A 72089-nucleotide genomic window follows, 5' to 3' on the forward strand; every position below is an offset into this window, starting at 1 on the left:
TGAGGTTACTCAAAAATGAATTTTTTTTCTTTTTTTCCCCTAAATTGAGCTTCTCATTACACTGTCAGCACATTACTTAAATGCACACACTTACTATACATACATGCTTACATATATACATATTCCTAGGAAATGAATACATATAATATTTAAACATTTCCTCTTTTTATTTTTTAATATTTTCCACGTTTCCATACTTCATTTTCTTTCCCTCCCCTCTTCACTCCCTCCTCTCAGAGCTGACAAGCAATTCCACTGGATTGTACAACTATTATCACTTGATACCCATTTCCATATTATTCATTTTTGCTATAGAATGATCTTTTAAAGCCTAAATCCCAAATCACATACTCTTATCTTTCATTTCTTTCTCTCTCAATGTGGTTAGCATTCTTTTCCATAAGTCCTTCAGGAGTGTCCTGGCTTGTTGCATTGCTACCAGTAGCAAAGTCCATTACATTGAATCATTCCACAATATTTAACTTTCTATGTACAATGTAATTCTGGTTCTGCTCATTTCACTCTTCATCAGTTCATGGAGGTTCTCCCAGTTCATATAGAAATCCTCCAGATTATTATTCCTTACAAAACAATAGTATTCCATCACCAACAGATGCCACAATTTGTTCAGCCATTCCCCAATCTATGGACATCCCCTCATTTTCCAATTTTTTTCCACCACAAAGAGCACAACTATGAATATTTTTGTAAAAGTATTTTTTCTTTTTATCTCTTTGGGGTACAAACTCAGCAAGTTGTATTGCTGGATCAAAGGGCAGGCAGTCTTTTAAAGCCCTTTGTGCATAGTTCCAAATTGCCCTCCAGAAAGGTTGGATTAATTCACAACTCTAACAGCAATGCATTAGTGTCCCTATTTTGCCACAATCCCTCCAATATTCATTATTTTCCTTTACTGTCATATTGGCCAATCTGCCAGGTGTGAAGTGATACCTCAACATTGTTTCATTTTCATTTCTCTAATATTTCATTTTTGATATAGCATTTGTTAAAATGACCATCACCATTATCTTGACCATGTGAGCCAATCGGATTTGTTTCACCTAGGTTGTAGTTTTCCTTTTCTACCAGTGTTACTAGTAAGCTATTCACTCAATCCAGATTTGTAAGGTGATTCTTCTTTGTGCTGAATGATATTACTCAAGCCAGTAAATGCAATCTCAAAGTTTAAAACAAATCTATGGTGCCACTCCAGTGTTTGCAAACCCTCTTGGTATGTAATTTCAGATTGTTCTTCTCTTGGAGACCTCAGAAATTCAAAAGATGATGCCCTAATATTTCCTAACAAATTACACATTTTATAAATTTAGATTCCTATTATACTTTTACTAAGCCCATAGCATTGCTAGTCCAAATCACTATTGTTTACTTCATAGCAATACTAGGAAACTACAATGAGAACATTCCTGACATAAGCCTATATTTTTGTGGAGTATGTGATCTATACTCAGTACTATCTAGATTTAAAACATCTTTCTTGGATTTAAGTATATTTTTTAGTTTCTATACCAGTGATTCCCAAAGTGGGTACCACTGCCCCTGGTGGGTGCTACAGTGATACAGTAAGGCGGTGATGGCCACAGGTGCATTTGGGGGCAGTGAATAACTGTAAGAGGGCTGTGATAGTAAGTAAATTTTTTTTTTCTGGAAAGGGGGTGGTAGGCCAAAAAAGTTTGGGAACGACTGTTCTATACTAACAAACTTTTTTTCTACAGATAGATGAAACAGGCAGAAAGAGAGAATATTATTAACTTACTATTCTAAACACTAATACTAAGTAAGTATATGTACAAATAAAAGATAATCCATTTTGAAAAATATTTTAAGTTATTATAAGGAAGACAAAATAAAGGGGAGCTGGTGGAATGTAGGATTGAAGGGAAAGATTAATTTGAGAGTAAATTAAAGAGTATGGCTGGATCCCCTTCAAGAAATCATAGTCCAGACCACTAACTTAACAATCTATAATTCAAACCTCAGGAAATCTTTAGGTTTTTAAAATTACCTCCTGTTCTTCAGAAGGTGGCTTTGTGATCATTATACAGATATATTCTGTTGTCACTGCATCATAAAATTTTCAGTGATATATTAGTAGATCTGAAAATTCACTGAATATTGATTGAGAGGTTTCTCTCAGGCTTACCTGTTAAATTATCACTTTATCTCTAAATCTTGTTCAGCATTTTATGATAACCTTTTAATATCCTTGTTCTTACGCAGGATTTATTTTTTTCTGTCTAAAGATCCCTTTATCTATGTCAATACCTGTCAAATGGAAGTCAATATTAAAAATATTGACTTCCATTTTTTTATTAAACATTATATCTAGTAAGCCATTAATGATTAAATAAGTATAAAATGCAGCAATACCAAACGAAAATTTTGATATGTAACTAATTTGAAGGGAAAAAATCCAACTATCCATTCACAGTATCTCAAGAATTCTCTTCAGGATGTCTTCTCCATAGTTCAAGCATTAAATAATTCTTTTCAGAAATGTCTCTTCATTTTGTCTCAAATATGACTTTAAACTCCCTCGGTCTTTCAGGAAATATGTGCTTTTTGTCCATTCCCTTTATACTTTACATAATCTCCTTCTGGTCATGGCAGGCAGCACTCTGTAGATGGCAGATAAACTATAACTAGATTCTATTCTAAACATTCTAAGATGTAAGAAAATTCTATTCCTTCCAAAAGTTATAATAAAGAGTAATCTCTGTGATAAGGGCTTTTAAAGTAGGTACTTTACAGATATATTTTTAAAAGGAAATAAATATGGTCAACTGATATAGGCTACTCCTATTTTTGTCAGTGGGATTACAGGATTAAGATTCTGCTGAATTCAGATTTCTCAGATTTTTGCTTTTTTGTCTTAATGACCAAATGTCAAATTTTTGGTTTAACTTTTTCAGATACAGCTTTATGGTGAGCGTTAATGTATTAAAGTTTTTTTTTTTAGAATTTAAGTAGAAGTGTAATCTTTCAATCCTATTTAGCTCTTCCACTCTTGATTTATTTTCCATGTCTTTTTCATTAGCTGCTTCCCTTCCTTTGGATGCACTTCCTTTTCACTTTTGTCTCTAAATTTCCAATTTTCTTTAATACTCAGCTCAAGCTCTGACTTCATTAAAAAGCCCAAATGTCAATACATCTCTTACATGAATGATCTTGCATATGGAATACCCCCTTATAATAATTAACTAATTTTCAGTTTGGAACAAAGCCCTTCTGTTCTACCTGGTTCTTTCCTCTGCTACTGTAGGGAATTTAAATTAAATAATGTTAGGAGTATTACCAAAATCGCATTGACCCTCAAGTTAGGAACACATCTAGTTTTGGGCAGAAGTTTGTCTCTCTGCCTTTATTTACATTTTTATTTATTTCTAGCTAACTTATGGCTTTTTTGTGGTTAAAGCAAAATTCAGGTTACAGGAAATGTTTGGGTAAAGAAGCTAAAGAATATATTACAATGACTGTTCATATGCAGGCCGTAGGAGGGGAAATAGAGGAAACAGTATATCTTTTCTTGGAACTTCTGTAAGTTCATGAGGAAGTGGGTACAACTGATGGCATCAATCTTCTACTTTAAGAAGCTTTTTACATTTATAACCCTCCTCAATTTCTCTCTCCTCTGACACAGTTCAGTAATAGTTTCTTTTTACTTTGATTGCTCCTGTGTTTTTAAAGTTTCCCCACTCCTTCTTCTAGGCTTCTATTTTATAAATATCTCCTCTTTTCTCAACTTCTGATTAATTCAAGCTCCTCAGGGTGTGATCAAATCTCCCATTCATAGAAACAGACTTCCTGTGGCATTTAAATGAAATGTTTCAGATTCAAAGTGTCCAAGCTTCCTTCACAGCTTTCTGTTCTTTCAAGATGTATTCTTACCTTACAACAGTAAATTCTTTTAAATTGGATTGGGTAATCAACTGACCCTCATTCTTATATCTCTCTCATATATTCTTATGTATGTACTTACTGTTTCTTGGGAAACAAAAGCTCCTTGAGGGAAGTTAATTTTACTTTTTTTTTTTGTAACCCCATTTGCACAATGCCTACCAGATTCTAGGTATTTTTGAAATTTATTCTGATTAATTGATGGAAAGACTTAATGTCAAAGCAGTCAATATACTCAACTTGGCTGTACAAAGCAAAATCAATCTATTCCTGGAATTATACCCATATCTTTTCCAGCATGGCAGAACATGCAAAGCCCCAGATTTTGTTGTTACAATGGAATGCACTGGGTAGACAGTGATTTTTCTCTCTGCCAGGCTCTTTGAAGCATTTAGGCTTTCATGAACTTTGGTCTTTATATACCCAAGCCCTTGTATAGAGCCTGATATACAGTAATCTTGTAATAAATTTGTTGAGATAAGATAAAATGAAGACTTATGAGGGATGTTGGCATTAACAAAAGAAAGTATGGTTCTTGTTACCTGACTCCATTTAGCATATAGTCTACATCTCAAGTAACAAAGGAAATTTTCCAGTTAGAGAAATTAAAATAGAGTTAGGAGTTTGAATTATAAAAGGGTTCCTTCAAGGTATCCATCAAAGTATTCAGAAAGAATTAAAAATGAAGCAGATTTCTTTTTGGAATCCATCTCCTTCAGTATCAGGTTTTTGGGTCACATTTAAAAGAGTCCAACTCTAGTCCAGATAAAAAATTTTCTATGACAGAGTAAAATCAGTCAAAGAACGAATTACTAAAGAACTATTTTTAATGGTAAATTGTGTGAGTTCAGAATGTTACCTTCCCTTGGAGTTCTATGTAAATGATAGAGGGCAGGAATCAAGGACAGAAGGACTTTTACTTCATCTCTTGCCTTTGGTACACAAAATGGTTGTTCGTGAGTTTTAGCAACTCACTAGGACAACATCCTTCCTAGAAAATTCTTTTCTATATTATGATTTTCCTCACTCAGGCATTCCCTGTAGCAATTAAATAAGAAGAGTAGTCCTCTTTTATTCTTTTTTCTAAACTCTTGTGTGTGTTTGTGATCTCAACCTGCTATGTTGCTATGGGCATAACTTGGCTAAATAGATGGAGCAAATATTCAAGAAGAATTTCCCTGCAGGAAGTAGAGTTAATTATTGGAAGCTCCAGGAAACAATAAAGAGATAGATATATCCTTGTGTTTCCCTCAGCCCACAAAACATTACCATGTGCATAGTGGGCAGTTGATAAATTTTTGGTGAATCAATGAACAAATTAAACCTTTCCACTAATGGACCTGAGATCACCTACAAGCATAATATGCAATTTTAAAGCTTGAGTAGATCAAGAGCAAGTTCGGATGACCATATTGGCAATGTTGGGATTTCGGACCCCTAGAAAGATATCAAATGGGGAGGGCAGGAAGATAATGAAAGCCTGGATGACTCAAAGAGACTGGCAGGAAATCAGAACCATTGTCTGCACAGTGCCTTCCACTGTCAAGCTGAGCTTCCACATGCTGAGGGCTGGAATGCCCCTGCAGTGTGTTAAATGTCTGTTGAATTTGAAGCTTCAATTTACCTACCACTGACAAATAAATATAATTGAAAGTCAGGGGTCATCAGTCACATTTCCTACTTCCCGAAAATAATAGCAAATGATTAATAAAACCTAGTCTGGGGATGTTATTATGGAAACATGGTTATAATGTTTTACAAATTGGAGGATTTTTATTTATTTTTTTTTTGCTTTTTCTTTGTCATAGAAAGAAGATTGCCTTGTTCTGTAATGCTTTTTCCATGGGGAGCCATCCATGAAATGATATCCAGTGAATGCATATACGTAAGTACAATAAATCACTGAAAGTCGCCTTACTTTGACTTGACAATCCATGTTTGGTATTCTCTTGCCTTTATGTGAGTGCTGTTTGAATAATAGAAAGTCTTGGCCTCTCTGATGCCTTTTCTAAAGGAGTTTCACTTATTTTGCAGGTGTGGGCAGGCTAGGGAATGAAATGCCTCTCCTAAGATGACCACTCTGTTGTAAAGTCTCTTTGCTCTCCCTCCTGAAGCCAGCAGTAACAGAGTTTGCGGAAAACCCTAAGATTTCAATATGTTGGCCATTCCTCATCCCGAAACTTAGTCCACCCTTGCTTTCATGCCTTGCTGCAAATGGGCTGGTCAACATGGACAACAATTCCTTTCAATGACCTCATTGGGAACTGGGAATTGTGTTTTACTTTCCTGTCTGTTTTTGTTTAAGTGTTCGGATGGCCCTTGAAAATTGTTCAATAAAAATGATAATGAAGATAATAGTATCCTTACGAAGACATTGTGAGAACTCATAAACAATGGATTCATCCCCAGAGTAATAACTCTTTAATTATGTAGTAAATTTGGTTCTCCCAGAAGGCCAGCAGAGGCAGACTTAGCTACCAAGTATAAGAGAAGTAAAAATATACTAGATAACTGGTGTATCATAAATAAATAAATTTCAGTAATCAGGCACAGCTTGATCCTCATGGATTTGTGTGTAAATTCCCAATGTAAATATATTAGCTCCACTCTAAGTAGCTTTTCACTGTTAGGAGGCTGCAAGCTCAATAATGCCAACAGGAAATGCAGTGAAGCAGTCTCTTAGGCCTGCCAAAATCCTTTCATTTAATATTAAAAAAGCAGCCATAAGAAGTTTTAGGATAAAATTCAGTAACCGGATAGGGAGATTTTCCTTCAAATATAAGAATTTCGGCACTGAAATGCAATGGCCATCCCAGGTAGTCTCAACTAGAAGTATATGACAGAGTGTTTATGTGCCTATAAATTAGGGTGGAGAAACAGCACATTAATTCCCTGGGTTTCACTTTCTTCATCAGAAAAATTAGGGAGCTGAGCTAAATTATCTCTAAGGTCTTGTCTAATTCTAATTCTGCTTCTTTATGTGATATTCTATACATCTTTACTTACACTCTTCCTTTCCAAAGTTTCCCCAAATACAGACTTGGGCAGACATTCTGAGCACTGAATGACCCTTTAACATTTCCCCCCAGAAATATCACTTTGCCATAGGTCTCTCATCACTTCTAGAATGTTCCTCAACAAGTCTGACTCAATAGCATTCGAAGCTGGCAGCTAGGTAACACAAAAGGCAGAGGACTGGACTTGAAGTCAAGAAGACCTGAGTAAAAATGCATACTAGCTGTGCAAGTCTAGGCAAGTCACTTACCCTCTGTTAACCTCAGTTTTCTTAGTTATAAAATGAGGGTGATATATAGCAGCACCTGCCCTAATTCTGTACATAAAAGTGAGATAGTTGTGTAAATTACACAAATAATTGTGTAAATTTAAAAAAGTTAGATCATTGTATAAATTAAAATAATTGTGTAAATAAAAAAGATAATTGTGTAAATAAAAGTGAGATAATATTTGTAAAGTGTGTTATAAAATTTAAAGTGACATAGAAATGCTAAATTAATAATAATACACATTCTCTCCCTCCTTCCTTTCCCTAAATGCATAATACAATATGCACTGGGGGAAAAAAAAGAAAAAATGAAGTGGAAGAGAGGGGAAAAAAAGGAGTTGGGAGGAAGATAATGAGTAAAGGAAGAAAAGAAATGAGATGATAACAGTCAAAAGAGAGCAACTGAGAAGAATATGCCTCCCTATTTTTAGTTGCCTAAAAGAAAATGAATTCTCCTGGTGACTAAAGGAGTTGGAAGTGAATTCCCCAGAGACTTTCTAATTCTTCTTCTTCTAGTAAGGGTCTTTAACATAGACATGATTTAAGGTGTTACCAAGGCAAGTGAAATGTGTTGGAATAAAGTAAGAAGTTTTTCAAATTCTTGACAAGTGATTCCTTGTTAGCCCATTTTTCAACACAATTACTCCTTCATTTAATCCACAAAAATGGTGACAGGAAATCAATATTAAGCTTCATAACTGATGTTAGGGTGGATGAAAAGGAAGAATGTTTTAGCCATGGCCTATTTCTCAGGAGGGTCTATACTGACTGGAGACAAATGGAAACATTCCTAGAATATGGCACTAAAAATACTTCCTGGTCCTAATGTTCTCATCCAACATAAGACATGGCATGCGATTCAAATGAAGAAGCAGATTGCTTGCATTCAAATAGTATTAGAAACACATGGACAGAAATTAATTGCTTAATAGATGAAATATATCCTGATTTTTTCTGATAATATCCTCTGAGGGTATAGGCAATGTTTCAATTTGTGATTTTAAAAAAATACAGCAAACTCATATTTTACCTCATATGGAAGCTTTCTACTTTCACTCCCTTCTGTTCAGAGCCCATCTAATATTAGGAGACCTGGTGGAATAAATGCTAAGGGGTGTCCCTCTCCGGAACCATTCCTCATAGTCTCCTTTTCCTTTCCCTCATTCCAGCTGATCACTAACTCCTCCCCACACCCATTTCTGTAGAAGGCAACTTGAATGGTACTTCTGATGGAATGGAGAACTTCCAGTTCTTCTGGTTCTTCTGGCAACTGGTTCTTCTGGTGTATCCTAAGGTTTTGAGAATTGTATAATGTGCTGCCTTTATTTTTCTGCCCTCTATCCTTGTAGGAACTGCTATCTGACCAGTTATTACAATCTTAAGACCCTTCAATATTGCCATTTACTACCACCGAAGAACCTTACGGATTTTCCAGTCTGCATTTGCCCTGAACTCTCATAGATATATTTTCTCTCCTCAGTTAGAGTTTGAATACCTGAAGAACAAGGAATGCCTTGATTTCTTGTTGGTATCCCTAACATCAACCATAGTTCTTACCACATAGCAAATAACTAGCAGTTTTTTATTCATGCATTAACACATGTATTTATTTTTTGATGTATGGGTCCATTCAGTTGAGATTCATTTTTTGCTAATACAAAGAATTTTACAATCTGCATGCTTAACATAATTTCAATTCCATAAATGAGTTTAGATCTCATTCAATTTCCAGGCCTTTATGTAAAAGATCACTTTGTAATCAGAAAAGACTTCTAAGAACTCAAAAATGGTAATTTTATAGCAAATAAATTCTTGGTAATTTCTATTATATCAAACAAGATGGTAGGAAAGAACATTGAGATAATATTTATTCTTTTCTTCTTATTCTATCCTTGAGATAAGATTTAAGTTGAAAATTCTAATTTTGAAGTTTATAGAGATTATATTTGCCCTCAATAACACACCATACTACTTGTAAGCTTTTTTATTAGCCAATTTTCTCTTAAAATAAAAAATTATTTCTTAATGCTAACTCAAATCCTGTCTGTTTCAGTCAAACCTTTTTATAGAACTGACCTCTGAACCAAAAAGCATATATTGAACTTATGTTATTCCTATAAATAACTTGAAACTTTTGTAGTCTTGGCTTTAAAATATTATCTGAGAGATGACCTACTGAGAACTTACTGGTTTGGTTTTGGCTTGGGAAAATGAATTTCTCGCCTAGTCCTCAGCCTATAGGTAAACCTAATGATTTCTATCAGGTTCAGAAGAATATTTATTCTCAATAAAATATTTAGTTCTCAAAAAAAATCTTCAAAAAGGCTTTGAAAATAAAGCTGGGAATATTATCCTCCAAATGCATATATTCTTAATGGTAATGAGACTTTGTGAGCACTGAAGAATATGGTGCCAAACAAGTTGCAAGCTAAGTTCTACATTATATCCTTCTCTTTCTAGTTGACTGTGGTCATAACAGGCACATAAACTTAAATTTATACACTTTCTAATCTGTAAATGCTCTGTGTCTTGATCAGTTGGAGCTATTGTAACACTCTAGTATTTGTCTCTTTTTTGATCCTGCCTCTCCTCATCTTTTAATGAAACTTTAATTAGCATGGCATTACAAATTGTCCCTGTCACTTCTGTAATTGGTGTCTTAGAATAACTTCAAACCAGAATAAATAGCTATATTTGTGAGATGAAAACATATCACATCCATTTCATCAGCTTAGTTTACAAAATTCTTCCAATGCCTCATCTCTGGTATATAAATCTAAAAATCATTTTAAAATGCATTATCTCAGTGAACTTTTTAAAAAGTACTTTCAAATAAGTGTGTCCTAGACCTTAATTTAGCAGAGAGATGGCATTCCCTGAAGCATTTTTGAATGAAATGAGTAAGATAAAGTGCAAGGTTTTTTTAAGTTGACTCAAATTTATAACTTACACTTTCCTTCTTGCATTTCAGTCGACTTTCAATCATTCATAATGATAGGGAAAACGATAACATGAATAATTGAAATTCACTGATCATCCAAAGGCTCATTGGAGCCATTGGTTTAGTTGTCTTTTCTCCTATAAACACTCTCTAACTCAAAAAGACCTTGACAAGGACCTCAAATAAGTAAGATTATTTGAATTGTTGAACATTGCAACTTGTCCGTTACTTTGCTTACCCCCAAATAGAAGGATTCTACTGACTGAGCACGAAGTGAAAAAATAAGGGGGAGGGGGAAGAAGGTGGTCGAGAAAATAATCAAAGGAATTGAATAATTTGCAAAGGAAATATAGTCCTTGTGAGTAACAGAGACCTGGCTTTATAGGTAGCTTTGGAATAAAAACAAGAGAGTGAAGGCCATAAAATAAAAGTACTCATTCTTTTTTTATTCACCTGCAAGCCCTTTGGATGATGCCCACATATCCTGAAGCTTTTCAAGAATAAAAGACAGTAAAACATAAGCACCTGGTTGCAAGTTAAAGAATCCTTATAAAATAACATTATAATGACATTAAATTTAATGCAAGTTGACTTACTAAAGGTACAAATATTGTCTTAAATGGCGGAATAAAAAGTGAGTCTCATTCAAATAAAAGTTTCTTTTTTTTTAAGTCAGAAATTAATTTTGAGGGGCTGTGAGTTAAAGTTTGCAGCAATATTATGGGTCATACTTCATTAAAATAGATGAAAATGAAAATTAACAATCTGCATTTATTTGTTATGTGTCATATAAAATTTTCATGCTAAATATAAAACAGAAAATGGAATCTATATCAGCATTTCTCTGTGAGACCTTTCAACTCATGAACAAAGTGTTTTGTTAGAACCCTCCTAGCTCTAATTTTAACTTTGGGTCAAAGAAAAAAGGAACATATCTTCCAGAATTTTTTAATAAATCACTGTGAAACGAATTTCTTTCAAATCCAACTCTGAAATAAGATGTAATGTGAATATGTAAAGTCAAATCAAGTCAACGAGTATTTTTAAATGCTTACTATATGCCATGTACTATACTAAGTGATGGGAATATTAATATGAACAAAAATAAAAATGAATACCCTCAAGATGTTTACAGAAAGAAATCCAAAAGGAGTGAGAGTGAAAGATAAGGAGAAAATACAATTAAGAATTTCTGGAGAAAGATATGGCAAAGAAAATTAGGAGAGTTAGGAGTACAGCCTGGAGTGTAATGAAGATATGATGTCCTCTTTATAGTGGAGCTTCTGAGAGAAAGTAACTAACCAGAGGAAATACTTTGTACTGATTGTTCTTTCTATAGTACCTTAGAAAATTGTTGTTGTTCAATCCTTCTGAAGTTGTGTCCAACTCTTTGTTACTTAATTTGGGGTTTTCCTGGCAGAGATATTAAAGTGGGTTTGACATTTCCTTCTCTAGCTCATTTTATAAGTGAGGAAACTGAGGCAAATGGAATTAAATTACTTACTCTGGGAAAGAAAGCTAAAAAGTGTCTGAAATCAGATTTGAACCACAGGAAGTCTTACTGACTCTAGATCTGGCACTGTTTCCACTGTGCCACTTAGCTATCATACCTTAGTAAATATACCTTTCTAAAACATACTTAGGCATGTTTTAACTGAATTTATAAACAAAAAAAGCTTTGGGGATCATACTCGTCAATGAGGTGACAGTATAAACAGCACAGAGTATATATGTGAGCCATACTATGTACTATGAATTAAGAAAGAGATGGAAAAAATTAAATGCTCAATAAAAAGATAGTCTATCCTCAAAGAGCTAACTTTCTAAAAGAAGGAGACCATATACATAATGGACCAGTGGCATGGGAAGAATTTATTTTTTTGGTCAAGAACATCACAGGAGTGTTGAGTGAAGTAAAAGTGCTGCCAATTAACTATTATCTTTCCAGAAGTAGAAATAGTATTGATTTGACTGAAGTTCCAAAAGCAAGAGCTAGAAAAGATAGTGGTGACAAGTCTGAAAATGGCTTGGATAAATAATCATGATTGGAATTAGATCAGGTAAGATATAATGAACTTTTACTAAACTGGACAACCTAAAGTCAAGATGGGAGTTCTGCAGGTAATTCAGTCCATAAGCATTTCAAATTTTGTAGCACAAGATTAGTAGGTAGGAAAATGGCAGGATATAAAAAGCATCCAGATTCATTTTCATGATTAGAGACTTTTCTGTGTGTTCCAAATAACAGTATAAACAAGGCAGAGAACTGCTACCTTAATGTTCTTTTCCAACAGCTTTGTGAGGAAAAAAGCATCAAGGAAATATTCAAATAGGTGAAACTCTGAAACAGATTTTTCTAGTTCAGGATTAGAGTATGAATGGTGAGTAGTAACATTGTGAAAAAAAATGGTGGGGTTTTCAAAATCTGTGAATTTTTTTAAAAATAATAATGAACCAAAGAGAGTAAGTATAGCTGAGTATGGTGCTTTGAATCTAGATAAAATAAAAATGATCCAAGGGGGAAAAAACTTTGAAAGAGAAACATAAAGACCAATGCAAGGTAGATCCAGATATCCTGTTTTGTTCTGAAAAATTCAGGGGTATCATATGCCAAGGGGTAGAAATAAGAATCAAGAATAAGGGAATGTAAATACAAGAAGATACACTTTTTAGATACCTCCTGGATTGCTCTTTTTTCACAGTGGACAAGCTTGTGTAGCTCAATAAAATTATGAGATGTCCCCAGTAGGGTTGTCCAAGGCAGACAGGTCATAGTGGAGAGTTCTAAGAAAAAGTGATCCTCTGGAGATGTAAATGTCAAACCAATTCAGTACTTTTGTCAAGAAAACCTCAAGGAAATATTAAAAAGACAAAGGATCTGAAACCAGGAGATGAATCCTTCAGGTTTTAAGGTGTCAAACGCATTATTGGGAAAGGGTACAGAACAATTACAACTAGCTCCATTAGTAATGAAGCAAGTGGACCAAAGTTGAACAGGAAGATCAGCTGTGGATGTACCTGGTGTTCAGTATGACATAGGAACCAGAATGTTAGATCTATAAATCAAGGTATGCTGGTTGTGATCAAACAGAAGAAAGAAAGACTAAATATTGACATCTTGAGTATCACTGCACTTAAATGGATGTGAATAGGTGAATTCTACTCATTATATATACTACAGAAGGAAAGAAATCCTTGGAAGAAATAGAGTCGCCTTCATGTTGGGGTATAATTTCAAAAATGACAGAATGGTGTCAGAGCAAATGCAAAGTAAATTTTTCAATATCACAGCAATACTCCAACTGCTGATGTCAAAAATGTCAATACTGATTATTTCTTTGAAGACCTAACCGATCTTTTAGAAGAAACACCCCCAAATTATATTTATCATTGGGGATTAAGATGCTAAAGTAGGAAATAAATAGATAACTAGAATAGCAGTCAATTGTGTCCTTAGAGTATGAAATGAAATAGGATAGAGCCAGAGGTGTTTTGTCAAGATAACTAACTAGTCATAGCAAATACTCATTTCCAGTTATCTAAAATGTGACTCTACACATGGACATCACCAAATGCTCAATATTAAAATCAGAGTGGTTATATATTTTGTAGTCAAAAGTGAGAAAGCTCTCTAAAGTCAGTTAAAACAAGACCTGGAGCTGATTGTGTATCAGATCATAATCTTAATGAAAATTTCTGATTTAAAACAAAGAAAGTAGGGGAAAAATCAGATCATACAGGTATGATCTAAATATCATACTTTATAAATATGAAGTGGAAACGAATAGATTTACAGGATTAGATGTAGTAGATAGAGTGCCTGAAGAATTATAAACAAATGTTGTCAATATTGTATAGGATGCAGAAACAAAAAAATTTCAACAAAAAATGAGCAAGAAAACCAAAAACTATCTAATGAAGTTTTTACAAATAGCTAATGAAAGAAGGAAAGAGAAAGGTAAAGGAGGAAAAAGTATACACAACTGATTACAGAATTCCAGAAAATTGCAAAGAGAGATAAAAAAGATTTTCTTAAATGAGCAAAGCAAAATAATAGAAGAAAATAATAGAATCAGAATCTTTCAAGAAAATTAAAAACATCAAAGGGACATTTCATGTAAAAATAGGCATGATAAAAGACAGAAATGGTAGGGAATTAATAAAAGTAGAAGAGATTAAGAGGTGGCAAGAAAATCCTGAAGAAATATGTAAGAAAGATATTGAAAGTCACTGATAACTGTAATGGTGTAGTTACTGATCTAGACCCTTACATACTGGAGAATGAAATCAAGTCCTAGGAAGTATTCCTAACAATAAGGCTAGTGGAAGTGATGGAATTGAAGCTGAACTACTTAAAATCCTCAAAGATGATGCTGTTAGTATGCTGCAATCAATATTCCAGCAAACTTGGAAAATTCAACATTGACCACTGAATTGGGAAAGACCAGTTTATGCCCCAATCTTAATCAGTGTCAAATTAATAATCAAACAATTGTGTTCATTTCCCATTCCAGTAGGGTTATATTTAAGTCTGCAAGCTAAGCTTCAGCAATATGTGAACCAAGAATTACCAGAAGAGCTGGATGGTTTTCAAAGAGGCAGAGGGACTAGAAAATAAATTGCTAACATTTCTTGATATGGAGAAAGCAAGGGAGTTCCAGAAAATAGCATCTATTTTTGCTTAATTGGCTACATTGTAGCTTTTGACTATGTGGATCAGAACAAAATATGCCAAGTCCTCAAAAGAGAAGGAAGTACCGTATCATCTTAACTGTTTACTGAAGAATCTAGATGAGGATCAAGAAGCAAAATTGAGAACCATAACAAGGAAAAATTGATTGGTTAAAATTGGGAAATGATTACAAGGCTATAAAGTGTCATCTTATTAATTAAACTTATATGCAGAGTATATGATATGAAATGCCAGGTTGGATGAATCAAAAGCTAGAAGTAAGGTTGCTGGAGAAATACCAATAATCACAGGTATGCAGAAGATAACACTTTGGGAGCAGAAAATGAAAGTTATGGCAAATGTGGCAGCATCCTAAAAAGCAAAGACATCACCTTGCCAACACAGATTCATATAATCAAATATACATTTGTGTATGTGTGTGTGTGTGTGTGTGTGTGTGTGTGTGTGTGTGTGTGTGTGTAGTAATAATGTATGGATGTGAGAATTGTGGCTCAGTGGAAAATTTTTGAGAGTTCCTTGGATATCAAAGAGATAAAATCAGTCGATGCTTGAAGATACTTGAAGAAATTAATTAATTAAGACTATTCAATGAAAAGACAAACATTGAACCTAAAACAAACATTTTGACCACATAATGAGAAGATTGTACTTGTTGGAAATTATGTTGATGTTGGAAAAGATTGAAGTCAAAAGAAGGGACAATAGATGTGATACATAAATAGCATCACAGAATCAGCAAACCTGAGCTTGGACAGACTTCAGGAGATAGTAGAAGATATTGTCCACAGAATCAGGAAAAGTCAGCCATAACAACAACAATAACACTACTTTTTAGAATAGGGAAAAACAGAAAATCTGATTCAAATTGTGACCCTTTTCCTCCAACCATGATTTTTTTTTACATTTTTAAACCCTTAACTTCTGTGTATTGGCTTATAGGTGGAAGAGTGGTAAGGGTGGGCAGTGGGGGTCAAGGGACTTGCCCAGGGTCACACAGCTGGGAACTGTCTGAGGCAGGATTTGAACCTAGGACCTCCCGTCTCTAGACCTGACTCTCAATCCACTGAGCTACCCAGCTGCCCTCCTCCAACTATGATTTTTAAACTTCAGTAGATTTCAGTACTGGTGCTAAAAAAAGCAGTATAATCACACAGTAGAAATGAGTGGATCAGGAAGAAGAATAGGACCAATGACTGGTATAAAGAAAGGCAATTTCCTTGTATGTAAATCCTAGTAAAAAAATGTTAAAAAATACTGATTGCTTTAAGTCCATACAAGGAAATTGATTCAATAAGATTATAATACTTGAATATTCTTAATTAGTCTTAATTGCACATTATTTTGGCTCCCAGATTATTTCAAAGAGTAATAAAAGTTTCTATATAGTTTATAAGCAGCTGACTCTATGTGCTGTATTAAAGTTGACAATGCGAGAAAAGTGATTTAAAAGCATAAAAATGAAACCTGTTTAAGGAATCCCAAGTGATTAGTTTTTGAAGGAGACACTATCCATCACCCCGGCCCCATTAGGTGTGTGTAGCAGAAATCAGTTGACACAGTGTAGAAATCAGCTTCGGAATCTTTTTTGGAGAGTAATAAGGCAACATTGCCCATATCTCATCATATATGTAAGACCTAGGTCATATTAATAGAGATATTCAATTTGCACTAGTATCTTTAATTCAATTTCATAATTTCCTCTCAAATAGTCCTTTTAGATTAGTATTTACACTTATTGAAAAAGAATGTCTAAGCAAATAAATGTGTAGTTAGCCTAATTTTTCTAAAAAGAAGGTCATGTGACATCTTTTATCTATTTTAAACATCTCAATGAACATACCGTTCATTCAAATAAAACATTTCCTGCTAGACTTACCAATATATCTACACTAATCAAATAAGTAAAGTATTTTACTAATTTTCCTGGTTACTTTCATACTATATAACTTGATATTTCAGTCACAGATACATTTTTCATCTGAAAAGATGGGATTTAGAACCTTGGAGAGTTTGAATAGAAAAGCAACCAATGTTTGCTGATAATCATAACTAGCATTTGCTGAATTGAATTGAAAATGGAAAAATTTGAACTGTTTCAGATTTGAAATGTTCTTTTTTTGAAAGTTAGCTGTCTTCTAGTGAAAATGTTTAGAATTACTTATTTCTGCTCTTACTACCATAAAAGGTCCAGGCATTCCCATGGTCCAGAAACTATTATAAATTTATTTCATTCACAAAATATCAATTTAGTAAATCCTATATATCATCTTTTATAAATTATAAATCTGAAAAAATAAAATGAAATTAAAAAATAAATAAATTATGAATCTAAGGAGAATGAAAGAGATGTTATGGAATAGATAGTCTATTTTTGTGTATCTTTTTACACTTTATGTTACAACCAGCTTCTAAGAAGTCACCTAGATGGTTTGTTTAGCTCATGAACTCAGTGATCCAGAGTCATTGACCATAATAAGTGATTAGTAAGTTCAATAAAACTGACTCATCCTGTTTGACTATATTAACATAATCAACCTTAAGAATTTTTTGTTGTCCTTGCCAAAGTTCCTGTGTACACATATAAAATATTTGTACCACTTCCAAAAGGAATCTTGGCAACAATATCCTAAAGCAGAAAAAAGGTGTTAATTGATTTATTAGCTGTTAAAGTGCCTTAAAAATTTAAAATGACCCTTACTGAAACTTTTTCACAAGTAATGACCTCTCTAATAATTCTGTGTTTTTTCCAAAGAATTTAAATATCTTGAGTATAGAATGTCTGTCCAACACTTAATTTCTATGTTAGGAAAAGGCCAAAGAACATGAAAATTAATTAACTTCATTTATAAAGATATAAATGGTAAAAGGTGTATGCTTAAAATTCATATTGTAATACAATTAACAATTATGTAGCACTAAAATCACACAATTTCAAAGTCCAAAGGCATTTCGGGGTAACATCTAGTCTAACCAAAAACCAAAAATGTTTCTCACTATAACACAGTGAAGAAGTGGTTATACAGCTTTGACTTGAAGAAGGCAAATGAAAAAAATCTTGTGAAACAAGATATATATTGCTTATACTACAGAAAAACTCATGGAGGAAATAAAATGAAAAGTGGCATGTTTTAATCTGCATTTGGAATTATTATGTTTGAAAATTATTATCCATTTTTGGACAGCTATAATTATTTTTTTCATATAATATTTTATTCTTCCCCAACCACATGTAAAAACAATGTTTAACTTTTTTTTGTTTTGAGTTTCAAATTCTCTCCTTGCTATCCATCTCCTTCCTCCTTTCCATCTTTCCTTCTACACTGAGATGGTAAACCATATAAATTTTACAAGTGCAATTATGTAAAAATTTTTACATATCAATAATTTTATGGAAGAGAACTCAAATTTAAAAAGTAGAGAGTAAAACAAAGTGTGTTTGAATCTGCATTTATACTCAATCAGTTCTTTCTTGGAGGGTTGATGACATCAAGTCTCTAGGAAAGTCTTTCAACACTATGTTGCTTAGAATAACCATTATTGTCTATCAAAAAATGTCATGATACAAAGTGAAGTGAGCAGAACCAGAAGACCTTTGTACACAGTAACAACAATAATGTATTATGATTGAGTATGAATAACAACTATTATCAATGAGGTAAAGATATAGGATAACTACAAGGGCTTCATGACAAAAAAGGATATCCCTGTGCCATAGAATGAACAGATGATTCCAAATGCAGATTAAAACATGCCACTTTTCATTTTATTTCCTCCATGAGTTTTTCTGTAGTGTAAGCAATATATATCTTGTTTCACAATATAACAAACAGAGGATATATATTATGTTATATTACTTGGCCTTTTGGGGGAGAGGGAAAAAGAAAAAAAAGTAGGACTAAGGTTTTTGGACAAAACTAATATGAGAATTTTTTCTCTTGTGTAAACACATTTATGTCAAATATATTATTTTATCATTATGGTACCTATTATATTGCTATATAATAAAAATACATGATAACTCAAAAAATATTGCTGTCATTCTGTACAATGTTTTACAGTCCTGCTCACTTCACTTTGCATCAGTTCATGTAAGTCTTCCCAGATTTTCCTAAATTCATCTTGCCTGTCATTTCTTATTTAAAAATAGCATTGCTTCACATTCATCTGTGACAGCTTATTCAGCTGTTCCCCAACTGATGGCCAACTACTCAATTTCAAATCCTTTGCTATGACAAAAAGAGTTGCAATAAATATTTTTGTACAAATAGATCCTTTTTTACCTCTTTGGGATACTGACCTAGTAATGATATTGATGGATTAAATGGTATGCATAGCTTTGAAGTTCTATATTGAACAGACAGGTGTAATTAAGAATTTTTTCCTGAAACCAAACCTAAATGTTTCTCTTTTCCAACTTAAATTCATTTTTCCTGATTTTCCTTCTGTAGCTAAGTAAGCAAACCAACGCTCTATAGGAAATATTTCTGCCTCACTTCTCTCATCCACTTCCTCATCTCTAAAATAAGGATAATTAACTCCCACCCAGGATTGTGAGGATCCAGTGAGATAGTATATGTAAAGCACTTTGCAAGCCTTAAACTACTATAAAATTCTAGTTCTTGTTATTATTGGCATTCTACTTATACTAGTCATATCTTATTAAAAATCTCACTAAAAAGTGAATGAAAAATGAGTTTACTTTAGAGTGCAGAAATTAAATGAAGACAAGTGCTTTGAAAGTGTATAAATTATTTAATGCCTATGGTGGAGGGTCATTTGAAATACCATGAAGTAATTTATCATATGTCAAAATCAGAAAATGAATAACTACATGGTAACACAGCCTATCTGCACTATGCTATTAACTTTACCATGTTTACTCATGCTGGTAATATCTGAAGTCCCCATCATTAAACTGTAACCTAATGGAACCAGCTTAACAAAATCATTTAGAAGTTCAAGTAAGTGGGACTTAGGCTTACTGCCTCAGCTGAGAGATAAGCATTACCTATGAACACATCACATATTGGCACAAAAAATAGATTATCTGTCTACTCATTTCTGGGTGCTTGTTTTAATCTAAGCTACACAAATTGAAGTTCTAATTGTCCTAGGGAACAATACTTCATTTAATTTTCAGACTACTTCTTAAATTCAACATACTTTTATTTTTGGTCTGGACCTATGATTTGTGGTGAAAGAAATCCTCAGTAGAAACATTCACATTTCCATTATAAATGATAGATTCCTTAACTACAACTTATAAACTTAAAAAGTCACCTGTGTCAACTGAATGATTAAATGATTTGCCTATGATCACAAAGTCAGTATTTTTCAGAAGTGGGAGTTGAATTCAAATTTTCCTGAGAAAAAAACAGGTTTTGAACCATGCCAGGATTCCTCTTGTCAACATACAATAGAATTCCAAATATGGTCTGATAGAAACTTGCCTCATGCCCTGAAGCTCCCCTCTCCACTTCTATATTTACTATTTCTAGTCAAATTTAGCTTGTATAAAATGAGTGTTTTATAATTCCCGTCTCATTATCATAAAGGGAAGACTTATGATTTATGAATAAGTCATGGAGTTCGTACGGAATTTACTAGTTCTCTTTGGAGATGTGTGTGTGTGTGTGTGTGTGTGTGTGTGTGTGTGTATGATGGATCTCTTCTCAGAGTAAGGTTTTTAAATGCATAAAATAAAAATCAAAGGAAACCAATTATATTGAAATAAATATGTCATTTTTCTCATGTAATTTCCCCTCAGAAATCTGACCATCAATCCCAAAAAGATCATCTGGACTGCTGAGGAAAGGTGATATAGATGACCTGGTGACTTTATTCATTGTGATAAAGTGTAGATGTTGCCCACATTTTTAGATTGTGAAAATATGAGTACCTGAAAAAAATGAGTTGTTGTGAGACAAAATGTGTTGGAGGATTAAGGTATAAAGAAATCAGGCAATCAGAAAAGCATAATCCTTGACACAATGATGTAGAAATAGAAAAGAAATGCAGAGTTGGTGTATACTTAGTAGCAATTAGCAATAAATAAGAATTAATTAAGCTCTCTCTATGTGACAAGCAGCCTGGTGGCTCAGTGGAGAAAGCATTAGGTTTAGAGTCAGAAAGATATGAGTTCAATTTTGGCCTTAAACATTTACTAGCTGTGTGACCCCATGCAAATCACTTAATCTCTGTTTGCCTTAACCCACTGGAAAAGGAAATGGAAAAACAACTGAGGTGTCTTTGACCAGAAAATTCCATGGTCAAGATGGCTGGAGGGGTTATGAAGAGTCAGAAATGTTGAGTGACTCAACAACAACAACAAATGTTCCAAAGATTATGTTATATGCTGGAGATATAAAGACAAAAACTGAAACCATCTGTGCTCTCAAAGAGCTTATATGACACATTTCCATATTTTCAAAAATTACCCATATTACTAGCATACTTTAAGGTTCAAACACCACTTTGTTTTGGTATGACATTAAAAAAAGCTTCATTTAAAGGATAAAGGCTCCACTGGGGAAAAAATTAAAAGAAAAAAGAATATTAAACAAAATTGTGGAAATTATCAATTTTTGGAATAAAGAGATTATATATAAACATATATAACAGTGGAAAAAAACTTGTTCCTTTTAAAATTAGTTCTCTTAGATAAAATTCTATGATCTCATAATTTAATAGATACTAAAGGTAAGCACTACATGTATGTGCCACTAGTAAAATTTATACAATCACTTAAATAGTTATTTTCCTTAATACTGAATGTTAAAAGGAAAATTACCATGCATGCACATGTACAAAACACACTCATCACGCAAATATAAACTCAAGACAATGATAATGACCTTCTGAACATTGTAATTTTAATCTACAAATTTTATTCTTACTCAATTGTCCATGTAATTACTAGTATCTTAAATTCAATAGAAATTCTGTACTGTACTGTGTATATCAGATATGATAACAATTGTTATCCTAAATTATTGTTTTCTTCAATTTAGTAAGAATAGATGATTTAGGACTTAGGTTCCAATCCTGATTTTCTTACTTAATATATGAGCTTGCCTCAGTTTCCAAATGCATAAAATGAGGGAGTTAAACTAGATAACTACTAATGTACCTTTCAAGTCTAAATAGATTCTATAAAAAACATGTATTTATAAACTGGAACAGTAAATTATGTTTCCAGATGCTAAGGTGGATATTCCCCAGAGTAGCAAGTAGCTTTAGAAGAAAGTTTAGAAAAAACAAAATAATAGTATATGGTGGGATAAATGGAAGAGTTTTGGTTTAGGAATCCTGGGTATAGTTTTACCTCTGAATACCTTGTTACCTCTTTTTATCTTTGGGTTACAGTTTTTTGATCTACAGTTAATAAACTGAAGGAATTAGAAAAGATGATTTCTAAAGGGTCCTTGTCAACTCCTTTTATTATTTGTAATATTAATAAGTTAATATTAATACTATTAATAAAATATACGTAAGATAAAATTATACTCTAAAGCAAGCTTAGCATTTTAGAAAGGAAATGCATTTTTTTATTTAGACCAAGAACAGGAAATGAATATTTTGATGAGTTCTCATACCTCATAGGGTTTTGTTTTACCATGAGATAGCTGACATAAAACATCCTCAACTTTCAGTTAACATTGCATAGCTAATAAATATATTTTGGTAGCTTCAAAAGAAATTTGTTACTCAAATATAACTTATCCCTTAAAAGGGAGCAGTATTGTCAAATGACCCTCAGGTCTCATCATTACTGAAATTTTTAAAAAATATGTAATTTTATACCCCAACGTACATTAAAAGGGTTGGAGTAAAATAGAAACTTTAGAAAGAATGATGTTTGCCCTGACTAAACAACAACAAAATCCTGGGAGGCAAACAGGGAAGACTTTGTTCTAAATTCCTCTCTTTGATCGGTAGTTTTTGCTGATTCTGGTGCACCTTTTTTTCTTATGCTCTTGTCAAAGGCTACAAAAGTCATTTGTTTCTGGCTTCCGGACAGAGACCACATCAATGCCTGATTCTGGCCCTCTTTTTCAATTGGCGGAGAAATAATAATTCTTCACCATGTACCATATTCTCTCTTATCTACATGATCTGGATAGGGTAGCCCATAAGACTTCATGCAAAATAAAAAGTCCCTTCATGCTCCAAGAAATGTATAGATTTGTAATCTCCTTTCATTTTATAGACATGAAAAATTATGTTTTTATTTTTAGTTATTACTAATTTTAATATATAGAAATCATTTTTATTGATATCCATCAAACTGATATGAACTAGGAAATTTCATGAAGGTTCACATGCTTCCAAGTCTTCCAGGGCAGCTAGGTGGCTCAGTGGATTGAGAGCCAGGCCCAAAGACAAGAGGTCCTGGATTCAAATCCAACCTCAGACACTTCCTTTCTAAGTGATCCTGGGCAAGTCAAAGAAGCCCCATTGCCTAATCTTTATCCCTCTTCTGTCTTTGAATCAATATATGGTACTGATTTTAAGATGGAAAATAGGGATTTAAAAAATAAATACCTAAATATATAATCTTCCCATAGAAATTCGTAATATGTCATCTTTCTTTTATTGTATAAGATTTTCAACTGGACACTAGTCTTTTGCTAAAAGATCTTCAGAGTTGCTGCCTGAGAAGAGGGGACCCAATTGAGCCCCAAACCTCAAATCCATTTTAGAGTGTCAAGTTTTGGTTCTATCATGATTAGTAATGAGAACTATGACCTGGGTCATCACTTTCCCTGCCAGGATCTCTGTAGAACAGGAGTTGGACAAGATATTATCTAAGGCTCTTTGTAGTAATAGCCTATCATTTATGTTTACCACTTTTAAATTTTTTATCTTCTTTTTTTTTGCATGCAATATAAGCTATTTCATTATCCTAAAACTCAACTTTGGCATTATGTAAAAGAAATATATGTATGTCAACAGGGGACAAAAAAAGTATTAACAATCCAAAATATATCTTTTTTCCAACTAACTCAGGATTCTGCAATAAATTCCTATTTGAAAAAGCTTACATTATTTTTTTTTCTAAAAAAAGTTCCTGTCGGAAATGACTATCAGTTTGGGCTGAAAGGCTCATTTCGATTGTGAAAACAGTAAGGAGAAGTTGCACTGTGGTAATTGCACTCTTTATCTTAGTGGCTAACAATCATTTTGTAAATGCATAGTATCATTTCCTTAAATGACTCAGAACAGAGTTAGATTTCAAAGTGCTACATGTTCACAGAGGTGCTGGGCACAGCTTCTTACTTTTGCCTCATTTTGGAACCTTTGGGAGATAAACAGATTTGGGATCTTCATGTGTGACAATGATGGATTCAGATTCTGCAAACAAATTATTTCAGGGTCCAACTGAAAAACCTCTTAACTTTGGAGAAGGAAGATGGAGAAGCCACTGGTTTTCTTTTCTCATCTAAATATGTCAGACCAAAAGGAAAAAACTTTCTACAAGGTGATTCACGCAATAGGGAAAGAAGCATCAAACAAAAACATAAAAAACAGGTGAAGTATTTTTTAGGTAACTGGTGAATAGGAATTTAATATATAATTATATTGAAATATTACTATTTGAAATGTGCTGCTATATATATATTAATTGGGGTGTTCAGGTAGAAAAATAATTTTCTTTCCAAAGGTAATACTAAAATTTTAAACCCAAAACATGAGAAAAAATGGAAAAAGTTAAGTGGTTCATGAAGGACTCCAAAAGAAAAGTTGTTTTAATGATACATCATCCTGTGAAATTTAAAATAAGAACACTAAAGGAAATAGGACCATATTCTTCAACCTTGTGTTTATCAAGTGAAAAAGTTATATCCTCTTGGATAAACTAGATTTTACTACTGTTTCATTTTATCGTTGTCGTCTATGTTTGTTTTCTCCTCTTAATCTTGTCAAGAATGAAAAAGAGCAGGGTTGAAAAACTTTAAATATTGTTTCAATATGTAGATACTTATCTCTGTGTGAGAGACAAAAATGAATAATAACATCATAAATGGAGGAAGAAATTATCCCTAAGAGCATTATTGAATAGAGAGTGAGATTTCGCAATTGTTGCTCTTTTTAAAATGCAGCTTATATTCTATTACAGAGATAAGGAAAAGAGAAATAGACTGAGCCTTCTCGTGCAGAAACCTGAATTCCATGATGATGTCAACATTGGGAGATCTGGGAACTTGACCAAAAGCATAAGGTGAATATTTTGGATTTCAAATCCACCCCAAGATCTGTCTGTTTTTGGACTTACTTTGGCATTAGATTTATTACATATTTAAATTTAAAATTAAGAATCTCTTATTGTTTTTAGCAATTGTATTATTCTTTAGGGGCTGGGAGTTATTTATTTCAAAAAGATATAAACATTTCAAAAACACGATAAAAAACTGAAATGTCAGAACAAAAAGGTTTTTTGGGAGTAAGTTAAATATCACTCCATGTCTTATTAACATTTAAAATGTGTGTAGCTTTCTATATTTTAACTTTTGCCTTTTGATTTTTTATCTATAAAAAGGAATAAAGGTCTAATGATTCTGTCTAATAACTAAAATGTAAGTCATTTATCTTTAAAGGCTTGAAAATTTTGCTTGTTTTTGTAAGAGGTAGTTAATAACATGTATACTTTGCTAACTTTAAGGTTTACTAAAATCTTTTATTAAAAATACAAGAACTTTCAAAATGGGACTTAATATTCTTTAGTTTTTTTAAATATTGGCAAAAAAGAGCAAACTATCTCGTGAAATTAAATCTATTATCAAATCATCAAATATTGTTTACATAAAAGAACAATGTTTCTAACTTATTATGTCATAAGCTATTAAAATATTTGTAATAATAAACTTAAAATATTCAAATTAAAATAAATAAAAAATAAATAAGTAATAATTTGTCATTCTCCTGAAATTCTGGTAGGCAAACCTCCTGTCCCCTTAACAAGCCAATAAATCAAATTCACCAAATGAAGGTAAATTGGGATAACTACTTGAAAGAAAATTCAACTCAACTTGCCACTGAAAAAATGTTGTCTATGTAGTATTTAGCATTTCAAAAGTTGGATGACCCAGTTTATTTGCTTTTCAACACAGCTTTTGATTAATTGCTCCATAAAGACTCAAACAATGCAAACAACTTGTGAAAAAATTGGAAATAATATTTTTTAATTTAAAAGACTGCATTATTTGAAAGGCAAAATGTCAGAAGAAATTAGACCAAATATTTCTGAAGACTCCAGTGGAAAGAAAGCTTCCATTATAAAGTAATCTAATCAGACACCTTCTGAAACAAGACAAAGAGAGCTCTCTGGCAGCTAGCATATGTTAAGTGAATCTCCATAAGGCTACTAAATATGCACTTCATCAAAGAGTATTTCATTTCTTGAACAGTGTCTCCCCTGAAGAAGCAGTGAAATGGGGTGAATCCTTTGATAAACTGCTATCCCATAAAGGTTAGTAGTATTTTTTTCTAACTAAAGACTATCATTCCATAATGAAAAATAATGCAAAATATGTTTGTAATTAAAAAGAAATGGCAGTTATCAAATTTAACTTTGATGGGTTATTTAGAGCACTACAAGTTTTTGATCTACTAAAGAGTCTAAGAATACTGTGGACTATTGACTAGTAAAATGAAGTATTGATTTGTTACTTTTTAGTGTTTCCTTCCATTTGAAGTGTATCATGATGGTAGCAATATTGACATCACCTTTTCCTCCCCTAAATATGAAAAAGGATAACAAGAAATAATTAAAAACTATTCTGCCCTAGGGGAAGCTGGGTAGCTCAGTGGATTGAGAACCAGGCCTAGAGACAGGAGGTCCTAAGTTTAAATCTGGCCTCAGACTCTTCCCAGCTGTGTGATCCTGGGCAAGTCACTTGACCCCCATTGCTTAGCCCTTACCACTCTTCTGCCTTGGACCCAATACACAGTATTGACTCCAAGATGGAAGAGAAGGGATTAAAAAAACAAACTATTCTGCCTTGAATAATGAGACAATTCCTTTTGTAAAGTAGGTTTCTCAAAGTGTTAATGAGAGAAATGTCGCAAACTACATCAGGATTTTTGTGAGTGTTCTTAATCATGTAAGAGTAGACAATGAAATTAGTTGTATTAATAAAAATAAAGCAATGGCTCTCAAAGTGTTCATTGTATTAACTCTTCTCACACACATAAATCTTCCATTTTTAAGAAGTAACAAGAATAATTAAAGGATAATTTAGAAGAAGCAGAGAATATTATCTAAAGATGGAAGTAGTTAGGTGAAATTACTTGAATGATGAAAAAGGAAATAGTGGTTGACAGTAAGTGGGGGTGGGGTTGATATACAGTATAGAAAAGACTATACAGTAATAAGAAAAAAAGAGAAGTACTGAAATTGTCAAAAACATTTAAAAAGACAAGTTAACCAAATTTATCTTTTTTTTTCAAACTACTCTAATTTAGCAGTTTGATAACAAAATAGTGGTCATCTGCACTTTGTTTTTACATAGGTCATTGAATCTGATTATTTCTTTAAATAGGATGAGGGAGAGGGGTAAAAAAAAATAAGAAGCAGCATTTGGCATTTGAAGACTTGCTCTATCTATCTATCTATCTATCTATCTATCTATCTATCTATCTGTCTATCATTGGTATCTACCTTAAAACAATCCTAAGAAATAGACACTATGAGTTTTATTCTATTTTCTCTCTACTTTATAATTGAAGGAACTGGGAGCTACAAAGTTTAAGGGATTCAAATGGCCATGATCACATATTTAGGAAATGATCGAGTCTTGAATAAATGGAGATTTTTGAACCCTGGACTTCATCCCCCAGAAATCCCTTAGTATTTCCCAAAATTCCCTTTAATCTCTCATCAGCCCCCATGTTTGCATGGTCACATGATTGTTTTATAAATTCTGTAGCTCTTCCCTCTTTCTCTCTTCCTCATGAGTGTGGTTGAAGTTAGTTTAGAACCTTTTCACTCTATTTTTTATGTTAGTTTAATATTAATAAAACTTCATAAAATATAATATTTAGTTATTTAATATTAATTTTAAAATCTACAGTCTGGATTTATTCAGATTATTTTAATCCTTTTTTACATAATAACAGTATCAGTGGGATCAGTAGTAATATGGAATCATGGAGCTAGAGTTGGAAGGGACTTCAGAGAACATCTAATTCAAACCTTTCATTTTATAGATGAGGAAATTCAAACTCAGAGAAGTTGTAATTTGCCAAAGCTCACATGGCCAGTAAGCGTTTCATGTTTTTCTGACTATAAGCAAAGCTTTGTCTAATATTCTCATTGTATTTATATGTCATGGAACATGAGTTATTGAAAAAATATAAATGAGTATCCCTCAGAAGGTAGCTGAGAAGTGCCTGAAGTGTGATTATGTGAACAGGATGAACAAATAAAGAATAAAAGCTTCAAAGGGAAATTGGAGCAAAAAGTGTCAAGGTGAACATCATGACCAAAAAAGGGGAGAGCAAGGCTCCTGCATACATAGTCCAAGGGCTCTACTGGAAAAATTGAAATGTCAGAAGAAATTGAAGAGCTCCCCCAGCACATTGGGTGGAAGGAAGTCATGGAAGTCAAGTCAATGAACATTTATTAAAAGTTTACTCTGTGCCAGGCACTGTGCTAAGCAATAGGAATGAGAAAAAGGAAAATCAATCCCTCTTTTCAAAAAGTTCACATTCCAGTCAGGGAGACAGCCTACAAAACTATATATAAACAAAATATATATAAGGAAAACTGGAGATAATCTCAAAAGGAGGGCATTGAGCAAAAGTTAAGATTTTTGTTGTTAGAACATGCAAACTGCTGGGATCATAAATGCATTTGAGTATTTTTCAACTAATTGGGAAGTTATATTTATTATGCATATATGTGTATATAGTACAAAAATTATTATCATTAGTTTCAATTTTTTCCCTACCAAAGAGTCTAAAAAGGAACTACATTGCCTAAATTGAAAGTCTCCCCCTTTTCCTTCCTTTATCCAGCACAGAAGAAAATAAGCAATGAATACAATAGTATCATGAAAGGCTGGAACTTGATTTTACCTTCAATATCATGTAACCCAAATACCTTTTCCTTGTAGGCTTAAGAAATACACACAAACATATGTATATATCTATGTATATACATATATAAAATATATATGAAATGTGTATGTGTATCTAATGTATATATATAATATGTGTATATAATATACATATAAATGTTGTATGTAAATTTTTGTTTGCTTGATATCTTTTCCATGAGGGTAGGAAATATTTTTGTCTTTCTTTGTTCCCCTTTCTTTAGCATAGTGCCTGGTACATAAGTTCTTTTAGATTAAATGACAAGATATCTTTGACATTATTGGCTCTGTTAGGATGAAAAAAAAATAACTTGAACTCAATATGCTTAGGCAACTCTCTAGAATATACCATCTAAATCAGAGATGGAGTTGGATCTAAATCAGTTTTAAAATCTTCATTGAGGAAAGAAGTATCTATACTCAGAACACCTTTATCCCCTAAGCAAATGAAATAATTGTCTTCCATTTGCTTGATAAATACCTGCTCATTTTCTTAAGAGTCCTGGCTCTGGAATTAGGCAACCTTGCTTGAAATTATCTTTCTGTCACTGTCAACATAATAATCTCACGCAAATTAAGCAGTAAATCAATAAGCATTTATTAAATATGCATTTACTAGGCTCTGAATTGAGAACTTAGCATACAAAGAAAGGCAAAAACAGTGTCTGCCTTCAAGGATTTGCTCTCTAATGGTGTGTGGGGGGGTGGGGGTGAAACGTGTAAAAATCTAGGAATCTTCAATTTATATTCCAAGTAGGTGAAGGCAATCTAGATGGGGAAGGCATTAGTAGTTGGGGGCAGGGGTAAGGGAGGAAAAAGAAAATGTTACTTTGACAGTAATAGCAAAAGTTTAATAAAATGTTCATTGAGAAATTTTGAAGGTTGGAGGATAGCTAGAGGTAAAGAGAAGGAAAAAGATGATGAGTTATGTGTTGTACATGTTGATTTTAGGATACTCATGTGACATCCAGTTTGAGATATTCAAGAGGCAGTTGGAGACACATTTAATATTCCTGGGCCTTAGTTTCCTAATATGTAAAATAAGACATAAGGACTAGATAACCAATGAGATCCCCTTCTATTTCTCTATTATCTTATTATCATTAAGCTGTCCTAATTATCCTATTATCATTAGGGTATCTTAATATCCTATTATCTCTCCTATTATCCTTCAAAGTTGTTTTTCTTCCCAACAGAGGTGTGAGGTAGGCATTCCAAGTATTATTAACTTCATTGTAGAATGAATGAAATCATATTTAGATTTTGGTCCCTCTTGGAACTCTGTTGCTCTCATTTTCATTATGTTGGCACGCATTAGAACTTGGGCTCTATGAACAATTTAAGAACCTACCCAGAGTCATCAAAGTGGTCTTCGGTTGAATTACATATATTACAAAATATTACAAAAAAGCCCTTAGATGATCAAGAACTTTCTTTTTATGTAAAAAATTATGTAAAAGTGAAGATGAAAGTATTCTTAAAAAAAGGTGTTCAAGCACAGAGATGGCAGACACATGTCCCACCACATTCCAGAGTATAGGCTGAATCAGATAAAGGTATAATTGCTAAATATTTAACAAAATAAAAATACAATAGAATCTAGATAATAGTAATATATGGTTTTCTAAGCCAGTACACAGCTACAGAGATCCTTATGCATGCTTTACCAGACCCATTTCTATTAGTTTCATACCCCTGGTTTAATGCATTTTATCTACTTGCTGAAAGAATAATAACTCATAATACTTTATGTGAAAGATTGAATTTATATTCATAACAAAGCTCTCAGTTAAACTGTACAATTAATTGTACCCTTTGTTTCTAGTTGAAGAAGCAATTTCAAAAAACTTGAGTGACTTGCCCAAAGCTACAAAAACATAAGAGAGCCAAGATTTAAGTTCACTATTCTTGCCTGACTCCCTTTCATTCCAAAAGATTCCTGATTCCCTTCCTCTTTATTTCCCTTCTCAAAGTATATACAAGTTATGACTGATTTTCTTGTACTTAATTCTGAAAAGAACTCATCATAGATAGAACATGAGCAGAACATATAAGTTACTCATACATAGGAAAGAGAGTGGGAAAAAAAGTTTCTTTGACATGCTAGAAATTATTATTAATCACCTTCATTAAGACTAGTGTTGGTTAGAGAAGGAAGTTCATGTTCCTCTTTTACATAAGAAGATGTGTACTTCTTAAAATTTTAACCTTCTGTCTTTTGTATACTGAATTTCCTTATTTGGGGTTTCTTATTTTATCTAAGATCTAAGACTTCAGTGTCCCTGGGAAAACATGATCTTGAATTGATTTTATTCACAGCAAACAGTTCAGTACAAACCTATCTGTAATATAAAAAATTAAAGTTTAGATGAAGTTATGAATGGTGTACATAAAGGGATCATCAGGTCAGAAGGTCCTGGTCTTTTCTTTGACAGGGTCAGAGCTCTTGATTCAAATCTTAGAGTAACAACACTGTAATCTAGTGTAGAGTGAACTGAGTTAAACTGCAGGATCTCCTGACTCTTGTTTCCTTGGCATCAGAAACTGAAACAACAGATGCCCAAGTTTCAATTTAGAAACATACAATTACATGTATTTCATATTTGTATGACACATTGAGCCAGCTTGTCCCAGGGTGGAAACTAGTTCAGGGTTATGGCAGGCACTTCTGGCAGATGTATTAATTTTTGCAGACCTCTGAAGTACCATTTAGTAAGTTACTTCCTCAGGCTAATGATAATTCCATTGCAGTACAAAACTCAATGCAGCCGCCAATAGTGGCTAACACAACCTAAGGCAGTGGGAGGAAAGAATGAAGAGGTAAGGCAATTTATATACCAAGAGGTTCTTGCTCAGCTGAGCATATTTTTTTTAAATTAAATATAACTATATATCTAAAATAGGAGAATTTCTCTTTAAGCAGCCACTTTTATTGTTAAAGGATTGCTCGAGTGACACCTTCCAATTTTGGGATTTATACAATTTTTTTGGATTTACATAATGCCTCAAAATTTATTCCATTCAATTGACACAGAATTCCCCTTCATATACTATGCACAGCACTGTTCTAGATATAAGAGGAGGTAAAAGAGAAAGAGAAGATATACAAAACTGAATGCAAAACTCCAGAGAACACCAGGGAGAAATAAGGTTTTCTAAAAATAGCAATGTAAGGAAATAGAAGACAATAAAAGAGTGAGAAAGATAATTAATCTCTTCAAGAAAATGAGAGCTATCGGGGAAATATTTCTTGAAAACTGGACATGATAAAAGGCAAAATTGGTAGGGAATAAACTAAAGCAGAAGAGATTTAAAAGAGGTGACAAGAATACACAAATCTAAACAAAAAAGTTCTTAAAAATCACCAATAATCACCATGGTGTGTTACTAATCTAGAGCCAGACATCTCAAAAAATGAAATCTAGTAGGTCTTAGGAAGCATTTGCCAAAAAAAAGACTAGTGGAGATGAAGGAATTTTAGCTCAATTATTTGAAATCCTAAAAGATGATGCTGGAAAAATGTTGTACTCAATATTCCAGCAAATTTGGAAAATTCATTAGTAGGCACTGAACTGGAAAATTTCAGTTTATATCCCTATCCTAAGGAAGAAAAAAGGCCAAAGATTGTTCAAATCACCTAACAGTTGAGCTCATTTCAAACCAGAAAGGTTATGCTTAAGATTCTGAAAGCTAGGCTTCAGCAATACTGGAACCAACGGTTTCCAGAAGAGCAGGTTGGTTTTCAAAGAGGCAGAAGAACTAGAGACCAAATTGCCAACACTTCTTGTTATAGAGAAAGCAGTGGTGTTCCAGAAAATAATTATCTACTTTTGCTTCATTGACTACATTAAAACATTTAAATATTTGTGTTACAACAAAATATGGTAAATCCTCTAAGAGAAGGGAGGACTACATCATCTTACTTATCTACTGGGGAACTAGTATGTGGTCAGCAACAGTTAGAACCAGAACATAAAAAAACTGATTGGTTTAAATAGCAAAAGGAGAACAATGAGGCTGTATATTGTCACCTTATTTATTTAACTTCTTTGCAGAGTACATAATGTGTAATTCCAGTCTGGATGATCAAAAGCCAGAAATTAAGGCTTCTGGGAGAAACACCAAGATTCTCAGATATGCAGAAGATATCACTCATGATGGCAGAAAGCTAGAAAGAATTTAAAAGCCTCTTGATGAAGGCAAAAAAAGAGTATAAAAGTTGGGTTGAAGTTTAACATTTAGAAAAATAAAACTAAGATATTTGCAACTGATTCCATCACTTCCTGGCCATAAGATGGAGAGGAAATGGAAGCAGTGTCAGGTTTTATATTCTTGGGCTGAATTATCAATTCAGATTATGACTATAACCATGAAATAAAAAAAAAGAAATTCTCCTTGAAATAAAATGTATGGTAAACCTGGACAGTACACTAAAAAAGCAGAGATCACCTTGCTAACAAAAGTCCACACATTTAAATATTTATATTTTTCCAGTATTAATAAATGCCTATGAGTAATGGACTATAAGGAAAGCAGAGAAAACCATTCAACTGACACTTTCAAATTTTGGTGCTGGAGATTTATGAGAATCCCTTGGATAGAAAAGAGATCAAATCAGTATATACTTAAAGCAGTTATTTTGGACTATTATCTGGAAAGGCAAATACTATAACTGAAGTTTAAATACTTTTGCCACATAATAAGACTATACTTCTTGGGAAATACCCTGCTATTAGGAAAGACTAATGGCAAAAGGAGTAGGGGATGACAGAAGAGACAATGGTTAGATAGTGTCATGGGAGCAACAAACATGACCTTGGATAGACTGCAGGAGATAGTGGAGGAAGTCCAGGCATGCTGAGGTCGATGGGAATTAGAAAAAGTCAGAAATGATTGAATAACTTAACAACAAAAAATGGATATTAGATATTATTGAAGCCCCATTTATAAGACAGAAATCCAAAAATGTAGTAAAAAAGACCTGGTTTTTATAAAATGTTCATTTGATACATTCTGGCTATCTGAGCTTAGGTCAAGTTACTTGATTCTTAGCATGCCCAAAACAATTTGGTAAAACTAGGCATTGCATAATAGCTATGGACATGAGTTTGGTAAAGGAATTTTTCTCACTGGGAGTTCTAGACTCCAGTGAAATTACAGGTCCTGATTTCCTACATTGTTGCATTAATAATACTTGATTTCTCTTAACTATCATAGTTAATCCATTTGAAAACAAGTGTCTCCTTAATAATATGCCTAAGCCATTTTTTCCTTTATTTTCCTTGTAAAAATACATTTTGAAGGTTTTACTATACCTTCAGAGTATTCCTTCCTAAATATTATTTCTCATTTAAGTAGAAGACTATTTTCTGAAAACCACAATAGGCTAGAGATCATTTAGATGAGAATATATTCCATTTATTATAACTGAGAGTTGTCCACATGACAAAGTAAGTTAGTTTCATATAGTAATGATAAACAAAGTCCTTTCAATATCATAGAATTTGTTAGTTCACCTGGGGAATAATTGTTACCCTTAAGAGTTGGGTAGTAACTCTGGTATGTGAACAAGGTAACCTAAAGTCAATGTAGTTTCTTCTTTCCTCAAAGTACAGTGCAGCCTTCTCCAACATATTAGCCCTCCACAACAGGAGACAATCACAGTTTCCTCATTTTATATTAGACCTGAGCTGGGGATAACTCAAATCCACTTGTATACTGAAATCCACTTCAGAGATCAGCATGGTAATTTGAATGTGTGAACTTCACTTCTAGATGGATTTTAGCAACTGTTGAGATGGAGAACAATCCTTTACTAAGTCTCCAATTTCTCTAAAGCTATTTCCCCTCCTACTGACCAAGAGCATTTGTCGCCATGACTTTTAATTTAAAAAAATCAAAACCAGAACCTAGGTTCATTTACAAATAATTTTGTTATTTGCTTCTAATTGTTCTTATCTGTCTAAATGAAAAATCATCAACTTGGTACTTTATATTAAATTATACTACATTACCTTATATATAATAAATGATTATAAATCATATATATTCATATATGTTTTTATATATGTATAATATACTATACATAAATACACACAGAGTAGATGAAGTGCTATTCCTGATGTCAGGAAGAATTGAGTTAAAATCTGGCCTCAAATACTATCTGTGGGACTCTGGACAAATCACTTTAACTCTGATTGACTCAGTTTCCTCAACTGTATAAGGGCAATCAAAAGAATACCTACCTCACAGTACTGTTGTGAGGATAATCAGAGATAATTTTTGTAAAATGCTTAGCATGATGCCTGGCACATAGTAGGGGCTCTATAAATACTAGCTATTATTATGTTTATATTTATTTTTATATTTACGTGAACTACTTAGCCAGAATCCAATGAAGAACATGTATCAAAAAATCTAACAAGAAGAATGCAGAATAAATAAAGTTCTCATTGGAAAAAAGAATAATTACTAGATAGATGGCAAAGAATTAGCCTTGGGAATGAGTTTCATATCTTTTCTGATTCTGTAGATGGTTTGCATTCTCTCAGTTTTGGATGTGGTTGTCACTTTCAATTTGGCAATTTAATAAAATCTTATGCATTAGTGTTCTCATTTACTCTCATTCTCATGAAAAAAACAAACCCAGATTAGAATGTGCAATTGTTTCAAAAAAACTGTCTTTGTAGCTAGAAATGTTGGAAGGATTTTTTTAAAGAGACTGTCAAATAAGTAGCCAAAGGATATGTATTTTATTTGTAAACAAAAGTCATCTTTCTAAAGCCCCAAATTCACCTAAAGCCTGGAGAGGATTGCTGAAATCCATTCTGAAAAAAAAAATGTAAAATTAAAGTAGTTTTGGGATTTAGGTATAATGCAAACTACTTGTGATGATTTCATCCAGCAAAAGGAAGTTGGTAAAAGGAATTCTGGGGCAGAAAATGAAGCAAAATATACTTTCAAATTATATTTCCTCCTTAGGACTCTGTATTAATACGATAGAGTTAGGAAATAGAAATATGATTTCATTGTTAAAACGAACTCTGACAGTGGCAGTGGAGAGTCTACATTCTCTTTGCAATGGCATATTAAGTAGAGGGTGACACAGTCAGTACAAAGTACATGAAAATCAACAGATCACATCCCAAGTTCTTATACTATCACCTTGGTTTAAAACATTAAAAAGAGAGAATAAATATTTTAGATATCTAGTTCTTGAGACTTAGGGATTAATGGTAGTTGGGAAAATTCCGATTCATGAAGTATCTAAGATAATAATTGACTGCTCACATTCTCTCTTTAAAGAAAAATAATGCTTAACATAAGAACCTAATCATAAAAACTTTACATAAAGTCATAGATTTATAGCTTCAAAGAATATTAGATGAAATCAAGTTTAGACTTTCCTAGAATTACACAACTCCAGCTATTATTTATTAGAGGTTGAATTTGTAAGATTTTTATTATTGCAAATGCAGCACTCTATTCTGTGTTCTATACTACTCATGAAATAAGCAAGAGTAGAAAAGTGTTGAGTAAAATATTAATCACTTGCTTCTTCTTTCTATTATGGGATGCCTTGTTGATGATTTGTTTTGTTTTTTAGTTATTGCTGAGTTGTTCAGGAACTAAGCAGTTGGATATTGTTGGATATAGTGCAAGGAAATGAATAAGTTATACTTATGGTCCCATGGGACTAATCAAAAATTGCCCCTAGTTGGGGAGGGTAGTCAAGGATAGGGGCAGAAACAGTGCAAATAAGCAGAGTTCAGTTTATGGGGCAAAGGTTTTCATGTGGACAAAATCAAGAGATAGCAATGAGGGACTTCCTCCTGATAAGTGAATGTGAGTAGAGTTAAGGATTATGAATTTAAGATACCATCTTCCAAATCATTGACAAAATATCAAACATAACTGGCCAAAGATAAAGTTCTGTGGCAAAAATTAACTATATATCTATAATCAATCATATTATCTTGTCCTCATTGATTTATTTTCCAAGAGTTATATCAATCAAGAAGCATTTATTAATCACCTATTATATGCCCCATAGAAATGTGCTAAGTGCTTGAGATAAAGAGAAGTGTGTATCTCAGACCTAAAGGAGCTGTTTTTCTAATGTGAGAGACATATATAAAAATATGTGAAATACATGAGAACATTTACATATACAAAAATGTCCAAAAGGTCATAAATAAAAATTGAATAGATTATATATTACTTACTTTAAATATACAGGGAGAGAGATCTGTGCATGAATATATATTGAATTTAATGTGATGGCAAACCATCTGGTTCTTCTAAATTGTCATCTGCTTTATTCACTGTGTTTTTAAATATTTCCTCATGCTCTTTTTTTATTCTCCTCTTTTCTTCTTTCTTTTCTTCTTTCTTTCCTCCTCCCTTCCTTTCTTTACCTCTTTCTTTCTTTCTGTCCTCTCCCTTTTTCTCTCTCTCTTTCTATCTCTCTCTTCTTTGTTTCCAAATTACAAAAAAAAATTTACTCTTCCTTCACCTCAAGCCCCTCAAAGCCATTTCATAAAATACATTCAAATAAGTAAAATTTTATTGCATTTGTTCTGTCTGGAAATATTTAACTCATCCTGCAACTATATTCCATCATCTCTACACTCAGATGTTTTCCTTTACTATACAAAAAATAGACTCAAATTAAATTTAAGGTATTTTAGGGAAGATATACACTAGTAGCTAGGAGATTTTTAAAAATATATACTATAGAAAAGGACTTGAGTTGAATTTTGAAGAAAATGAAGAGTGCCTAAGTAAGCAGGGGTAAAGGAGAGAGTTAGTTCTAAGCATATGTGATTATCACTATCAAGTTTCTGAGATATGAAATGGAGTTTTGTGCATGAAGAGCAATATGAAGGCTAATTTTGATGAATTCAGAACGAGACAAAGGAAGTTTTGTATATTAAGATTTGAAAGATAGTTAGGTATCAGGTTATAAAGGCTCAGTGGTACTTTTGTCTCCATTTGATAGACAAAGGAATTATGACAGAATTTAAATAATGTACCCAGCACCACCCAGCTATCAAGTGTCTAAGGTTGGATTTAAACTCAAACCTCTTGATTACAGTTATAGCACTCAAAAATGTTTCCTCGATATTGAAAATATATTCTCAAAAGAGTCATTTTAAGGAGGGGGAGTATTAAACCAGTTTTATACATTGGTCAAATGGATCTCTGAGAGTTTGTTAACTTGCCCAAAGTATTGGAGCATTGAAGACAAAACATGAGGAAGCATTATTTTGAAATTATATTTCCTTCCCCATTACTTAACAAATTGCTTTTTCTTTTCAGGCAGAAAAATTTCCCCCCACATTTTGCCTTAATGACATGTTACTGAGAAGAGACAGAGATTAAACTTAAAATCATCAGGCTCACTTTTTTTCAATTAAACAAACATTATTAGATTTTCTCTCATGTTGAGAAATTACATTAGTTTTGAATAAATAATTGCTGATTCTAGAAAAAAATATTTCTCATCAGTATTTGTGCTCCTGTCCTAGTGTTAAATAGTAAAATTCTTAGATGATTCTAATCTTTCAAAGATACATCATTTTCCTCTTTTGTTTCCTTTTCTTTATTGGTAGATGGATTTGATGCTTTTACCAAGTTCCTTAAAACTGAATTCAGTGAAGAAAACATTGAATTTTGGGCAGCCTGTGAGGATTTCAAGAAAAGCCAAGAACCCCATCAACTGTTCCATAAAGCAAAAGCAATATATGAGAAATTCATACAGAATGATGCTCCACAGGAGGTATAGTAAAAAAAAGGGAAGAAAGAAAGAAGAGAAATAAGGAGGAATTGAAAGAGGGGGAAAGGTCATAAAAATCTAAAAGAGGTTGATAAAAGTTGCATCAGCAAGAATTCACTTGATAAAAATGAATAGATTCACTCTACTATCAAGTTCAAAATTGTGCTAAAGTAATAGTGGCTATATATTAGTATTTTCAGAAACTATATAGGTAAACCTAGACATACCAAATATATTACATGTTTTTTATCCAAATAAAAGTGTGTATATACATGTGTATTTATCTTTAGATCTACATATATTCTTATATATACATATATACGTATAAACCATTGTATGTGACTAGATAGGAGGCAATATGGGCTGATCTACTCCACTCACACCAGTCATACTTGTAACATCCATGATCCTGAGATGGGTTAAAGCTGCATCACAGAATTCCATAGTGCTTCCCAGAACTCCAAGAGAGGGGGCAGTTAAGGGCAGTTGGAGACCTGGTAAAAAAAGCCAGGTCACCCCTCTTCTAGGATGTTACATACTTAGAGGCAGCTAGGTGGCACAATAGATGGAATACTAAACTTGGAATCAGGGAGGACTAAGTTCAAATCTTCCCTTTTATATTAGCAATAGGATTTTGGTCAAGTCACTTTATTTCTGTCTGTCTTTTTTCTTCTTATGTAAAGGGAGTAGAGTAGCAGTAGGCACCTGGCTTCCAGCGTTATTGTGAGAATCAAATAAAATAATATTTGTCAGATGGTTTGCAAACATGAAAATGCATACAATGCTAGCAATTATTATTATAATCATCATCTTCCCTACCTAACCATGTTCATAGAGAACTTTGACCCAAACTACCATTGCTATCTGATTCATAGTTTTGGATGATCCAGATCAAAATACTTAGTATTCTCTGTTACTGAGAAGTGTATAAGAGCCTTTAGTTTGGGCAGGAGCATAGGAAGGAGAAATCTTTTTTTCATCCTGACACTTCGAAATAGGTTTGTTTTCTGTCATTAGTTCTTTCTCTGGTTACTCCTTGTTTGAAGATAAAATGTAGGCAAGTCACAAAGCATTTATTAATCATGAATTTCAAATGAATGGTAAGAGAAATTTTCAGGTATTATGAAGAAATGTATTTAAATATTTTCAAAATGAATAAAAAGGAAAGTGGGCGCAAACATCTTAGATAATCAGGAATGGCCTCATATAAGAGATGACATATGAGTGGAACCTTGAAAGAAATTAGCAATTTCAAATTATGGAGAGGTGAAATATGGATTTATTCCAAATACTTGAGATTATAAAGAAGCAGAAGTTTAGGAGATATAATGTCATTTTTGAGGAATTTCAAGAAAGTTACATAGAATGAAACTAAACAGAATATATTGGACCAAGGCAGTGAAAGTTTTATGTTACCAAAAAGAAGAGTGAGTATTTTTTAGCAAGAAATTGATAATTTAACTTATCCTTTAAGAATATTACAGTGTGTGGGCAGCTGGGTAGCTCCATGGATTGATAGCCAGGTCTAGAGACGGGTGGTCCTAGGTTCAAATCTGGCCTCAGCCACTGCCCAGCTGTGTGACCCTGGGCAAGTCACTAAACCCCCATTGCCTAGCCCTTACCACTCTTATGCCTTGGAGCCAATACACAGCATTGACTCAGAGATTGAAGGTAAGGGTTTAGAAAAAAGAATATTACAGTATCATTTATGTAAAGAATTAATTGGAGAAAAAGGTAGGGAGATCAGTTGCTTGAAAATATCAGTGAGAGGGTATAAGGACTTGAACTCATTATGGATGAGTGACCAGAAAGGAGACAATTGAGAAAGTTGAGCAGGGATTGGAGGAGAATTGATAAGACTTTAATGACTGACAAGAGGGAAGAGTTAAGGATGACTTTGAGGTTAGCATTGCATGTAAGATTTTAAAAAAGGGAGACTTAGGGATGGTTTTTCCAAGCAAGATAACAGTTTATTATTAGGGTATGAACTTATGAATAAATGGGTCTTGACTTGCCTTGATTTATGCCAAAAAAAAAAAACCTAACAGAAGGAAAACTTCCTTTTTATAGGTTTGAGGAGTATTCAACAAAGAATGGGAAAGTGCAGATGACATCATGGGTTTGAAAACAACATGATTGATTGCATAGCTGAGGCATGAGGAATACTATGATTGGTTGGAAATTGGAAATGAGCTAACAACAGTCCCCATTTTCCTACTTGTGATTAAGAAGTATTCTTGTTTGAGTCCACCTGCAAAGAAAAAGTCAATGATCCAGAGTTAGTGGATATCAAACCCAACATCCTTGGAGAATGATTTGATAGTGTAAAAATATAAGACCAGATTCCTCAGAGTTCACCCACATCCCCAAAGATAATAGAATTCCTCAAGGCAAGAATAGAACATGATAAGAAGGACTTATTTCTAAACTTAACTCACTAAAGACTAGCTGAATTCTGAACAAAGTTCAGAGACAGAGAACCATGACTTAAGCAGTTACAGGACAAAATCAATTACAGAATAAAATCAAAATACAGCTACAGGACAAAATCAATTACACAGTAAAATTAAATACAAAATATAAAATTACTTTTTGCTTTTCTCATTAGGAGGTTGGGTGAACAGAAATATAAAAGTGGCATCATAAAAAATAGGGAAGTTTGAAAGATGGGTTGGGTATATTTGAAGAGAAAATTAGTTCCATTTTATACATGTTACATTTGAGACATAGGGGGTATTCAGTGTCAGTTAAATTGCATTTTGTTTGGATTTGAAATTGATGATTTGAAAGTGTTCTGCTGTCTCATGTTTGCTCACATACATTACTTTCCTTTCTATCCTAAAACGATAATTTAAAGACATTTATGATGAATATGGAAATATTTTGGAAAGACACAACAGAGATCTGAAATCCTTAATAGGATAATTGCATTTGCATTTTTTTCTTTGCTTGGATGGGACCTTATAGCCACTGAACCTCACAGAGAATATTGACTGGCATGTCATAACCTTTATGTGGCTGGTTTCATTTTCTAGGAAATTGATAGTTAACTTTCCTTAGTTTGAGGTTTTTTTTTAAACAGTGTTTCATCTTGAATGCTAGCAAAAAAAATGCATGCTGCAAGTCATCTCTTTCTCACTTGCCTAAATTTACCCTCTCCTTGGCTTTCAGTATTTAAAGGTATTAGCAAAAGAGAATTAGAAAATTTCTTCTTCCCACAATTTAACATACAGGTAAGTAACAAAGATGTGAGCTGAATAGGTTAGGTTACAGTCAAGAAAAGAAAGATTCATGTTGGGAAAAACCTATGCTAGTGTCTCTGGTATTCTGGATCACAATTTTAGGACAAGAACAATTTGGGGAAAGAGACTTAAAGAAGAAGGAAGGAGAGAGAAACCAAACTTTGCCTTTTTCACAACTGAGTGCATCAATAGCTTTGAACTAATAATAGTTTCTTTCCCATTATCTAGGTAAACCTTGACTTTCACACCAAAGAAATAATTTTTAAGAGTATATCCCAACCCACTATCCACAGTTTTGATGCTGCTCAAAGCAGAGTTTATCGGCTTATGGAGCAAGACAGCTACACACGGTTTTTGAGATCAGACATCTATTTAGACTTAATAAATGGAAGACCTCTGAAAACAACAAACCTTCGAAGGCGATCGCGCTCCTTTACCTTCAACGAATTCCCAGATGAAAAACCAGATATTGCCATTTGGCTATAAAAACCCTTAATTTTACTCATGAATCACGATAATATCTTCCAACTGGACTTATGATATTGACTGTTAATTTTAACAAATTTAACCAACTATAACTTGTTATGGTGAATTTAAGAAATATAATTGGCAACACTTCTCACAAGAAAGGGAGGCTGTAAAATAAGTTGTTCTGTCCATAGATAGCTTCATTTAAAAATATTTCATTCCTTATAGTCTATAATTTCAAAAAACTAAAAAACAAAACAAAACTATGATTTCACTGATGAAAGAAACTTAGAGTTAAGTAAATTCCTTCTACAAGGTATCTTTACATGTTGGAAAATTCTCTGCATTTTATAATCTTAGAGTTGGTAATTGAGTGGCATTTTTTTCAAAACTGTATAATGATTATATTCCATGTAGCTTTTAATCTAATTTTCCTTTAATAAGAAGCAGAAATAATATACAGATATATGCTTTACTTTAGAAATATTTAAGTTTTAATATGTGTTGCATGGCATTAATGTCTATATTTAAATGATGCTGTACAATTTGCTTTCACACCTTCATGTACTTGAAATTCATAGAAAAAAAGAATTTATACTAAAAATTCCTTCATATTTATTTCTCATACTATTTTGATTTATTACATATGCTAGAACTAGTTACTGTTCATTCCTTATTAATTAATTTTAATATATGCAATTATTATTGTTATTATAAAGTATAGAACATACTGAGTTTTTCTATTACTAATCTGAATAGCAAGTCAACTTCTGGGGGATATTTTGAAATTTTGAGACTTATGTTTTTTACTTTTCAAAGTCATCTAAAATTATATGTTCTGAATATGTTGTTCTATTTATTAGACTTTTGTAAAACACAATTTTTATGTTCTTTATGCATCTGGTGGATATTTGATGATGGCCAACTATGTCTTCATCTTCATGTCATGGATCAAGGCCAATAATGTATTTCTCAAATCCTGGTTAATCTCATTATGTGGAAATAGTTCAAAGAATTTGAACAAATTGATTATTCATTAATAAGCACTGTTATAGTCATCAAAGTGTACTAGGCAATATACTAGATACGGTTGAATTTTTGTTAAATAATTATATCTCAATGAACTTTTGGGAGGAATGGAATTAGGGAGTAAAAAACTGACGACAAAATGAACAAATGGAGAGATTATATATTATTCTAGAAAATTAATTCAAAATGAATGAATGTTAGAATCGCAAATGTTCTTTGAAGACAACTTCCTTTTTGCCTTTGAATGTCCAGTGCCTATAAAAGATGTTTAAATTGAACTGAATAACAAACCACAATCTTAAAAGGACATCTTTTTAACCATAAAAATGGGCTTGTGTATAAGTATGTACATGTGTATGTAAACACCAAAATTTTAAAATTCATTATAAGTCATAAGTCAGATTTTCTATCAATTAAAACATTTTTATCATCTCTCATAATGTCTTTGTAAATTCAGGGAGTGATTATCTTCAGCTAGTTGGTGCAGTAGATGAAATAAAGGGCCTGGACTCAAGAAGAACTTAGATCAATCTAGCATGATACTTTTTAAAAAAAATTCTGAGCAAGCCTCTTAATGTGTGTCTGCTTCTTTTTCATCAAATATACAAATGGCATCATAATAGTACCTGTTTCCTAAGATTTCGAGGTTCCAATAAGATGTTTATAAAGCTATTAGTACCTGGTACATTCGATACCTAATAAATATTTTTCCCATCCTCCTTCCCCATCCCTAGAGCACTATGTGCTTATATTCAGGGCGTTTGTGTTAGGAGTAGACTCTGATTGAGAATTTCAGTTATGGAAAGAAGGAAGATGATGTGGGAAAGGTTATGCATGGAAATATCCAAGGTATCACTCAATATGGAGATGAAGGAGGTAATCACTCATGAAGCTGGCTTGATTGTAAGAAAAAATCCTGAGGAAACTGAGAAATGGAGAAAACCTCCTGTTGTGAGAAAAAGAAGCTGATTATCAGGTGCTATTAATAAGATAAAAGCCACTAATGTTTTTTCTACCTAACACAGTAATGCAGCAAAGCACCAAACTCTTACTCTCCTAAGAGCAAAAGTCTTCTCAGGAACTGAGCCCTGAGAATTCCCCTTCCCTATTCACACAGCTAGTGCATATCTGAGCCCATACTTGAATTCAAGTGTTCCAAACCAATCCAATAAATATTTATTAAGTACCTGCTGTGTACCAGATGCTGTGATAAGTGCCATTAATAAAAACCCACAAGGACCTTACAATCAAGAAGAGGGGACAACACAAAAAAGGAAAAAGAAAATAAGGAACAGAATGGAGGGAGATGGGACACCAGTGGATACTTGGCACGGGACATCTTCTTCCATGGAGTTGAAAGCAGGTAAAGTACGAGATGGAATATGGAGTTAACTGAGTTCAGGTCCTGTCTTCTATATATTAAGATGTTGAATTCATAAAGACTGAATATGTTTTCCTAATCCACAAGGATAATAACAATGAGAGGCAAAGTTTAAACCCAGGTCCTTTGCTTCCAGGGACAATACTCTCTATGACAATTTAGCCCCCAAGGACTGTTTATGGAGAAGACTTGATTACATTTATTCTATTTCTTTCCTAACTGTTTTAATCCCAATTAAAGATTTTACTTTTTAAATGTATATGCTTTGTTTTGTCTCAATGTTGTGTAGAGACATTTCAGATAATTTAAAGATATCTGGTTGATCTAAGCTGAAGAGTTTAAGCCATATCCCCAAACATGTCATATTATACTCAGTCTGTTTTCTAAGAAATTCTGTAATGGAGTAAAAAGTTGGCTCACTATGTAAGTATAATTTGCTACATGGTAGGGGATAGAGAACAGAATGGCATTTCTTCACTTAAGCAATGTGAAATATGGAAAGCACAAGTAATCTGGGAAGAGATAGTGATTAGTGTTTTTATCTAGATCTGTTTAATCAGGAAACATTCCCAAGAGACAGTAGGTTTTGAGTTGGATTCAATAGGAATAAAAGTGATATAGCAGAAAGAGTGGTAGTTCTGGAGTTAGTTCAAAATCCTTTTCTGCTACAAACATGAAAGGTGAAAAATTTTCTTTCTTAGGTCCAAGACCTCCACAGGATTTCTTGCCTTTCTCCACATCATGTTGTCTGCTCTTTGGTCACCATCCTCATTTCTCTCCTATCTTGGGCTACTTCCTCAACTTCTATTGCTTTATGTGTTTCCCCAATAAGAATGTAAGCTTCTTGAGGGAAACAGCAGTTCTGTCTGATTATATTTCCATTTCCTAGGCTTAATATTGAGTTTGGAATAAGATAAGCATTTGATAAATGCTTTATCCATCCACCTATATATAAAACCGTGGTCAACTTAGCCTCCCTGAGTCTCAGTTTCCTCATCTTTACAATGAGAGAATTGGATTAGAGAACCTCTAAAATCCTTTCCAACTCCTAATTTATGATCCTTTGAAAAGAACAAAGGAAAGGAAGGTGAGATTTGCTATTCCAAGCATTGAAATAATTTAAGGATCCAAGGTATGTGGATGACTCATGAGTCATCCACAAAGGTCATCCTGACTAGAGTGAAGGATGCAGGAAACAATCTACTTGATATGGCTACTGTCATGTCATAATGTAGGCTTTGGTTACAGGTGGAAGTAAATACCTTCTCTAGTGAGTGATTAGAAATATTGGGAGAAACATTGGGAAATATTGAGAAATATTGGGAAGGATGAGGTATTTTAATAGAGATGTAAGATGATTGTTTAAGCAAATTGAAGAGTGTGAACTGTGACTTTATTTTTCCCAAATTAATTTACAATATCTAAAAGTAAACTCCCATGGTATTTAATACCAATAAATACTTCATCTTTATGACTCATTCTGAGATTTTTACTTGGCTAAGTAGCTACCATCGATGCTTACTAAGCATTATTCTTCAATCAAATTTAATGTACCTTTACCTGGGGTAAGAAGTGATAACTATTAATTGTCACAGTGAGGTCTATGTGATTTGAATATCCCCATGACTGGCATAAAAATAAGTAGTAAATAAATTTAAATGCTTTTCTACATTTTTTCTTGAACTAGTTTGGTATAGTCATTTAGGAAAATGTTGCTCATGTCAAGAGATGAAAATGACACTTGGGTTTATGGTGATTTTCTATCATATCCCCAAATAAAATCTAGACGAGGGATTAGAAAGTGGGGGTGAGGTGCTTTCTGAGGAGACACAATGACACTGTTCATGGAGAGTCTATGTATATTGTGAATATTGGGGGCAATAGGAGGCAATCCCTTACTTATTCATTCCTACAGCTGCCACTTAAGTTCTAGGACAGCTAAAAGAAGTATGGCTGTCCTTAAGAGAATGAAAGAAAGTAAATAGAATAGAAAACAAAGGACAATATTTATGACCATGGCAACACAGGACAATGAGTAATATTTTTAGGGGACATCAATAATAGAAAAAATCAGGATGGTGGCCATATGCTAGCTCTGAAACTCTTGAAATTAGACTTTACAAGTCAAGAATGCATCCTGATGTGTGGTAAGCACTGTATAAACTTACAAGATGTAGCTAGTATAAAAAATACCATGAGGGGCAGCTAGGTAGCTCAGTGGATTGAGAGTCAGGCCTAGAGACAGGAGGTCCTAGGTACAGAGCATACCAATTAGAAGCAGTGAAACAGACTTTGTGGAATTCAAAGAGGACCCTGGTAAAAATATTCCCCAGTAAAAAGCCGAAGAACATATGATTGTAGGTTTGAAATTACAAGAGGACTTAATCTAGTTTAATCCATCATTTTACAGATGAAAAAAGTGAGATGCAGAGAAGTTAACTGATTTTCCCAATGTTTTACTAAAAATAATTTGCAGAAGGGCAGCTAGGTGACATAGTTGATAGAGTACTGGATTTGAAATCAGGAAAACTCATGTTCAAATGTCCAAATACATTCTTAAACATATTCTAGCTATGTGACTTTGACAAGTCACTTAACTCTATTTGCCTCAGTTCTTCATCTGTAAAATGAAATGGAGAAGGAAAGGGCAAACCAATTCAGTATCATTGCTAAGAAAATCCCAAAATGGGACCTTGAAGAATCAGAAACATTTGAAAATGACTCAACAACAACAAAACATAATAAATGGTGAATAAAAACATTTGCAAAGACAGAGTTTGAATATAGGACCCTTGACTTCAAAATCTAGCTCTCTATGAAATATCAATGTGTACTTTATGGGAACACTGAAAATCTGTGTAATACTGTTGGATTTTAGCATTCTGTGATTTCCTTCTTGCAGAATATATAATATTTATCATCAACAAATAGTAGTAAAAGATAATAACTTTGTATTTGACAAAAGCATATTTTTTGAGATAAGAAATCACTATCTAGTAAAAAGTTCTAGGATAGCGGGAAAGTAGTTTGGCAAAAACTAGATACAGACCAATATCTTACTCAATTCACTAAGAAAAAAAACAAAATGGATACATAACATAAACATAAAAAGAGATGTCTTAAGTAAATTAGAACAGGAAATATTACCTATCAGATATATGATTATGAAGGTAATTTATGAGTCAAGAAGAGAAGGAGGGCATTGTGAGATATGAAATGCATAATTTTAGTAAATGAATTTTTAAAAGTTCTTACAAATAAAACAAATGTTGCCAATATTAGAAGGAAAGCAGAAAATTGAGAAAAAATTTATAGACAGCCTCTTGGATAGAGGTCTCATATCTGAAATATATAGAGAACTATCAAATTTATAAGAATTAGAGCCACCCCCAAATTGACAAATGGGCAAACGATATGAATGGATTATTTTGAGATGAAGTCATAGCCATATATAGGATATGAAAAAAATGCTCCAAGTAACTATTGATTAGAGAAATGCAAACCAAAGCAATTCTGAGACATCATCTCCTACCCATCAGATTGGCTAAAATGATAAAAGGGCAAAACAATAAATGTTGGAGGGGATGTGGAAAAATGGAGGCAATAATACACTGTTGGTGGAACTATAAACTGCTCCAACTATTTTGGAGAGCAATTTGGGATTACATCCAGAGAGTTATAAAGCTGTGTTTACCCATAGACCAAGCACTATCATTGTTGGATCTGTTTCCCAAGGAGATCAGAGAAAAAGAAAAATGACCTTTATGTTTCAAAATATTTATAGCAGCTCTCTTTGTGTTGGCAAAGACCTGGAGACTGAGGGGATATCTATCAATTGGGAATCAAACTGTGGTATATGATTATGATAGAATATTACTGCCCCATAAAAAACAATAAGCAGCCTAATTTTTTTTTTAATTTGGAAAGAACCACAGGATAATGAACAGTGAAATGAGTAGAACCAAAAGAACATTCTATACAGCTACAGATTTAATATTTGAAGAAGAACTTGTGAATGTTACTTCCAGAGAATTAATTGTCAAATGGAAACAGGAAGGACATTACACACACACACACACACACACACACACACACACACACACACACATATGTTTGCCAAATGATGCTTTCTGTAATGCAAGGAGGGAAGGAAGGGACTGAGACATTTGCAAATCAATTCTATAAATAAAAAAGTTGAAAAATTATCATTGCTGTCTTATTATAATAAATCTTCCCTCCAATACTTGGTAGTCAGCAGGCTTGTAAGTTAAGAAGATATTACTAGTTTTTTATACTAGTAAGTAGAAAAATATTACAAGTTTTCTGATTGGGAACTTTAGTTTCAAGGTGGGTGACATTCACTAAAGAAGCCCAGGACCTAAAGGTTATCAGCCAGGTATGAAAAATGTATTACATATGTCGAAATATTGTAGGGGAACATCCTGTGAAATATTTTCAACAATTCCCTCTAATTCATCCCAGAAATGTCTTATACTACTAACTTAAATTGATAAGGGTTATTCTAATTTAGTAACATTGTTTTAAACAGCTCTCATTTCCAGACTGTCATTTTACCAAAAGAAAAGATAGTACTTATTTAAAATCAGAAAACATTTTATGATATTTCACTTGAGTGTGAAAACATTGTGACAACATGATGAGGGCAAAAGTTGATTTTAAGACACACAGAAAAATTTAGCTTGTCATTCTCTCTACATAATGCAGTCAAATTATAATCCCTTGTAGGAGGAGTGGGGAGGTAGGAAGAAGAAACAGAAAGTCTATTTGATAACCTGAATAGCTTCCTAATTTGTATCCCTGCATCCAGCTTCTTCCCTTGCCAACCTGTCCTGCACATATCTGATGCCATTTTTATTCCTTTCCTCAGAAAGCTAAAGTGATTCTAGGATAAACTATGAATTCCACAATTTCAAATTTAAAGGCACTTATAATCTGGCTTCAATGTGTATTTATAGACTGATTTCATATTATATTCCTTCAATCATTTTATATTTTAGCCAAATTGTCCCATTTCATGTTCCCAGTATACAAGGTTCCATTTTTGTCACCATGTTTTTCTACAGAATCTCCATGTACTATGTCTATAATATTATCTTTCTTTAACTCCATGTTTTTAATTATTTAGCTCCTTTCATGGCTCAGCTCAATGATCCCTCAGTTATTAATGCTGAGCTCCAATACTTTTTATTTATTTTGGATATATTATGTGCTTTCTAATGTGTGTACAAAGTAAATAAATTGAATTATCTTTATTTCCTATTAACTCATTTCCTTGAACTTAGATATCTATTTTTCTTTCATATCATATGACTTTAAAAAGCATAAATTGAAATCATAATGATATTAATAGCATTTTTTCAGTGTTTTAGATATATATTGAAAAGTCTCTAGTCATCCAATGCACTTCATCTTGGATTGTCTCTCTGTCTACAGAATTATGAGAGAGATAATACTTTAAGGAATAAAACCTTGGGCTCTCCCCTTCCTAGGCATACTTATGACTATGAATATGCACTTTTATTCTTTGTCTTTTTGCTTTTTATTTTATCTTGCTTTTTGATGAAGGAAATTCAAGATAGAAAGAATCTCATGAATTTACAGAGGTTCGACAAGTGAGCTATCAGAAATCTAAGACCTGCCTCTGCCAGAATCAGTCTGAAATAGTTTAGCAATAATGAAAACATATAGACTCACCTACCTGTTGACCATCCTCCATTTTGAAGTAAACTGAAAAGAATGCTATGTAGAAATTGCATTATTGAGGTTTATTCTTCTCATTGACCAAGGTGATATAGAGAACATGTCCCTAGATATTGCTTAAAATGTTTGTACTTTTTATTGCTTTATCGTCTAAGTAAATATCTTTTTGTAAAAGCTAATGATGTTAAGCAGTTAAATGGTAGCTAAATTAAGTTAGAGTCCAATGATACCAATCATTAGTAGCTAACATTGTGGAGAATAGCTCTGTCTAGGGACTCATATTGCTAGCATTAGAAAAAGTCACACCACTGTCTCTCAGGGGTATCCCAGATGTCTGATGGGGAGATGTAACTGGCCATGTTTCAAAGAGTGAAATCAGAGACATCACCAAATAAATTCAACATCTATCTGTAACTTTACATATATGATTATATGAATACACATATAGAGACAATATATAATGTATATATTTGTATACATTCATATGTGTATATGTGTAATGTAGGAAAAGAAAATGTATACAGAATTTTTCCATTTCTCTAGTTTTCTGGGATATAATTTTTATCACAAAGTCAGTTCTTGAATTTATATACAATTGACAACTCTAGCGTTTAAAATTCATATATTAAAAAAGGCAAAATAAAGTTATAAAAGCAAAAAAGGAGTAGCAAATACATTTATTCATCTGACAACTTAAAATTGAATTTATACAATGCTTTTACATGCAGTCTCTCATTTGGTCCTCAAAACTTGGTGGGGCAGGTTGTTTCAGTAATTTTTTTTTCATTTTGTAGGAGAGAAATTAAGGCCTAGAAAGAATGATTAATGTCTTCCTAAAATATCATTCATTACTAAATCATGAATGAGAAAATTACTGAGCAGTTGGATGGGATAACTGGGGACAGAACTTTTGACCTTAGCATAAAGTACTAGCTTTGAAAGAGATCTAATGCATAGGGCCATGGAAAGAAAACCAACCCTCAAAACAAGGAGACTTTAGCATAGTTAAAGCACCATTATCTGCACTTTATTATTCTTTTTTTAGAAAAAGGAGTTTGGTACAGTCTTCCTTTCCTCACTTCCATTTTAGAATCTTCAGCTTCCTTCAAGATTCAACTTAAGTGTGACTTCCTACATGAGGCATTCCCTATGCTCCTAGTTGTTACTTGCCATTAACTTAATTTGTGATTATTTTAATTGACTTATCTACATAAATGTAGTTGTCTTAACGACTCTCCCCAATATAAATTTTCCATATCTTGTAATTGCTTATTTAAATATATTTTGTTGTCTTATTGCATATTGTAATCCCCCAAGTTCCTGAGGGCAGACACTGTTTTGCTCCCACCTTTGTATCTCCAGAGATTGTCATGGCACCTTTACACTTGTTCTTAGCCAAAAGGCTGAGAGGTGATTGTCATGACTTTAACAGAGTAAGGACATCATGAATAGTGGCTTCTATGAGCACAGATGAGACTTGAATTTAGACCTTCTAATTAGATATAGTACTTTTTCTTTCAGCTCTAATGCAGGCATCTAGACGTGGGCTAACATAAACAAGAACTATCCCTTTGTATGTTGAGAGGTTTATTTACAGAGAGAACTGCTTAACAGGCTTTAGGGGTAGGTTTCCATGGAAACCTAAAATAGTAAGACACTATCATTTGAAAGTTAACCAGAAATAAAAATGAGTTATCTCAGAAAAAAATATCATATAAATAAACTTGAAATGTGAAAATAATATTCAATTTGAAAAAATATATAGACCTACATGTCATTTTTCAGGCAAAAGTCTATTTTGAAGTAAATGATAAAATGATGGGGAAATCATATTAATTATACTTCCTTACCTTTTAGTCACATATATACATTACAGGCTATATTTCTATTTATTCCATTCTTGGAGTGTTGGATATTAATCTAAATCCTACAGTTCAAAAAGTACTATTGCCAATATTTGGAGCAATAGGTGATCTAAGAATCACCACAGAATGCTTAATTCATTAACTTTACTGAAAAAGTATGGAATATCCAAATAGTACTTCTCTAATGTGTTTCTTCTTGAATGAGATTCTACTTCCATTAGAGTGCAACACTGCAAATCTTAGGAAAGGAAAATATTTTTGTAACTGTGAAGTAATGACACAGTAACCATTCCATTATACTCTATTTTTGCTATGGTAACATTGCTATAGAATATGCTGTGGAATCATAGTCCTAGAGCTGGAAATAATCCAATTCCACAAACATTTATTAATTGCCTACAAAATTCAAAAGATAAAAGACAAATATCAACGATCCCTGAATATCCATAATAGTGATTTGTTATGAGAGCTTGAGTCACCTGAACAAAACATAAAACTAGAGATTTTTATTCTCCAGTCATCAGTTCTCCAAAATTCCCCCCCAAATGAGGCATTATTGAGCCAGAGGAAAAGAATTGTAGCTGTCTCCTCAGACCAAGACCCCAAGAAGCTTAAAAAGGTAAAGGACTTATAAATTAATAACAGAGAAAATGGAAAGAGTAACAGTAAACATAATGAAATTGAATTTTAAATAATTATAATGACTAAGGTTGGACTCCAAAGGAGAGATATGAGAAGAAATCTTCCTTCCCTTCTTGGCACAAGTGGAGGACCATGTGAGTGGAAACTCAATATAGCAGATTTTTTATATGTTTGTGTTCAGATTTTTCCCTCTTTTTAGTGTATTACAAGAGATGGTACTCTGGGATGAGGAAGAATATAGTAGTAAGTACAAATGATGGTAAAATAAAAGATACCATTTTTTAAAAATTAACATTACCTTCCTAAACGGACTGCTATAAGAAGTAAATGACATAATGTAAGTATACATAGAGGAGAAATGTAATGCGATGGAAACAGTAAAAAAGGAATCTAGGGACTAAATGACAAGGTATTTGAAGAAAGAGAAAAAAATCTTAATCTTCATTAGTATCAAAATAAAAAAGTTAACCAGAAGAAAACAACTATTGGCCTATATGATTATTTCCCCATCAATATAAAATCTGTTTAAAAATAACCTGCACATAAACGGAAAATGTCCTCAAAATGGCATTTGTATGGAGAAAGCAGATTTTCAAGAGGGAGAATGTGAATATATCATAACTTTCTCATCACAATACAGAGAATAAAAAATCCCACTAAATTCATGGATTGTTGATTATAAAAGAACAATATTTAATTTATAGTTATGTAGTCTTAAATATTTTCTTTCAAAAAGATGTTTCCAACGAATGTATGAACATTATTCAAAATGGAACTACAAAAATGATCTTGTGTGAAGCTGCTTGTGTTAGTAAGGCATAAAACAGAGATATGAATACTTTTGAAAGAAGAACCCCATTGTTAAGATGAAGATTCAGTGTTAGAGACTAAATTATAGAGAGTAGGACTTGTCCTAGGCAGCTTAATGAATAGTAGAGTGCTAGCCTTGATTTCTGGAAGGTCTAACTCAAATCTCTCCTCAGACACTATATAGGTAAGCCTGGTAAGGTTGTTAAAATTCTATCTGCCTCAGTTTTTTCACATATCAAATGAGGATATAATAATACCTGCCTCCTAGGAGAATTGTGAGGGAAAAAATGAGATGATATTTTTAAAAACTTTTCAAGTCTCAATGTGCTTTATCTTAGCTATCATCTTTATTGTGTTTACTTTCATCAAGATCCACAATATTGCAAAGCCATTTTGAACAAAATATATAACTGTTCAAAAGCATTTAGCCAAATCATTCACATAGTGATAAAATGAATGAATTATACTTACTATCAGTATTATAGGATGAGAAAGGTCATAGGTATAGAGCTCTTTGTGTTGGTAAAAATTTGGAAAATGAAGGGATGCCCTTCGATTGGGGAATGGCTGAACAAATTGTGGTATCTGTTGTTGATGGAATACTATTGTGCTCAAAGGAATAATAAACTGGAGGAATTCCATGTGAACTGGAATGACCTCTAGGAATTGATGCATAGTGAAAGGAGTAGAACTGAAAAACTGCCAACTAGACTCCCTCTGCAGGTGCCCAATCTGAGACCAAGAAACCTGAGTTTTTGATCCCCTAAACATTACAAACTCAATACAGTTCTCCCTCCATCCCAGGGATGGAGGTAAGCTTCTGCAAAATTAAGGGAAAGCATAACTCCCAAATGAGCAAAAGACAAGAGAAAAAGCTTGATGCTAGAAAAATATTTCAAGAGAGATGACTAAAATACCATCTCAGAAGAGGACAGCAATACAGAAATGAAAATATGTGAAAAATCACAGGAAAATGTGAAAAGAAGTCAAGTCCAAAATGAATTCCTGCAGGAATTACAAAAAGATAGAAAGACAAATATTAAGAAAATGATAGAAACAATAAACAGCTTAAAACAGTTTTTAACTTCCTGAGGAAAACAGTTTTCTAAAAAAAGGAAATAATATTTTAAACAAGAAAATATATCTCTAGAAGGGAAGTACAAAGTATTATAGGATCAGAAAGGTTATGCTAAGCACTTTTTTCTTTTTCAATTATCATCTCATATGATCTTTACAACAACCCTAGGAGCTATGTGTTAATATTAGCCCCACATTAGTTTTGAAAACTGAGGGAAACAGAGATTAAATGACTTCCTTAGGGTTACACAACTAGTAAATGTATGTGAGCAGGTTTAGAGGCAAATTTTCCTAACTCCAGACTCAGTGGTCCAGTTTTTGTGCCATCAGCTATTATTTTCCTCCTTTTATGGATGTAGAAACTGAGGTACAGAAACTCTAAATGACTTACCAAAAGTCACATGGCTAGTGAATGTCTGAGGCAGGGTTTGAACTGAGGTTTTGCTGACTCCTAGTCTACCACTCTATCCACTGGTCTACCCAATGGCCAGGATTTTGACTCAGCTAGTATTCTTCTGCTGTTATTAAAAAGGTTAATGAGATAAATATGCAACATGGAAAATGTCTGGGTGGAATTCCTGCAAGATATAGGGTCAAGCCTCACCCAGAATTCCAGGGGATCCCCCCTAGAGAACTCTGGGTGAAGGGACAGTTTGAAAGCAACTAGGTTCAGTTGGTTCCTGGGGGCTGAGGTGAGAAGATGTCTCTGCTTGCTGTTCCCAGTTTTGGGATTGCTTTGGAGGCCATCTGTGGAAAGAGCCATTTTGATTCTTCTTTGCAGTTTGCCTGTTTAGCTGAACTAGACCTTTCCAGCAACAACACAATTGTTATTTAGTTATTTTAGATATTAGAAATGATAATTATAGGCTTTGAGGGACAGATAGATATAAAGTCTGCCACTCCCTCCTGGAGGGGGAGGGGCAGTTTCTACCTAACAGTTCAGGGCTTCCCAGATCTTATCCAAATCCTTGAAACTCCTTCCTTTGGTTCCCCTTCCTCATTTATTAGTAAAACCTTCATCTTTTGGGAGCAGTGCCTGTTTATTATTCTGGAAATACTTACATCCAGCTTCAGCTAAGTTTCCTTCAGCTGTCCAGCCAATACAAGTCAGATCGTCTGTCCCTGATATCAAGAAGACATCAAGCTTCTCCTATTGTCCCTCAGTCAAACCTGTGGGGGATATAAGTTAAGAAAGTGAACATCATTAGAGATTTGCCTTGCTGAGCCTTGCCAGAAGACATCAGTACTGCCTCCATTTCCAACTGATTTCCAACTGCTTGGTGGGAGGCGTGAGAGTAAGGAGTACCTACTCCCCCCCCCCCACTTACTCTAGCCTGTGGGGGGAGGGGAGGAGTGAGTCCTGCAGGTTTCTAGGTTCAGGCCATATCTTCAGCTTCCCAAACATCTCTGTTAAGATCAACATAACAAATATATGTAATATTTGACCAATTCTAAAGTGCCATATAAAGGTTATCGATTATTAACTCATCCTGTAGACTAAATTTTGACAGATGAGTAACTTGGGGCCTTAGGAGTTGAAGTTATTTGTCCAAGGTCATATTAAGTAAGGAGCATAAATGGCATGATTTGAATTAAAGTTTTCTGATTACAATGCCAGCAATGAATGCTGACTATATCACACTTCCCTAAAGTATTATGTAGTTATTGTATAAAAGTTGTCCATCAGAATATATGCCTTGGACAGACATTCTAGAAAGGAGTGTTGGACCCAGAAGCAAAAAGGAGGTTAATGAATTGGACTGACTTTTAAAAATTGCAAAATTGTTTTACTGATTTCAAACTTCCATTAGATTAAAAAGGACATTTTTTTCATCCAAACAGATTTTATTCTTCCAAATACATCTAATAACAATTTTCAGTATATGTTTTGTGAAATTATGATTCATATTCTCTCTTTTCAATCTCTATCTCTTGCTATTGTTGTAAGAGAATACTCATATAAAATCAAAAATCAAAACCCCCAAATAAAGCCATAAATTAATTAATTAATATGAAAAATAGTATGTTTTTATTTGCTTCTGATGCCAACATAGCATTTTTGTCATAAATCCTTCAGAATTGTCCTGGATCATTGTATTTATGTGAGTAGCTAAGTCTTTCACAGTTGCTCATCATATAATATTGCTGTGACAATAAACAATGTTCTCTTGATTCTGCTTATTTTTGCTTTGCTTCAGAGTACATTTAAATCTTTCCATTTTTTCTGAAATCATCCTGCTCATTATTTATCATAGGATAATAATATTCCATCACCAACTTATATCACAATTTGTTCAGCCATTCCTCAATTGATAGACATTCCTTCAATTTCCATTTCTTTGCCACATAAAAATAGTTGTTAAAAATATTTTTGCATAAGTAGGTCCTTTCACCTTTTTATTATCTCTTTGTTCTACTGACCTAGGGGTACTATTACAGTCTCAAAGGGTAGATACAGTTTTATAACCCTCTGGATATGGTTCAAATTGATTTTTAGAATGGTCAGATGAGTTCACAACTCCATCAACAATCATTAATGTCCCAATTTTGCCATATGCTTTCCAACATTTATCACTTTCCTTTACTATCATATTGACAACCTGATAGGTATGAGGTGAAACCTGAGGGTTGTTTTAATTTGTGTTTTTCTTATCACGAGTGATTTATAACACTTTTTTATGAACATGGATAACTTTGATTTCTTCATCTAAGAACTTATTGTTCATATCCTTTAACCATTTGTTGAATAAGGAATGACGTGTGTTCTTATAAATTTGACATGACTTATTTCTCTATAAATTCGAGAAATTAGACCTTCATCATAGAAATTTGTTACAAAAAATTTCCAAGTTTATTGATTCCCTTCTAATCTTGTTTACATTAATTTTGTTTTATATCTTATATTATCTATCTCTTTTTTATCATAAATTTTCCCTTCTTCATAGATCTGTCAGATAAACTACTCTATGTTCCCCCAATTTACTTATGGTATCATTCTTTATATCTAAATCCTTTAACAATTTTGACTTTATCTTGGTGTGAGATATTTTTAATATCAATATTTTATACAGTGGTATTGTACAACTAGGATCATGGAACACTTCAATCGCTAAAGAATTAAAAATTAAGTATCACTCAAAGGTCAATCGTCAGTGTATGATGACTACAGACAAAAATGTATAATTGAAAAATATTTGCTTATCACATGGCAAGCACAAGAGATACCTGATAACTATGCGCTCCACCTTTATCCTCAACACTGGGGGAGAAAGTGAGGAAGCCCTCTAGCATTCAACAAACTTATGAGAAGATATGATTCAGAATTGTGGAGAATCATTAGGCAAAGACGAATCTCAATACACATTCTTGGAAGAAACACTTACAAAATGAGATCACAGCTCCATCAGAAAATTTATTAAAGCAAGAAATGAAGGCTATAACAGATATCAGGATTTTTTTTTTGCATTTTCTTTAATGCCTAATACAATGTTTAATGTGTAGTTGTTGTTAAGTAATTTCATTCATGTCTGGTGTTTTGTGAACTCATTTGGGATTGTCTTGGAAAAGTTACTGGAGTAATTTTCCATTTCCTTCTCCAATTCATTTTACAGATGAGGAACTAAGGTAAATATGTTTCAGTGACTTTCCCAATGTCATAAAATGTCTGAGACCAGATTTAAACTTGGGAAAATGAGTCTTTCTGGCTTCAGGCCTGGTGTACTCCCTACTGTGCCAACTAGGGTCCATTTATTTATAGTAAGTAATTAATTAGTATATAATGGGTAATTATTGAATTCCAAATCATCTCTAGGTAACTGAAGGCTAATTCCAACACCTATTCTTATATGTGGCAGTAAGTAAAGAAAAACAAAAACCAAGTTATCAATCTCAATGATTCATTTTAAAGAAACTGTTGAGTTTTAGTTCCTACAACTTTGATTACTTGTGAACTGCCGAATTCTACTTCTTATTTTTTTTAAGAAAGACAGAAGTATATACTGTATAATGTCTGTTTAATGCAAAGCTCCCAGATATAGATCCATCATCTGGTTGATTGGTAATCATTGGTTACATAAATTTATCTCATTTCATCCTATGATTTTGTCACCTTTTAGACCCAGTACTATCATAGAATCATAAATTAACAGCTAGAAAGGAACTTAGAGAACATCCTATCCAACTCTCTCATTTTATAGGTGAGTAAACTGAGTGTCAGTAAATTTAAATGACTAACCTAAAGTTACACACATGGCAAGTAATAGAGGTACAATTTAAATGCAGGTCGTCTGACCCTAGTGTCTACTGGCTTCCTTTAAGTCCCACCTAAAATCTCTTATTCCAGAAGCATTTTATCACCAGTCCTAAATCTAGTACCTCCCTTTCTTAATGATTTCCTTCATCTTTGCATGTAGCTTATTTACACATGGTATTTTACTTGTTGTCTCCCACATTAGACTATGAACTCCTTGATGTTAGGGACTGTCTTTTACTACTTTTTGTAGCCACAGCGTTTAGAAAAGTGCTTGACATATAGTATTCATATAATGAATGTTTATTGACTTTTTTATTTTAATTTTTCCAAGTTTACACATTGATATAATTTTTAATAATTATTTTCTGATCATTTTGTGATCCATCATCTCTTTCTTTTTTACCCTTCCACTCTCCCCAAAATGGCAGGTAATATGATAAAAATTGTATGTATGTTATCATACATTATTTATTTCTGTGTTCATGATATTGTTAAAGAGGACTCATATCACACTAAAAAAATCATAGAAGAAAGAGGAACTTCTTATTTATATCGTAATTTAAAGTTTGCAGAAAGTTATACATATGCTTTCTCATCTTAGTCTCACAATAATCCTGAGAAGTAGGTAATATTTTGAAGCCCATTTCACAGAGGTGGAGCATGAGACCAAGGGAAATTAAGTGATTTGTCAAAGGTCTATGTAAATAATGTGCTATTTCACTGGCTGCTTCATTGACGCATACCAAATTGGCTAATGATTAAACAATCATTAAAGAATAGTGATCTGAATAGTTGCTGAAGAATTAGACTAGATTTAAGGAGAGAAATGATTGATCATGGATCCTTCTACATGACACAAGGCTGAATGACAGAGACCCAGAAGCATTTGATATGCTGTCCATATCCATATATCTCTGGGTAGATGAACTCTGTCTGAGTAATTAGTTCATGTGTCCAATAATCTATTATATAGAAAGTATCTATTCATGGTTTTGTCATGTTTAAATATTATTATTTTCTAATGTTTTACATATTCTATTATAAGGATTTTAATGTTTAAAATGTTTTTTAAAATAACTGTTCTGAATCAGAGCAATAACACAACAAGAATAGTATTTTGACCATGATTGGGGTTCCACAAATACTTTATAAGGGAGCATGAAACTTACTTTTCATGATGTCATTCTTAAAGCTTAGGGATGGACTGTAAATGCCTTTTAATAAATTCTGTATCCTGACAATTCATGATTTTATAACTAACTTTTGCGATCCCATTTATACTTTCTTCTGTACCATATTGAGGCAACAAGCTCTCTGTTTTTTAGTATCTATTTTACCATAATATAACTTCTTTGCACTATAATAAAATTAGTTCCTCTAAGAATCATATTCAATAATCATAAAATTCTGGGATTCCACATTTTGTATCATTGTAGACCTGATAATATACCATCTCAGCGCCAGTCTTAAGAAAGAAAACAACATGGTTTATTGATACTTTTTTTTGCCTTTATATTATAGTCATTTGGAAAAAGAGCCCTACCACCTTTCCCATTAGGAGCATTTTCTTATAACAGACAAAAACAAATTAAAGACAAACACTTGGCTCAGAAAATTTGCCAATGTGCACAGTACAATATTCTGCCCTAGTAGTCCCATAACTCTCTGTTAGGAAGGAAGAATATTTTTATCTGTTCCTTGAGACAACATTCTCTAAATTTTTCAGATACCCAAAATTTAGTTTCATTTTATGTTTTTTATTTATATTGCTGTAGTGTTGTATTTTGTTTCTCTCTCTCTTTCTTTCTCTCTCTTTCTCTCTCTCTCCCTTCCTTTTTTCTATCCTTTCCTCTTTTTCTTCTTTCTTTCCTTTTTTGTTTTCCTTTCCTTTCTTTCATCTTCTACCTTTCTTTCTCCTTTCTTTCTTTTCACTCTTCATTCCCTTTTTCCTTTATAACTTCTTTCCTTTGTTACTTCCTTCCTTCCCTCCTTTCATCTGCATATCTTGCTTGGACTAGAAGTGCAGTGGCTACTCATAGAGTCTAATCCTACTACTGATAGGCATGGGAGATTATACCTGTTCTGTTTCCATCCTGAGTTAGTTCGTCCGTCCTTAGAATGCTGGTATCCTTGATACAACAAGAGGTTCACAATATTAATACCAAATTTAATGGAGACACTTGATTAGCATAAGCCATAGCATCTCAAAATTTCTGAGCACAGTAGATCTGGAAGCCACGCAATATAGTATAGCTCAGATTACACCTATACACAATCATATCCAGGATGTTTATTTCAAATATCAGTTCATACAGATCTTCTCATATTTAACTGATGCTGAAGAGTAAAATTTTATTGCATTCATGGATTATAATTAGTGGGGAGGGTTTAGCCATTTTCCAGTCAATGAGTACAAGCTCTTCTTTTTTTCCCCTCCAATTCTTCAACATAACAAAGAGTATTTTATGAATATTTTGTTAGAAACTGTAATGGACTTTTGTTTCTACCTTAAATTTCTTAGGATTATATGCCCATTAATGAGATCAGCAGATGAAATGATGACAATTTAGTAAGTTTTCATGTATCATTTCAAACTGATAATCAGAGAGAATGTATGAGTTTATAGCTTTACTAATAATGCATTAATGAGGCTGTCTTCTCATAGCCTCTCCAACATTGACTATTACCACTTGATTTAGAAATTTGCTGAAGGAGAGAGAAAACCTCAGTGTTATTTTAATTTGCATTTCATTTTCTGAATGATTTGGGGATGTGTCTTCAATTGATGATTTATAGGTTATAATTTTTAAACTGTTCTTACTCTCTGATTACTTACTTCTTAGGGAATGGTGAGAGACTTCTTCTCCAAATTATTGTTATTTAAAGATAAAAATGCATCAGTAAATCATACCCTTGCGTTCCTAACATTAACGCTGAGATGGCATATGGCCAAATCTATACTATCACAAAAGATTTGAAATGAGTCCACCGAAACCCTAAATTTATGTTAGCTCTTTCTACATATGTCGGGTCAGCATTAATATTTCCAAACTAAATTTTGATCTTTTAAAATTCTTAGTATGTCATCCATATGTAAGAACAAATAAAAATGCTTAAAAATTCTATATGACTTGTTCACTTTTCTGAAATATGTACATGTATAACATATTCCCGAGTGGAAAAATGAATAACTACAAATTAGCTTCTATTGTAGATTCTATATAGAATATTATTACAAAAGAAAATGTTATTTTAAAATATGAAAATTAAATTTGTACATTAAGCTGATGGAAATTCAGTGAATGGAACATGAGTCCAGAGTTTTAAATGACAAAATTCTATATGAATTAAAAATGAATAATGTATGGAGAAACTTATGGTGTTCTAAATTCAGCATATGTTATGAGCCATAAGTATAGCACTGTATCTGTAGAGCATACATTTGGAAACTGAATCAAGTGGCAATGATTTTATGATTGAACATAGAAATATATCCATAAGGGATTTTACTTTCTTGGGATAATATTGTTTAAATAATCCAAAATATTTCAATTATTCCACCTGTGTTATTTATTCAAAGTGATTATTTCCTCTAAAAATTAATATTATCAATAATTGTCCATCTTATCCATGGTCCCCTCTATATTGCCAGAGGAAGAATATCCAAAGTCCTGATAGTCTTCCTTATATCATCCTTATATTGGTGGGATAAAAATAGAAGTATTCTTACTCCTGTGGTGTTCATACTCTTACTACATAAAACTATCAAATAAAATACAAGAAACAATTTTTCTTGTCTCTTAAATAATTTCATACATTAAACATATACATAATAAATGTCTCACTTGCTTTGCCTACTGCTACAATTTTGGTACTATTATTAGAAATACAAATACATGGCATTAGAGTTGTTTACAAAAGCCAAATTCTTTATCTTAGTAGGCCCTTCAAAATAAAAGATGAATTAATTTTTAAAAGTGGTATTAATATATCAATAACTTCCATTAAAATCATATATACCCCCCAAAATTAATAAACAAAGATGCCAATTAACTTTTATGAAGTATAGATTATGTTGTTGCATTTTCATTTTTACTATGAATTAAGCAAATTTCTTTTTTTTGTTGTTAACATTCCATAATGGAGAATAAATTTTTCAAGTCCTGTCCTTGGCAAGAAGTCTTTCCTAATTTCCCCCATCACTACTAGTATCTTCTTTCTAAGATATTCTCCCATTTGGACTTATATATCATGTAAGCATATAGTCATTAGGATGTTATCTGTTCTATTGGCAAACGAGCCTGATAAAAGGCAGTATAGACAATGAAAAAATATCAGTACTCAACATGTATGCACCAAATGGTATAGCATCTAGATTTCAAAAGGAGAAGCTAGAGGTGCTCAAAGACAAAATAGATAGCAAAACTATACTAGAGGGAGACTTAAACCTTTCCCTATAAGATCTAGATAAATCAAACCAAAAAATAAATAAGAAAGAGGTAAGAAAGGTGAATGAAACCCTAAAAAAATTAGAGTTCATAGATATGTAGAGAAAAATCAATAGGGACAAAAAGAATGCACCTTTTTTTCAGCAGCACACGATATATTCACAAAGTTTGACCATATACTAGGGCATAGAAAAATGGCAAACAAATGCAAAAGAGCAAAATAAATGCAACCTTTTCAGATCATAATGCAGTAAAAATAATAATTAGTAAGGGTACATGGATAGACAAATCAAAAATTAATTGGAAATTAAATAACATGATTCTCCAAAATCAATTAAAGACCAAATCATTTCATAGAAGAGAATGACAATGATGAGACATCCTACCAAACTATGTGGGATGCACTCAAAGTCATACTCAGGGGGAAATTTATATCTTTGAGGGCATATATTAACATATTAGGTAGGGCAAAGATCAATGAATTGGGCATGCAAATCAAAAAACTAGAAAGCGAACAAATTAAAAATTCCCAGATGCAAACTAAATTAAAGATTATAAAAATGAAAGGAGAAATTAGTAAAACTGAAAGTAAAAGAACTATTAAATTAATAAATAAGACTAGAAGTTGGTACTTTAAAAAAATAAAATTGACAAAATTCTGGTCAATATAATAAAAAAAGGAAAGAAGAAAACCAAATTAACTTTATTAAAGATGAAAAGGGAGATCTCACCTCTAATGAAGAGGAAATTAAGGCAATCATTAAAAAAATATTTTGCCCAATTATATGGCAATAAATAGGACAATCTAGGTCATATAGAAAAATGTTTACAAAAATATAAATTGCCTAGATTAACAGCAGAAGAAATAGAATACTTAAATAACCCCATATCAGAAAAAGAAATTCAACAAACCATCAAAGAACTACCTAAGGAAAATTTTCCAGGATCAGATGGATTCAAAAGTGAATTCTATCAAACATTCAAAGAACAACTGATCCCAATACAATACAAAATCTTTGGCATAATAAGCAAAGAAGGAGTTCTACCAAATTCCTTTTATGACATAAATATGGTACTGATCCCAAAGTCAGGAAAACAAAAAACAGAGAAAGAAAAGTACAGACCAATCTCCTTAATGAACATAGATGCAAAAATCTTATATAGAATACTAGTAAAAAGATGCCAGCAAGTGATCATGAGGGTTATTCATTATGATCAGGTGGGATTTATACCAGGAATACAAGGATGGTTCAACATCAGGAAAACCATTCACATAATTGACCATATCAATAAGCAAACCAACAAAAATCACGTTATCTCAATAGATGCTGAAAAAGCCTGTGACAAAATACAACACCCATTCCTACTGAAAACACTAGAAGGTATAGGAATAGAAGGGCCATTCCTAAAAATAATAAATGGTATATATCTTAAACCATCAACACACATCATCTGTAATAGGGATAAATGAGAAGCATTCCTAATGAGATCAGGAGTGAAACAAGGATGCCCATTATCACCTCTATTATTAAACATTGTACTAGAAACACTGACAGTAGCAATTAGAGAAGAAAAAGAAATTGAAGGTATTAAAATAGGCAATGAGGAGACTAAGCTATCACTCTTTTTAGATGACATGATGATCTACCTAAAAAATCCTAGAGAATCAACTAAAAAGCTAGTGGAAATAATCAACAACTTTAGCAAAGTAGCAAGATACAAAATAAACACATATAAATCATCAGCATTTCCATACATTTCCAACACATCTAAGCAGCAAAAGTTAGAAAGAGAAATGCCATTTAAAACTATCCAAGACAATATAAAATACTTGTGAATCTATCTCCCAAGATATACACAGGACTTATAAGAATGCAATTATAAAACACTTTCCACACAATTAAAACTAGATCTAAACAATTGGAAAAACATTAATTGCTCATGAGTAGGATGAAGTAACATAATAAAAATGACCATCCTACCCAAAATTAATTTACTTATTTAGTGCCGTACCAATCAAAGCACCAAGAAACATTTTTCTAGAATTAGGAAAAAACTATAACAAAATTCAAGAATACCAAGGGAAATAATGAAAAAAATGTGAAGGAAGGTGGCCTAGCAGTACCAGATCTTAAATTGTACTAAAAAGCAGTTGTCATCAAAACAATATGGTACTGGGTAAGAGACAGAAGAGAGGATCAGTGGAATAGACTCAGGTTAAGTGACCTCAGCAAGACAGTCTATGATAAACCCAAAGAGTCCAACATTTGGGACAAAAATCCAGTATTTGACAAAAACTGCTGGTATTGGGATGAACTCACCCTTAAAAAAGAAATGGAAAGCATAGAGGGTTAAAAACCAGAACCCTACAAAATGTTGTTTACAAGAAGCTCATTTGAGGTAAGTAGACCCACACAGAATAAAGGCAAAGGAAACCTATTGGGCTTCAACAAAGATTTAAAAAATCAGGAGTAGTAATCATGATCTTAGAAAAGGCTAAAGGAAAAAATATATCTAATTTTAAATGATACAAAAGGAAATTATATCCTGACAAAAGATACTACAGACAATAAAGTAATATCAGTATTTAACATGTATACATCAAATTGTATACCCTGCAAGTTTTTAAAAGAGAAATTAAATGAGTTTAAGGAGGAAATAGTAAAACTATATTAATTGGGGACTTCAAACTTCCCCTATCAGAATTAAATAAAGCTAACCAAAAATAAATGAAAATTAAGGAAAGGAAGTTAATAAAATTTTAGAAAATTTAGATTTAATACATCTCTGGAGAAAATTGAATGGAAATAAAAAAGAAAATATATTCTTTTCAGTAGCACATAACACAAACACAAGAATTGACAGTGTACTGGGCATAATAAAATCTCAATCAAATGCAGAAAGCAGAAATAATAAATGTAACCTTTTCAGATCATATTGGAATAAGATTATAATCAACAAGAGTTCATAGAAAGGCATATTAAAATTGAGAGCAAAATAATATTAATCTTAAAAAGGGGTGGGTCAAGGAACAAATTATAGGGAAAATCAATGATTTCATTAAAAAGAATGACAATGAGGAGGCAGCATATCCAAAGTTATGGGATGTAGATAAAGCAGTACTTCAGGGAGAATTTATATCTTTTAATGCTTATATAAATAAAGTAGAGAGAATGTATATTAATGAATTGAGCGTGCAACAACAATAACACAAAAAACAAACTAGAAAAAGAACAAATTTTAAATCCCTAACTAAAGACTAAATTATAAATCCTAAAAATCAAATGAGAAATTAATGAGATTGAAAGTAAGAGAACTATTGAACTAAAAAATAAGTAGGAGTTGGGCTTATGGGGGGAAAGTGCAAATAAAATAGAGAATTGGTTAATTTGATTTTTTTTCATGAAAGAAGAAAATCAAATTACCAGTATTAAAAGTGAAAAGGGTGATTTACGTCAATGAAGAGAAAAATAAAGCAATCATTAGAAGCTATCTTGTCCAATAATATGATTATAAATCTGATAATCAAGGTTAAATGAATGAATATTTACTAAAATATAAATTGCCCAGATTAACAAAAGAGGAAAGAGAATACATAAATCATCCCATCTCAGAAAAAGAAATTGAACAAGCCATAAATGAACTCACTATGAAAAAAAGCCCAGGTGCAAATGGATTCAAAAGTGAACTCTATCAAATGTTTAAAAAACAATTAATCCCAATACTATGTAAACTATCTAGCAAAAAAGGCACATGAGGAGTTCTACCAAATTCTTTTTATGACACAAATATGATGCTGATAGCTAGGCTAGGAAGATGAAAAACAGAGAAAAAAAATTATAGACCAATAGTCTTAATGAACATCAATGTGAAAATATTTTAAAAAATACTATCAAAGACACTACAGCAAATATAACACAAGGATTATTAACTATGACCAGGTGGGATTTATGCCAAGATTGCAAGATTAATTTAATATTGGGAAAATTATCACCATAATTGACCATATCAATAACCAAACTAACAGAAATCACATGATTATCTCAATAGACACAGAAAAAGCCTTTGGCAAAAATACTACACCCACTCCTATTAAAAACACCAAAAAGCATAGTAATAAATGTTTTTTTCCTTGAAATAATAAGTATCTATATAAAACCATCAGCAAGCATATGGAATGGAGTAAGTTAGAAGTCCTCCCAATAAGATCAGGGGGGGAAGCAGGGATGCTCATTATTACCATTATTTAATATTGTACTGGAAATGTTAGCATTAGTAATAAAAAGAAAAACAAAATTGAAGGAGTTAAAGTAGGTAATAAGGAAACTAAACTATCACTTTTTGCAGATGAGATGATAGTATATTTAAAGAATCCTAGAGTAGACTCAACTAAAAACTAATTAAAATAATTAATAAATTTAGCAAAGTTTCAGGATACAAAATCAACTCACACAAATCATTATCATTTCTTCATATTCCAACAAAATTCAGCAGGAAGAGACAGAAAGAGAAATCCCATTTAAAATCCAGACAATATAGAACATTTGGGAATCTATTTGCCAAGATAAACTCAGAAATTATATGAACACAATTGCAAAACACTTTTCACACAAATAAAATTAGATCTTAAGAACTGGAAAAATATTAATTGTTCCTGGGTAAGCTGAGCTAACATAGTAAAAATGAAAATTCTACCTATATTAATTTACTTATTCAGTGCCATCCCAATCAAACTACCAAAAAACTATTTTATAGAACAAAAATTAACAAAATTCATCTGGAAGAACAAAAGATCAAGAAATCAAGGGAACTAATGAAAAAAATATGAAAGATGGTGATCTAGCAGTACGAGATTTCAAACTGTATTATAAAGCAGTAATCATCAAAACAATTTAGTACTACCAAGACATAAAATGGTGGATCAATGGATTATATAAGGTATAAATGACCTTAGCAATCTAGTATATAATAGACACAAAGATCCCTGCTTTGAAGATAAGAATTCACTATTTTACAAAAACTGCTGGGAAAACTGGAAAATGGTATGATAGAAACTAGGTTTAGAACAATATCTCACACCAATATAAGGTCAAAATATGTGTAATTTAGACATAAAGGGTAATACTACAAGTAGAGGAAGACAGAATAGTTTACTTTTCAGATCTTTGAAGAAGGGAAGGTGATTTTAACTAACACAGAGGGAAACAACAAACCAGGGGAAATATTAATAACAAATTACTATGATAAATGTATCATTTCTCAATACATAAAGAATTAAGTCAGATTTTAAGAATACAAGTCATTTCCCATTTGGCAAATGGTCAAAGGATACGAATAAGCAGTTTTCAGGTGAAGAAATTAAAACTAAAGAATATAAATGGTGTTTTAAATCCATCTTGATATGAGAATTAAAATTAAAAGAACTCTGATGTACCACCTAACATATATATAAGATTGGTCAGTAAAAGGAAAGTGATAAATGTTGGAGAGGATGTGACAAAATTGGGATATTAATGCATTGTTGAATTGTAAACGGATGTAACCATTCATGAGTGCAGTTAAGAATTCTTTCCAAAAAGCTATTAACCATTGCATACCCTTTGATTCAGTAATACTACTATTAAGTTTATATCCCAAAGCGATCAAAAATAGGAAAGTGCCTACTTACACAAAAACATTTATAACCGCTCTTTCAAGTGATGGCAAAAAAAAAGGAAGTTGAAGGGATGTTCATCAATTGTGGAAAGGCTGAACAAAAAGTGATGTATGAAAGTGATAGAATACTATTTTGATATAAGACATACTCAGCAGGATGATTTCATAACAAGCTGGAAAAACTTAAATGAACTTATGCCGAGGGAAATAAGCAGAACCAGAAGAACATTGTGCATTGTATCACAATTTTGAGGAATGATCAACTGTGATAAATTTAGCTTATCTCAGAACTTCAGAAAACTTATGTGGAAAATTGTTACTACATGTAATTGTTACAATTAAATATCCTTATAATAAAAAAATTGGTAGAAAGACCTTAAACTTGTTTTCATATTAGATAGGGCTCAAATAATATACTATAAATTATAATTTTCATAAAGCTGATAATGTGCAGCATATAGAAAAAATAATTAAGGCATTTAAAATTTTTATTCACTACTTATAATATACTTTACCATTTGTGAAATATTTCTTCCCAACTTCTGGGCTCTAGCTATAATTAGCAATTTTGTGGCCAGGACAAGATACACAATAGTTCCTGTAATCACAGTGTATGAATTGTAACCTTATTTCAGTCGAATATACAGAACATCACTGAGAATATATTCATCTTGTATGTGGCCACGTACAGAACTAGATGCATAGTCCTGATTTTATCTTTTCAAACTGATTTTAACAATTTAATTCTTCTTAGTAACTAGCTGCAAAGTACAATTATTTCAGTGTCACTGAAAGTCTACAAATACTTTCAGAACCTTTAGGCAAATTCCTACCTGCCTTATCTAGTTATAGTTTAACTTCATGCAAAAAATAAATAAATCACTATACCAAATATGACACTAAAATGAAATATTTGCTAGTCTACATTTTTCAACATATTAACTATGAAAAAGTGATAGGTTATCCATCATATCTGTCCATTCACCATATCAATCATCTTAATTATTTAGGGAAGGAAAAACAAGTTAATTCACACATGACAATAATTTAGAAAGATTAAGAATCAAAAAAAATTCATTTCTATGTCACTATAAAAACAAGTGATAAGAACTAAAATATTTTAAATACTTAATTTGAATTTATATGCAACATGGAAATAATGCAATAAATAATCAAAAGCATATCAATTTTCACTATATATATTTTTGTTTTTTTTTAATTTTTTAAAATATTTATTAATGAACTATATATAATTTTAACAATGTATGAAAAATGAATTATAAAGGTCATATCACATTGCTTTTAGTATCCTACTTTGTGGTTATATGTCAAAACAAACTTTTGACAGTTCATCTAAGTCACTTACTTTTTGAATATGATTTGTACTAATGATATTTTCTTTTCTATACCAATAATTATGACTGTGGGTAACTATAGATTCCTTTTTCTTTTGCCAAGTATTGACTGATGACATGCAATTCTAAAAGAAGGTGATAATTGTTTTGTAGGAAGGGTATTGGATTTATTTCATATACGTCTTCAAAACAAAATTAGGCTTACAAAGCTGGAAGTTTGAGGGAAATGTATTCAACCTAACATAAAGAAGAACTTTTTATAATTTGAATTGTCCACAAAAGACAGAAGAAAGCAAAATGATGGAAACACAAAAATTGTAATGAAGATGAGAGACAGTATAAATGTAGGATACAGAAGTTTTGGCAACAGTTGGGAAATGGCGTATAAGAGTAAAAAGCTGAGAATGACACCTAAGTTTCAAGTTCGCATAAATACAAAGTGATCATTATTATCATCTCCACCTGTCATCTTTGAACTCTGGGTATATTAAATTAAATCAAACTTATACTCTTATGCTCTAGGTACTAGCAACCTGTAACCCTTTCAGGTCCCCCAAGGTATTTTCAGCCTGAATGTCTAAAAGGAGGTAGAAGACACTAATTCTTCTCAGACATTAAAAAAAAAGCAATTGGGGTAGTAGTACAGTGGAAAGAATAAAGAGCTTCTGACTGTAGGGAAAAGAGACCTAAAATCTAAAGGTCCATTATTCTCCTCAAGTAAGGGCTCTTAATCTAATTTCTGTGAACTTAGAAAAAATATCAATGAATATTTCATTATCATTGGCCTCATTTGTAATCCTGTGTGTTTTAATTCTGAAAAGTCATCAAAAAGCTTCACTAGAATACCAAAGAGGTTTATAACACAAAAATGTTTAAAAAAATCACTTATCTAGAATTTTCTCTGTGTACTCATATAGCTTGGAACTCCATAATCTCTAATGAGAGAAATCTAAAGATTCTTAGTCTCAGAAAACTATAGAAGTGAAAGGGTAGGAGAGGAGGTTCCAGGTTAAGATGGCAGCAGAGTAAGAAGCAGCTCTTAACCTCTCCTGACCGAAACACACAAAACTCCTCAAGGGGACATAAAAACAAGTCCAGACGAACGGAGGAACCCCACAACAGGGCACAGCGTGGAAGGTACGTGGAATCGAGTAATTTCCATGCTATAAAGGGGTGAAACAGCTCTCACTAAATCGCGGTCTGAGCAACCACCCCACCTCCACCCCCTCCACACACAACACCTATAGCGCCAAAGCCAGCTAAAAAGAAATAGAGTAAGTTTGGGGCACCCATCGAGTCATTGGCAGCTCCGGGGCCTGTTCCTGAGAGCAGCAAGATTTAGGAGCCCAATAAACCAAAAAACGCACGCGAAATCTGAGTGCAGGAGCAGAGTGGACTCAGGGCACAGAACTCCGGCTCAGAGCACAGGCACCAG

The 72089-nt window shown here is 32.7% G+C and overlaps 1 protein-coding gene across 1 annotated transcript; it reads left to right on the plus strand.

The window, feature by feature from the left end:
* Positions 1–24106: 24106 nt before the first annotated feature.
* RGS18 (regulator of G protein signaling 18) lies at positions 24107–42448 on the plus strand. Its single transcript, XM_044673982.1, has 5 exons — positions 24107–24363; positions 24953–25054; positions 26241–26302; positions 38546–38712; positions 42180–42448. Exons 1-5 carry the CDS (start codon positions 24245–24247, stop codon positions 42435–42437), a joined length of 708 nt encoding a protein of 235 aa, XP_044529917.1. The 5' UTR covers positions 24107–24244; the 3' UTR covers positions 42438–42448.
* Positions 42449–72089: the final 29641 nt, after the last annotated feature.

Source organism: Gracilinanus agilis, chromosome 4 (assembly GCF_016433145.1).
Source record: "Gracilinanus agilis isolate LMUSP501 chromosome 4, AgileGrace, whole genome shotgun sequence".
Lineage (NCBI taxonomy): Eukaryota > Metazoa > Chordata > Mammalia > Didelphimorphia > Didelphidae > Gracilinanus > Gracilinanus agilis.

What these genes read in the sequence shown, in the direction of transcription:
- RGS18 (XM_044673982.1), top strand. Translation starts at nt 24,245, where the DNA reads ATGGAGAAGCCACTGGTTTTCTTTTCTCATCTAAATATGTCAGACCAA. An exon ending in AACAAAAACATAAAAAACAG is followed by an intron (nt 24,364 to 24,952) that starts GTGAAGTATTTT and finishes ATTCTATTACAG; the next exon opens with AGATAAGGAAAAGAGAAATA. An exon ending in AACTTGACCAAAAGCATAAG is followed by an intron (nt 25,055 to 26,240) that starts GTGAATATTTTG and finishes TTTCTTGAACAG; the next exon opens with TGTCTCCCCTGAAGAAGCAG.